Source organism: Pinus tabuliformis, chromosome 1_2 (genome assembly GCF_031772625.1).
Source record: "Pinus tabuliformis cultivar Carrire ecotype Pingquan chromosome 1_2, CPIR1, whole genome shotgun sequence".
Lineage (NCBI taxonomy): Eukaryota > Viridiplantae > Streptophyta > Pinopsida > Pinales > Pinaceae > Pinus > Pinus tabuliformis.
In genome coordinates this window covers 315,203,251-315,275,339 of record NC_142298.1, presented here as the reverse complement: position 1 = coordinate 315,275,339, position 72,089 = coordinate 315,203,251, and the positions used below count along the sequence as shown (strand labels likewise).

The following is a 72,089-nucleotide window of genomic DNA, read 5'->3' as shown; positions in this document are numbered from 1 at the left end:
GGTCTTGGATTAGCATAGTAGGTCAAGGGTCATAGTCTTGGTATTCATCAATTGGAATCTCTATAAGGATAATTTTTGTGTGGGATTTCCTCTCCAAGAGGGAGGGGTTTTGACCCTGGAAGAAATCCAACTTCTTGTGTTCTTTTCTCTTTGTTTTGGTAGCTATTTGATGAATTAAAGAAGACACACTCTACTACTAATAAGTGAGTATTGGAATAACAAGAAAAATTAAAAACAATTCACAAATAGTTATCATGTCTCGAAGAATCGCATTAACTCTTATTTCCCTAGATTCTTCAACATGGTATCAGAGTTAAGGCACTGAAGTGAAAGGGAGGTAAAAAAAAGAGACATTCAAGGATCAATATTCAAGAAGATCATCAAATCAAGTTTAAGGGTTTTGTCAAGATTGAAGGATCAAGTCTACAACAACAAGAACCTCATCGAGATGTCTACAAAGCAAGATAACTCAAAGGACCTCAAAGTCAAAGATCATCATCTTGGAGAAGGTCAAAAATTCGAGAATCAGCCTGATCTACAACAGAAGGAAAACATAGTACCTCTCACAGTCTCAGTGCTAGCCTCAATATTGGGTGTCATTACAACCTATGTCATACCACAAAAATCTCAATAAATTATAGTCTGAAGCAGTTTTGGTGCTTGGTATTGAAGGTCTCAAAGGAAATCTTTGTTCATGCTAGTCAACTCAAGCAAGGATCTACAAGATTCTACTCCATCAAGGAGCATCAAAACAAGACCACAAGGATATACAATCACATCATACATTACATTGATATCACTTTAGAAGAAGAACACAATGCCACATCTCGGATGGGCATCATAACAGTGCTCTCTATCAAACAATGCCACAATCAAGGGATCAAGTAATCTCAGCATATTATAAAATCAACAGTGCTTGGTGTTGAATAAAGGAAGTCTCAAGGAAAGTCTTGGAACTCAAGTGTACTAGGCATATCAAGTAAGAATCTCTTTGAAGAAGATCATTCAAGAAAACAACAAGGTGAAGATTTCATTTTCACATGACAAGTAAGTATCTTCTCATTTTATAATCAAGTTTGGTTAAATGACTTCATGATTGCAAGGACATCTATAGGTTGGATGGGTCATCAAGATTTCTTGCATGAAGGAGGATAGAAATAGTTCTCAAGTAGTTGAAGTCATTGAACATATCAAAAGGTCTCCTCTGAATTTATGGAAAGGGATACTTATGAAAGATCCCCTCATATAGCAACATTGGAGACATCAAAATGATGTATATGATAAACTCATTCTTTGAAGGTGCAATGAAGAAGGTCACATGAACTCCGATCTTCATGAAAGTAAAAGGGTATCAAGGGATGTAGGATATCTTCATAAGATCCCATCTACAATATTTAGGAAGGAATATAATTATCATCATTATAGCTAATAGGAAAGGTAACAAATGTCCATGAACAAGAAGGTTACCTCATTCAACTATGTGTGGTCTCTATGCTATATAGAGAAAGACAAGTTGATGGCAAAAATATTGAAGGTTAAAAGAACTCAACCATGTGCAGAAAAGAAAGGCAAGGTTGGTCCTCAAGCAAGATAGAATAAATATAGCTAAGATTCAATACTATGGAAAGATTTTAGAAGCTCATATCACCAGATAATTGAAGGAAGCTGAAGAAAAGGGCCAAGAAAAGAGGGAGTAACAAATCTCTCCTACGAGTAAGATGGTATCCCTCACAAAAGGGTACTATCATAAGCTTCTGTTATAAGATATGGCAATGAAGATAAGATTCATCGTGGCATCATGGAAGCATTAAAAACAAGATATTGTGACATCACAATGGGAATCATGAAGGAAAAAATATATGAAAAACAAAAAATGAAGGATACATCTCTTGAAAAACTCAGTGGACATTGAAGGAAAGAGTCGTCTAGGACAAGGTTCATCATACATCAAGTCAAAAAGGAAACACCTGCCAATTTGGGATATACAATATCCTCAAAATTCTCTGATGGAATCCTCATCGTATGGTTCACTAATCTAGAAAGGAAGCAAGTGTTTCAACAAGAACTCCAACTTATGGAATCCATGAGATGATGGTATGATGCCATCACGCAGATCAAGGGATTGAAGATCTTTTCAATCAAGGAAGCTGTTGGAAGAAGCCTTGATGACCTGAAGGTAAAATGAGGTATGTATGCTTGTGTTTACTATTATAATGACATGTAATATGGTTGCAGGTAACATGGATCATTACTTCTATCTTGAGAAGCATGATCAAGAGAAAAAAGATCTCCTCCTCTGAAAGGATACAAGAAGGCATAAGACACACTAGATGAAATCAACATAATATGTCCTCATATGAAGTATGAGGTGGATGATCACAACTAAGAAACTCTGATTAAAAGCACTCAGGAATGGAAAAGGAAGGAATATATCGTGAGATATGCAACCCCGATGAAGGTGATCAACATCCAAAAGACCAAGAAGACTGTTGAGTCTCAAAATTGTCTTCCATATTCATCCATATTTCCATCATTTCATAACCATTTAACCCTCATTTCATAACTATCTAGCCTAAAACCCTACATCAAATAACCATCTTCATGATTATATGGGTTAGGATCCTTGTTTTCCAAAGTTATTTATTTTATGTATTTAAAGTGAATTTATGATTAAAAACTAGGAAATTAACATAGTTTCATATACCTATATATGTGTTATGAGTTTTGTGACATGTGTAGGCTTATTTGGGGGTTATAGAAGGATCTTACTTGTCCTCCCAAGCACAAATTCGAATTTAAACTCAATAGGTGTACCATATTCCAAGGAGAAAGATCATGTAGATCTTTATGAGTCATAGGATTTGTATCTAGTATTTAGGGATAAGTTGAGGCAAGTATGGATCTAGTAGATATTTAAGGGATTTACATTTATTGAGAAGATATCCCTAATTCATGTATAAATAAGAGGATCATCCTTCAAAGGAAGCCAACAATTGTCAGTTATTCATTAGCATCAGATTTATGATTCTTCATTCAACATGAATAATATCATTTTCTTGCAATTATGAGTTATGAATGTTTCTTGATTCTTAAGGAGTGATAGCTGTTCATGTGTGCTCATTGAGGAATGGACGGATCCCCATCAACCAAAATTCGCATACATATGTTACATAGTTTAATTTCTGTTATTTCCTTTCATGCAGGTGTGATTTACTTTCCACAAGTGTGTTTTATTATGTGAAGATTGATTTCCTTTCAGTAGCCAGTTTTTATGTGAGAAGGACAACCAAAAATCTTGAACAAGAGACTCTTATCCATGAGCTAAGTACTGAACTGAAAACAATATTTACTTGCTTTAATTTATATGATTTATTTGAAGCTTTCTTAGATGTTTGGCAATGTTATTATAGAAAGATTGTAGAAGGACAAAATAGTACTCTTGAACAAGAGACTCTTCTCTATCTTCTAAAGTAAACTAATTCCATTGATCAAACATTGGTAATGTTGTTGGAGTAGAACTGTGAGGAAGGACAACCAGGACCTCCTAAGTTAGGAGCCTCTTCCTTCGCTTATTGCATCTTGAATCAGAGACTTTTTAGTTTCTTTAAAACTTAGAACTTATTTGTAATATGCATTTCCATTCTAAACAAACTTTATACAACAGTTTCATTTGAGGTCCCATATATTTTGGTTTTCTTCTAATTTTACAAAACCCCCAGGTTGACAAATTAAATAACAAAGATTTAGCATGCAATTAAATCGCCATACAAAGACTTAACTAGGAAATCTCCTGAAAAGATATGAAGGCACTGATGGAAAAATATGAAGACCCTTGACAATAGATATCTTTGGGAGATGTGTCAACTTGTATGTAGGATCTTGATACCTACAGAAAGATGTCATGATGAAGAGCCATCTCAAAAGGTACAATTTGATTTAATGTTATGTTTTGATTTCTTGAATAATATGATGAGTTCATACAGGGCTACTAGCACAGAAGTTCGAAGTACAAGTACAACTAGCATTCATGTGGTGGATGGAAATTCCTAAAAGAAACATGATGAGGAAGAAGTAGCCATATGGCGAAGGTTCCATTTATGTATCAAGAAAGCCACTTTCCATGAATAAAGGAATGACATGACGAACCAAGAAGGAAAGTGATGGATGGATAATTCCATACAAGGAAGAATCTCAACTGGATTTCATAACATCAAGAAGAAAAGTTGATCAAGCAGCTGAAGGACCCACGAAGAAGAAGTTGTAGATGTATAGAAGAGCCCCTAGCTAAGAGGGAGCTTTGAAAAGTTCTTGCTTAAAAGGGAACTTGGGAAAGTTTCTGATTAGAGGAAAATTTGGCATATCCTCCCCATTTGAAAGGGAGAGATAGACACAACATTCTTGTCTGCACTTTGGAAGAAAGAATGGAGGATTGGGCAATCACCTGGCATCCAATGCTCTTTGAGGATGTGTAGGTATCCAAGACAAGAGTAGGCAAGAGGACCGATATTCTTTGAGGGTTGGGAATCCAAGATAAGAATAGTCCTAGAAGGTCATACTCAATGAACACCCAGGTGGGGATGTACTTGGAGAGACAATGATTAAGGTGTCTATAATCATTGGTCTCACTAACATTATGCTATGATCTAATGAGAGATAGAGCTGTCAGTAAAGGCCTTGCTATGGATACAATGTTGGTTACTATGATGCTATACAGATGGGTTACCAATTCGATTCTTCTTATGTGAAATTCTTCAGATTGATAATGACCAAGTACTATCATGAATACCTCCCTAGTTAAGAGGGAGTGTTGAAGAAAATGTGTAACTAGGTTCGGTCTTCATGACATTGTATTATGATTTTTGTAAAACAAGAAAATGAATTTATTATGCCTTGCTACATGGGTTTCATGAGAAAGAGGTTTATTTTATAGATGGATCCCATTGAGAGCCTTAGGATTTATATTTAAGGTCAAAGAGTCAAATTCATGAATAAGGAGCTCTTCTTGAGCCTATGTAAAATGTATACAAGTCTAGAACAACCCTCCAAGACAAGCACTAGAAGAAGTCTGCCTGCAAAACGATGAAGAGAACAATTAAGTTGGCCTCAAAATGAATATTAATGACAAGTCGACTAAAAAATAAAGACACATCGGTTCACCCTAACATGTCGGTTAATTATGGAGACGTGACAACTATATATACCTAGCTAGGGTCACGAAAAAAGCTCAGAATCTTAGACAAGATCTGCAAATCTCAGTCATAATTACAGTGACACCTTTGCAATCCTCTCTGAAATCTCAGACAAATTCAGTGTTATAGGAATCTCGAATGGAGATGATATTACAATTTTTCGGTTAGAGAAAGAGCCTATGGTTCTTGGATGGATATCGTAGGAGTATACATTCTCATCATAAGTATTACAGTGACATGTTCATGGCATGACAGTGACAAGGATGATCTCCGTGGAAAGAACAAAGTCACACTCTTGAAGTTCTCAGTGTAGTCAAGGATGATCACAATCTTGACATGATTATGATGAAAGGATCTCATGAGTAACATACTCTATCTCAGCATACATCAAGGTGTTGTCATATCATAGTCATGATATCATTCCTAATGAAGACAAAGTCAAGACAGTGATGAAGAAGGTGCAATAGTGATCTAGTGATCCGGATTTAAATAGGAACGCAACAAATTACAGAGATAACCATAAACACAAAGATGCAGCAGAAATAAAACTTCATTTCATTAATGTAAAATACTGAGAGATGGTTACAAACAGAAAATGGAAATAAACAACTAGGGTGATGGTAGCTTATCTCTGAGAAGAGATGTGGTGGCTACATGCCTCTGAACTGTGTTACAATGAGGCTCGAAGGCCTATTTATTGTTGAGAAAGAATGGAAAACCCTTAACATCCCAAAACCTAACCCTAGAAGATGAAACGCTAAACTGTGGGCCCCGTTTGGGTAAATTGGTAAATCAATTCCTCGGGGTTGTAACTTTGGCATACGATCTCCATTTGACGCGTACAATAGCTCGTTAGAAAGATCTATCCGAGCAATACCACTTTGGGAAGGACAACATGGGTCCATCGACCCATGTTGCCCCTGGATTTCCCAAAAAATGTCGTTTAGGGCCTCAAAACAGCTCCGGAAGTTCAGGACCCAAAAAACTGCTAAAAATAGTAAATTGTGCTACAATTAAGGAAGCTGAAAAGCTGAAAGAACCCATGGTGGGGGTCCAAGTGGACTTGGCGGGTGGCCAACAGTATCCACTTGGATCATTCCTCCCCCCTTAGGAAGCAATGGTCCCCATTGCGTTGAGTTCCTCCATGAGATGAGGAAACTTCTGCTGAACTTGGTCCCTAGTGAGCCACTTGCCCTAGTGAAGGAGTTGGCCTGCTTTGACAAATCGATACAATTGGATGTTCTGCTAGTGAGTGTGCTTGATTTGTGTGTCCATGATCCAATCAGTTGCAGATTGTTCCATGCAATTTGGATTTAACTCTGTGGGAGTGAGCTGTTCTGCAATGTCAGATGTGTCTAGTAATGGTGGAAAGTATGGCCGAAGGCTGTCCGCATTGAACACTGGGTGCAGACCAAGGAATGGGGTAATGCTGAGCTCAAATTCATTGTCTCCCATAGCCTTGGTAATGGTGTAAGGACCATATCGGAGTGGTCTGAGTTTCTGATAGGCTCTCGTAAGACGTTCCTTTTGCAAACTCAAACAGAATTTGTTGCCCACCTGAAACTTGTGTGGCACCCAATGTTGATCATGTCGCTGCTTGTACTTGGCATTTGATTTCTCCAGAATGTCATGGAATTGTTGGAGAATATGTTGGATGTGATCAATGAATCTGTTTGACTTATTTGTTTCAGACTGGACATGAGCCGAACCTACGTGAGTAGCTGCAAATGGCATGGCCACATCAGTGGGACATAGTGGCTGGAATCCCAAGCCCACCTGAAAAGGGCTGCGACTAGTCGAGCTGTGGGGAGCCCGGTTGTAGCTGTGCTGAACATAGGGGAGGCTCTCGTCCCATGTGCGTGGATGCTTTGAGTTGTACATGTGCAAAATGTGTACAATCATCCTGTTGACAACCTCTGTCTGGCCATCAGTTTGAGGATGGAAGGCTGTGGACTTAGTGAGTTTGTTGTCTAGCATCGACCACAGACTAGACCAAAATGTACTGAGGAACCTGCTGTCCCGATCTAAGATGATAGACTGTGGTATCCCAAAGTGTACCCATACTCATTAAAATAAGAGTTCAACAGTGGCTTCTGCCGTGATATTCTTCTTGCAGGCCGCTAGAATGGCCATCTTCGATAACCTATCGACGACCACAAAAACACAATCGTTTCCATGCTTAGTGGAGGGAAGGCCTGACATGTAATCCATGGAGATGGATTCCCAAGGTCGACTAGGGGTAGGTAGTGGGGTATAGAGGCCTTGCTTCTTGACTGTCGGTTTTGCAATGGCGCACGTAGTGCATGATCTAATGTACTTCTCGACATCCTGTCGAAGATTCAGCCAATAGAAATACTTCTGCAGTACTGCCACCGTTTTCTCGACCTTGAAATTCCCAACAGCTCGACTACAGTGTGCTTCCCAAATCATCTTGGCACGCTCGCTTGAAGGAACAAAAAGGTGACCTAGGTGGCATAATAGGGCATCCTGGAGGTGAAAATCTGGAACATGCTGACCCTCCAAGAGTGTCTGGAATGTGTGACCGAATTCTGGGTCATTTTTGTAGAGAAGTGGCCAATCAGCAGTCTCGTGCCCACAAGAGTTGAGCACAGTGGTTAATGACATGATCGGTGGTTGACTGAGGCAATATGAAACATTGTCGGTATTGCCCTTCTTATACTTGATATTCAAATGGAACTATTGCAGATATGTGGACCACTTCTGATGGCGATCATTCTGCAATTTCCCTTGGGCCTGTATGACTGGAGGGGTCGGTGGTCTGTGTGGATGACCGTTTCCTTCCCCAAAATGTAATGTTTCCATTGTTGGCAGGCCTGCACAATGGAATGCATTTCTTTGTCATAAGTGGGATACTTCCGGACTGTGTCTGAAAGTGTCTCACTGTGATATGCCACTGGATGCCTGTGTTGAGTAAGGACTGCCCCAATAACATAGTCAGAGGCATTTGTCTCGAGCTCAAATGGTTGTTGCAAGTTTGGCAATGGGAGCACTGGTGCCGAGTAGAGGCGATCTTTCAACTCTGTGAATGCTTTCTGTTGAGATTCAGACCAAAAGAATTTTGCTTTCGCTCCTTCTTTGGTGACTTGACTCAAGGGCCAAGTGATATGAGAAAATCCCAACACGAACCTGCGGCAGAAGTTGGCAAGACCTAGAAAGCTACGAAGCTCCATTAGAGTGGTTGGAGAGGGCCAATCCCGAATGACTTGGATCCTGGCTGGATCCACATGCACCCCCTATTCATCAATAATGTATCCTAGATACTGAACCTAGGTCATGCCAAAAGTGAATTTCTCCAAATTGGGACATAACTTGTGTTGCCGCAGTGTTTGGAGAACCTGTTAGATGTGGTGGAGGTGCTCTTCCCAACTCTGGCTGAAGATCAAGATGTCATCCAATTATACCACTACAAATGAGTTGGTGAATGGCTGCAAGATGTCATCCATTAGCCTCATGAAGGTTGCAGGAGCATTCGTCAATCTGAAAGGCATAACCAACCATTCAAAAAGGCCCTCGTTGGCTTTGAAGGCAGTGTTCCACACATCGGAGGGTTCGATTGGTACCTGGTGATATCCTGACTTGAAATCAATCTTGCTAAAATATTTTCCCCCCTTCAGTTGGTCTAGGCGGTCATCAATCCGTGGGATCTGGTACCTATTACGGATAGTGATCTTGTTCAGTGCCCAATAGTCAATACAGAGTGTCCAAGTCCAATCCTTCTTCTACACCAACATGATCGGGCTCCCATAGGGTATTGAACTCGGACGGATGTGACCTTTCTGTAGAAGCTCCTGAATCTGCCTCTTGATTGCATCGTTCTCTAGAATGGAGCATCGATAGATTGGTCCATTGGGCAGTGGCGCACCTGGGGTTAGATCGATGGAGTGCTTGACCTGACAGTGCAAAGGAACCCTTGTGGGAGAGGTGAAGATGTCCTTGTACTCCTCCACGACCTTGTCCATTTGGAGTTTTTGTGCGGAGGGGCCCTGTCTGGAGGTCGTGGCCACCGTCTTCTTCTTTTCTTGAGGGCGTATCATCAGGAAAACAAATTTCCCAGTTTTGGAAATGAGCTTACTGCATTGTTTTGCAGTAACCAAAGAGATGGCGGTAGGCGGTGCTACCTCTGGTATCCTGTACAACTTATTTCCCAAAATAATAATAACAACATGGGGCCTTGATTCATACACAGCATGTTGCTTCCACAAGTATGGTTGGCCTAATAATACATCACAAACTTCAAGGGGAGCAATGTCACACAATACCTCATCCGTGCGGGGCTTGATGTTGTATGGAAGGCGACACTGCTGGCTCACGCGAAGATCCCGTCCTTGGTGAAGCCACCTGATGGTGTATGGTTGTGGATGTGTTGTGGTTGGTAAGCCCAACCGCTTCATGACCTCTCCTGAAATGAGGTTCCTTTGGCTCCTGTTGTCGACAATGAACTGCAACGGGGATCCCTTTACCCACATCTGGGAGTGGAAGAGACGCTCCTCCTCCTCTGGATCTTTGGGTTCCTCTTTCTGGATCTTTATGGTGGAAACGGTGGCGCTGGGCTCTGCATCGATAATCTGCTTCCCTTTGTCATTCCCCTTGTCAAGTTTTGACTTAGAGTCGTAACATGCATCTGATTCTGAAACCTTTAGCTCAGCCACCAGTGACTGCTTCGCCCGACACTCGCTTGTGTTGTGAGTAGAGCTCTTATGGAACTCACACCATTTTCCCATGTCCTTTTTCGGCTTTGCGGCACTGTTCTTTGCTTGCAGCTTTAGTGGGTTGTCTTGGGCCACCCCGCCTTGGTTTTGTCCTTTGTTCTGCGGTTTGGGGGCACCTTTCCCTTGCTTTGGGTTTGCAGATCCAAAGTCGCGCCTCTTCTGTTTAAACTTTTTCTCGACCTTGATGACATATTGGTATGCCGTGCTAAGCGAGGAGATGTTCAGGAATTATATTTCTTCGTGGATGTACTTGTGCAAGAAGCTACGGTATTTGAGTATCAAATGCTGCTCTTAATCCTTGATACCCAACTTTGTGCGAAGGGTATGGAAAATATTGGTAAACTCTGGCACGTCTTGGTCCCTTCCCTACCGTAGCGTGGTCCACTTTATGTATTGATCCTCATAGCTTCTGACTGGGTAGTACTGCTCCTTAATGGCATCCCAGAATGAATTCCAGGTGGGTGCGGTTGAAAACAGTGAGCTGGTATTTTCATCCTTCTGCTCGCAGCAGGTTTTCCACCAGTCCTTGACGTGGGTGGCTGCTTTGATAAGAGCAAAAATAATATTTTCCCGATTGGAAAAATCATGAACAGAAAAATAACCCTCTACCATATTTAACCATTTACCGACAACAACTACATCTATCTGACCCTCGAATATGGGGATTTCAAAATTAACTTGTACCTTAAATGGTGTGGCATTTCCAAAGTAGCTGTGGGAAGCCGATGCGTCGCCCTTGGGTAGCTGCTGAAGGATCTGGGCAAAGTTTTCCATCATCACGTTCCTTTGTCACTCGAGGGCTTCTTCGAGCAATATTTTGATAGGATCTCCTGCCCCCTCATCTTTCTTTTCATCCGCCATGGGAGGCCGTCAGGTTTTGCGAGGTTGATCTTGCAAAGGTTCGACCAGTTCAAGCCATAACTCCTTATATCCCAACCTCGTTGGGGACATGCAAAGAAAAACAAAGAAAAAGCAGACTGCTCTAATACCACTGATCCAGATTTAAACAGGAACACAACAAATTACAGAGATAACCATAAACACAAAGATGTAACGAAAATAATACTTCATTTCATTAATGTAAAATACTGAGAGATGCTTACAAACAGAAAATGGAAATAAATAGCTAGGGCGATGGTAGCTTATCTTCGAGAAGAGATGTGGTGTCTACATGCCTCTGAACTGTGTTACAATGAGGCTCGAAGGCCTATTTATTATTGAGAAAGAATGGAAAACCCTTAACATCCCAAAACCTAACCCTAGAAGATGAAACGCCAAACTGTGGGCCCGGTTGGGTAAATTGGTACATCAATTTCCTGGGGTCGTAACTGCATGCGATCTCCATGGACCCATGTTGCCCCCAGATTTCCCAAAAAACGTCGTTTAGGGCCTCAAAACAGCTCCGGAAGTTCAGGACCCGAAAAACTGCTAAAAATAGTAAATTGTGCTACAATTAAGGAAACTGAAAAGCTGAAATAACCCATGGTGGGGGTCCAAGTGGACTTGGCTGGGTGGCCATCAATATCCACTTGGATCATTCCCCGCGCCCCCCCCCCCCCCCCCCCCCCTTAGGAAGCAATGGTCCCCATTGCATTGAGTTCCTCCATAAGATGAGGAAACTTCTGCTGAACTTGGTCCCTGGTGAGCCACTTGCCCTAGTGAAGGAGTTGGCTTGCTTTGACAACTTGATACAATTGGATGTTCTGCTGGCGAGTGTGCTTGATCTGTGTGTCCATGATCCGATCACTTGCAGCTTGTTCCATGTAATTTGGATTTAACTCTGTGGGTGTGAGCTGTTCTGCAATGTCAGATGTGTCTAGTAATGGTGGAAAGTATGGCCGAAGGCTATCCACATTGAACACTGGGTGCAGACCAAGGAATGGGGGAATGCTGAGCTCAAATGAATTGTCTCCCACAGCCTTGGTAATGGTGTAAGGACCATATCGGAGTGGTCTAAGTTTCCGATAGGCTTTGTTAAGGCGTTCCTTTTGCAAATGCAACTAGACTTCGTCGACCACCTAAAACTTGTGTGGCACCCGATGTTGATCATGTTGCTGCTAGTACTTGGCATTTGATTTCTCCAGAATATCATGGAATTGCTGGCGAATATGTTGGATGTGCTCAATGAAGCCGTTTGCCTTATCTGTTTTAGACTGGACATGATCCGAACTTGCGTGAGTAGCTGCAAATGGCATGGCCACATCAATGGGACATAGTGGCTGGAATCCCAAGTTCACCTGAAAAGGGCTATGGCCAGTCGAGCTGTGGAGAGCCCGGTTGTAGCTGTGCTGAACATAGGGGAGGCTCTCGTCCCATGTGCATGGATGGTTTGAGTTGTACATGCGCAAAATGTGTACAATCATCCTGTTGACAACCTTTGTCTGGTCATCAGTTTGAGGATGGAAGGCTGTGGACTTAGTGAGTTTGGTGTCTAGCATCGACCACAGACTGGACCAAAATGTACTGAGGAACCTGTTGTCCCGATCTGAGATGATAGACTGTGGGATCCCAAAGTGTACCCATACTCATTAAAAGAAGAGTTTAGCAGTGGCTTCTGCCGTGATATTCTTCTTGCAGGCTGCTAGAATGGCCATCTTCGAGAACCTGTCGACGACCACAAAAACACAGTTGTTTCCATGCTTAGTGGAGGGAAGGCGTGACATGTAATCCATGGAGATGGATTCCCAAGGTCGAAAAGGGGTAGGTAGCAGGGTATAGAGGCCTTGCTTCTTGACTGTCGGTTTGGCAATGGCACAGGCAGTGCATGATTTGATGTACTTCTCAACATCTTGTCGAAGATTCGGTCAATAGAAATACTTCTGCAGTACTGCCACCGTTTTCTCAACCCCGAAATGCCCAGTAGCTCGACTGTAGTGTTCTTCCCAAATCATCTTGGCATGCTCACTTGAAGGAACACAAAGGTGACCTAGGTGGCATAACAGGGCATCCTAGAGGTGAAAATCTGGAACATGCCGACCCTCCAAGAGTGTCTGGTATGTGTGGCTGAATTCTGGGTCACTTTTGTAGAGAAGTGGCCAATCAGCAGTCTCGTGCCCATAAGAGTTGAGTACGGTGGTTAATGACATGATTGGTGGTTGGCTGAGGTAATCTGCAACATTATTGGTATTGCCCTTCTTATACTTGATATTCAAATGGAACTGTTGTAGATATGTGGACCACATCTGATGGCGATCATTCTGAAATTTCCCTTGGGTCTGTATGAACTGGAGGGGTCGGTGGTCTGTGTGGATGACCGTTTCCTTCCCCAAAATGCAATGTTTCCATTGTCGGCAGGCCTGCACAATGGAATACATTTCTTTTTCATAAGTGGGATACTTCCGGATTGTGTCTTAAAGTGTCTCATTGTGATATGCCACTGGATTCCTGTGTTGAGTAAGGACTACCCCAATAGCATAGTCAGAGGCATCTGTCTCAACCTCAAATGGTTGTTGCAAGTCTGGCAATGAGAGCACTGGTGCCGAGAAGAGGCGATCTTTCAACTCTATAAATGCCTTATGTTGAGATTCAGACCAAAAGAATTTTTCTTTCGCTCCTCCTTTGGTGACTTGACTCAAGGGCCAAGTGATATGAGAAAATCCCAACACGAATTTGCGGTAGAAGTTGGAAAAACCTAGAAAGCTACGAAGCTCCGTTAGAGTGGTTGGAGAGGGCCAATCCCAAATGACTTGGATCTTGGCTGGATCCACATGCACCCCCTGTTCATCAATAATGTATCCCAAATACTGAACCTAGGTCATGCCAAAATTGCATTTCTCCAAATTGGCACATAATTTGTGTTGCCGCAGTGTTTGGAGAACCTATCAGATGTGGTGCAGGTTCTCTTCCCAACTCTGGCTGAAGATCAGGATGTCATCCAAGTATACCACTACAAATGAGTTGGCGAATGGCCGCAAGATGTCATCCATTAGCCTCATGAAGGTTGCAGGAGAATTTGTCAATTCGAAAGGCATAACCAACCATTCAAAAAGGCCCTTGTTGGCTTTGAAGGCAGTCTTCCACACATCAGAGGGTTCGATTGGTACCTGGTGATATCCTAACTTCAAATTGATCTTGCTAAAGTATTTTCCCCCCTTAAGGTTGTCCAGGAGGTCATCAATCCATGGGATCGGGTACCTATTGCTGACAGTGATCTTGTTTAGTGCCCGATAGTCAATACAGAGTCTCCATCCAATCCTTCTTCTGTACCAACACGATCGGGCTCCCACAGGGCGATGAACTCAGATGGATGTGACCTTTCTGTAGAAACTCCTGAATCTGCCTCTTGATTTCATTATTCTCTAGAATAGAGCATCGATAGATTGGTCCATTGGGCAGTGGCGCACCAGGGGTCAGATCGATGGAGTGCTTGACCTGATAGTGCAGAGGAACCCCTGCGGGAGAGGTGAAGATGTCCTTGTACTCCTCCACGACCTTGTCCATCTGCAGTTTTCGTGCGGAGGGGCCCTGTCTGGAGGTCGTGGCCACTGTATTCTTCTTTTCTTGAGGGCGTATCATCAGGAAAACAAATTTCCCAATTTTGGAAATGAGCTTACTACATTGTTTTGCAGTAACCAAAGAGATGGCGGTAGGCGGTGCTACCTCCGGTATTCTATACAACTGATTTCCCAAAGTAATAATAACAGCACGGGGCCTTGATTCATACACAACATCTCGCTTCCACAAGTATGGTTGGCCTAATAATACATCACAAACTTCAAGGGGAGCAATGTCACACAATACCTCATCCGTGAAGGGCTTGATGTTGTATGGAAGGTGACACTGCTGGCTCACGCGAAGATCCCGTCCTTGGTGAAGCCACCCGATGGTGTATGGTTGTGGATGTGCTGTGGTTGGTAAGCCTAGCCGCTTCACGACCTCTATCGAAATGAAGTTCTTTTGGCTCCCGCTGTCGACAATGAACTGCAACGGGGATCCCTTTACCCACATCTGGAAGTGGAAGAGAAACACCTCCTCCTCTAGATCTTTGGGTTCCTCTTTCTGGATCTTCGTGGGTTGTTCTTTGCTTGCAGCTTTAGTGGGTTGTCTTGGGCCACCTGCCTTGGTTTTGTCCTTTGTTCTGCGATTTGGGGGCACCTTTCCCTTGCTTCGGGTTCACAGATCCAAAGTTGCGCTTCTTCTGTTTAAACTTTTGCTCGACCTTGACGACATGTCGGTATGCCGTGCCAAGTGAGGAGATGTTCAGAAATTCTATTTCTTCCTAGATGTACTTGTGCAAGCAGCCACGATATTTGAGTATCAAATGCTGCTCTGAATCCTTGATACCCATCTTTGTGCAAAGGGTATGGAAAATATTGGTAAACTCTGACACGTCTTGGTCCCTTCCCTGCCGCAGTGTGGTCCACTTTATGTATTGATCCTCATAGCTTCCGATAGGGTAGTACTGCTCCTTAATGACACCCCAGAATGAATTCCAGGTGGGTGTGGCTAAAAACAATGAGCCAATATTTTCATCCTTCTGCCCGCAGTAGGTTTCCCACCAGTCCTTGACGTGGGGGGTTGCTTTGAGAAGAGCGAAAATAATCTTTTCCCGATTGGAAAAATCATGAACAGAAAAATAACCCTCTAGCAGATTTAACCATTTATCGACAACAACTGCATCTATCTGACCCTTGAATATGGGGATTTCAAAATTAACTTGTACCTTAAATGGTGTGGCGTTTCCAGAGTAGCTATGGGAAGCTGATGCGTTACCCCTGGGTAGCCACTGAAGGATCTGGGCAAAGTTGTCCATCATCGCGTTCCTTTGTCACTTGAGGGCTTCTTCGAGCAATATTTTGATAGGATCTCCTGCCCCCTCATATTTCTTTTCATCCGCCATGGGAGGCTGTCAAGTTTTGCGAGGTTGGTCTTGCAAAGGTTCGACCAGTTCAAGCCATAACTCCTTATATCCCGACCTCGTTGGGGACATGCAAAGAAAAACAAAGAAAAAGCAGACCGCTCTGATACCACTGATCTGGATTTAAACATGAACGCAACAAATTACAGAGATAACCATAAACACAAAGATGCAGCGGAAATAATACTTCATTTCATTAATGTAAAATACTGAGAGATGCTTACAAACATAAAATGGAAATAAACAACTAGGGCGATGGTAGCTTATCTCTGAGAAGAGATGTGGTGGGTACATGCCTCTGAACTGTGTTACAATGAGGCTCGAAGGCCTATTTATTGTTGAGAAAGAATGGAAAACCCTTAACATCCCAAAACCTAACCCTAGAAGATGAAATGCCAAACTGTGGGCCCCGTTTGGGTAAATTGGTACATCAATTTCTCGGGGTCGTAACTTTGGCATATGATCTCTGTTTGACGCGTACAATAGCTTGTTAGAAAGATCTATTCGAGCACTACCACTTTGGGAAGGGAAACATGGGTCCATGGACCCATGTTGGCCATGGACCCATGTTGGCCCATGGACCCATGTTGCCCCTAGATTTCCCAAAAACCGTTGTTTAGGGCCTCAAAACAACTCCATAAGTTCAGGACTCGAAAAACTGCTAAAAATAGTAAATTGTGCTACAATTAAGGAACTTGAAAAGCTGAAAGAACCCATGGTGGGGGTCCAAGTGGACTTGGAGGGTGGCCACCAATATCCACTTGGATCATCTAGTTGAAGAATCAATCATGGTACAACAATGATGATGATGATCTCAACAGTGACAAAGAAGAGGATTGGTGTCTTGGTATTGGAGTGACATAGTAGGTCAAGGGTCATAGTATTGGTATTCGTCAATTGGAATGCCTATAAGAAGAATGTTTGTGTGGGTTTTCCTCTCCAAGAGGGAGAGGTTTTGGCCCTAGCAGAATTCCAACTTCTTGTGTTCTTGTATCTTTGTTTTGGTAGCTATTTGATGAACTAAAGAAGACACACTCTAATAATAATAAGTGAATATTGGAATAACAAGAAAATTGAAAAACAATTCACAAATAGTTATCATGACTCGAAGAATCTCATTAACTTTGATTGCCCTAGATTCTTCAACAAAAAGAAGGATTTTCCATTATATTAGCGCATGCCTCAGATATAAAATGCTCAAGAGACATATATAGTTGGGGATAATAGTTGATAACAGGCAGACAGACCACTAGGAATCCATTATCAATATGGAAGGTAAGCTTTGTGTTCTAGTTGTTTCTATTTTGATTGACCCTAGATCAAATTATAGTTATATTAGTCCTGACTTGGTGGATCGGTGCCATTTGAATAAGGAAGTGCATGCAAAATCTTGGTTGGTATAGTTGGTACAGGGACCAAGAGAGGAGTTCACCAATGGGTGAGACCTTATGCATTCAAGCTTAATGGAATGCCTACAGCAACAAATCTAAATTTGCTTCCAATAGGTTCATATAGTATGATTTTGGGCAAGGATTGGTTGTTTATTCATAGGACCAAGGTGGATTTCTATGACAAGGCCATTGAGTGCCTAGATGATGATGTAGAAAATAAAGTCTTGCAAGGAAAGAAGAAGCATGCATCAGTAAGGATGGTGTTGAAAATGTATCAACCAAGGGGGTCTCCCTAATGTGAAGTCCCAATTAGACATCACACTGTTTGGATTAGGAGACCCATTTAGAATATCATCCCGGTTTCCATGTATTGTTGTATATTTGCAATTGCTACAAAGTTCATTGTAAGAGAGTAATACACAAGTACCTTTGGATCAACAAGTGAGTATGCCTTGTGAAATGTTCAACTGCAAAAAGTATGTAGGTGCTTCTACCGAGAGGGGAGAGAAAAGTGGGCCCTTTAAATATAAGTAATAGTAATAATGTAGAATGGAACATGAGCACATACATAAGAATGAATCGATGATCAACCAAGGAAATAGTTCACAAGGAAGCAACGATTGTTAAAGCAAATACAACACACCTTCAATAAGATAAGTACCAAAGCCACCGAAATAGTTTAATTTCCTTAGTATAGATGAGAAACAACATATATTGCAAGCATTCGAAAAACAATATGACAATATTCACGACATATGCATGAAAGTGTGTTGGCTCAACGAGCTTCTGAATTAAGTAAAAGTTCCAAGACACATCAAGAAAATGAACACCACTACCCCCAATAGTGGAGCATTAGAGCAACGACTTTCTCCTCCAAAATAACTATCTTCCTCTCCAATGCATAGTAGGAGGAGCTAAGGTGAAAAGTCCTTTACATGAGTAATGTGGGTGTATATATAACAAATGAGGTGATCATTCACATCCCTTGTGGCTCTTGGACTACCCTCATGATTGTTTGACTTCTCACTTACCCATCATCTTCCTACATGACTTTTCATATATCATGGATGACTCTTGGGCTTCCACTTTACATTACATTTATCCCATATTGAATTTACATAATCCACAAATGACGTGGAAAATAATGACTCATGCTAGGACATGACATGACACTGAAGACATGGTCTACATGACGATGTGGCAATGCCAAGCTGTCCTTCTTGCTGCTTCTTTCTTTCTGTCTTCAATAATAGATGTATCCCATACTTAATCTTCATGAGATATATGCTTTGTTCTTCATATCCACTCTCTAAATGGTTATGAATCAGATGGAGTCTTCATGCGTTCCTGATCTTTGGTCTTCTGTTGTAATCCAATGTTCCTTCATCTTCTTGCCTGATAATCATCTTATTTCCTCATCTCCTAAGGTTTCTTCTAGCATGGTCTCCTTCTCCTTCCCCTTCATCATCATCCTATAATGACATAATAGAATACATGTGACTGCAATCCACTCATGACAAGACGACATCAGTCAGATAAACCCCTAGCCTAAGATGCTTCATGAAATCAGTTTCTAAGGATGAAAATGGTGACTGATTGAGTGACTAACTCAGCGATTTCACAGTTCTAGAGGCCAAGGTCCATGACTGAGGCTTGAGACCACACAATGCATAGTTCAAGATGGACAGGGTCAAGGGATTGCATAGTTGAGGGACTCAAGGACTTAGGCTGGAGGCTTGGGCCTTGAGATTGAGAAATTCTTAGTTCTAGAGGCCTGGGTAGACGGACTGTGCAGTTGAGGGACTCACGAGGTCAAGCTTGAGTCTTGAAGTTTCCCAATGCACAATTCAAACATGAGAACATGTTGGGATATTGCGCAGTTGAGGGGTTAAATGGCTCAAGGTTAAGCCTTGAGGCTTGAGGCTTGAAGTTGCCCAATGCGTAGTTATGGAGGGAGAACAATCTCAAGGATTGCGTGGTTGCGCAACTCAAGGTGTCAAGCTGGAAGATTGAGGCTTGAAACTACATAGTGCACAGTTAAGGTTGACTGGGAGACAAAAATTCACAGTTCTGGAGGTCAAGGGTCGACAATGGGCACTGTGACTGTGCAATGCGTAATTCCAAGAGGCAAGGTCAGGGCTTGAGATTAATATTGTGCAATGGGCAGTTCAGCAACGCTGAGTGAGGTCAAGTTTCCCGAGAGTGAAATTTTTTGGATGAGGCTAAGTGTAGAATTAGTGAGACCAAAGTGAACAAGGATAAAACATGAGCATGATAACACACTTATAATAGTTGAAGACACAACATTGATCACTCAGAATATATGAACAACATAATTCCCTCAATGTGACGACATTGCAACGACTTGCCCCAAGTGCGACAGTAAGGTATACTTTGCGACGACACTTGTGCGACAATGCATACAAATTGGGAATGAGTGTAAAACATATCTACATGACTAGAGGGACTCATCAACACCAAAGTTTCCCTTTAAAAAAATCCAAAACTCCACTTTACATGATAAGCAACATTTCCCATGCCAAAAGATGACATTTTCTATATAAAGAGAAAAGTGCAAACGACACTTGCGATAAATAAACGACAATGAAAACAACACATGATAGAGCTAATATAACATGAAAATGAAACCAATTAGGATGAAAGAAAGCAAAGGTGATAGTCAAAAACATGAAAGCGAGACTCGTGAAAGTGAAGGTGCACAAAAGCGACAGTTCGGAGAACTGACCGAAACAAATGAGACGCTGCCAATGAAAGCACGCTGTGATTGTTGACATGGGTTGATCATCGCATAGGCACATTCTTTATGGACTGTGCTATGCCTGTACAAGATTACGTAAAATAATGCACTCATGAACTTGTTGTAGACTAAGCATGTATGAGTAGGTGACTTCTGATCTCATAATGCAAGAGGGAGCTCAAAGACTTAAAAAGGCATCAACCAACCAATAAATGACTATGAAACGACTGATCACAAGATCCTTAGTAGGCTCCAAAGTTCAAGTGTAGGCAAAATTTTGGAGGGTGTTTGTCGCAGTGACAACACTTGGTGACACATTAGTAGAAATCTAACTTCTCTACCTTAGTAAACTCTTTGTGCATGGTTTAGTTCTTCAGGAATTATTCATTCATCGTTCAGATGATATCAACTTCCCCACTTACCCCACGAATAAACATAGTCCCCTCTGTCCCTTCTAGGTTGAAAAAAAACATAAAACCAACAATATCACAATGTTTCGAATCAGGAAAGGGTAGTATAGTTTGCTAGATTTATATTTTCAGAGTATAGTTTTTCATCTTTGGTGTTTCTCTGCTACTAGGAGGCTTGGATAATACCTAAACAGAGTCACTACAGGAACACAAAGATTTCTTTGCTATCGATGAGCCTAGATAGTACCCTCACGAAGTTGCTTGCTTCACCTCCCTGCGTAGAAAGTCTTTCTCTTCTTTCGCCCTTTATTTATGTATTTTATATATACGATTTTGCATAGGCACTTATTCATTTTATGGGTAGAAGAGGGATCTTGAATTATTGAGAGCATAAGAGGTTGTTATTCAAACAAGCATATATAAAACCTATGATATTGATTTTCTCGTTTAGATTTTCCCCTTTTCCTTCTCTACTCAATCGGATCATCATGGGGGAACACCAAAACATAAAGAACCGATCGTAGGGATGAGGTTTCTATAATAGACATGGATATTATGGTTTCAAATCGAGCTTTCCTTATGCAAGGATCATATTTTCCGTCAGAACATCATCGACCAAAGGATAATCAAGATGAGAAGAAGGACTCGTGGTTAGCCAAATGTTATAGTGTCACAAAGCCTTTTCTATTTAGCCCATTGTCTTTGAGCCAAAGGGAACATCCTTCATGCAGACTATTATTGAACAAAACATGAAAAAGAAACAAGACACAAAAAGACAATACAAAAGACAAAAAAATGGAGGCTAAACCAATCAACAAAATGTGATACAAAAAAATAGAGAACAACCGAAAGACCACGAAAGAAAATGCAAGGTGCATGTGCAAGGGAAACTGATATGCAACTAGACCTACTCTTAACCTAACTAGCTAGAAGGTCAGGGTCACACATAATGAAATTTCCAATGTAGCCATTGTAGCTGCACCCAACCCGCATACACAAAGATAATATCGATTAAAACCAAAATAAAACAATGTGCAATGAAAAATATAAGCGATTGAATATTTTGCACAACAAATTGAAGGTGCTGCATGTTAGTGGAAAGATAGGCCATAGTCACTACTTCTAACTAGTTCCATTCTTACCTTTTCGATGAAAACCATAATTCAAAAAACCTCAGAAGCTTCTTGCAAGTGTGTCTTCATCTACACCAAACTCCTTAGCAAGAAAGAGGAAAAATCAAAACTTTTTATTTGCAACGAAGCTTTCCAAGTAAGATCGCTCCTACCATTTAGCGATCGGATTGTAAAATTCATGACAATCCTATTGAAACTCTAAAATATTTGAAAAGATGAATTGTCAATTAGAGGCACGAGATTACAATGAGAATCTTGTGAGGGAAAATAGATTTGATCATATTCGGCAGGTGTGTCAAGACTATGAGGACTTGACATAACCATCAATGAGCGTGGAAGTGCCTCAACTTCTTACAAGTACTTGGATAGTGAGATGTTATTAACCATAACTATAAAAGGATGTAAAAAATTTGTCATTGGATGTGTTGATGGGAAAATAGTAAGCTGAATGACAGTCATCAAAGGCAGAATCATGATCAGGTAAGCTGATTAAAACATTAGATTCCCAGTTTGTAATTAATAAAGACAAATAAATTTGAACAGTTTCATGAATGCTCTACATAATAGAAACATCCTCCTCGCGTGATAAGTGTAACAAACTTTTTTCTCGTAACTGGTTACACACTTCACTAGCATCACAATTATCGAGAAAAGTGAAAAGTAATGTTAGTATAGAAAACACAAGAAACTAGTCAGGGTAAAATGAGTGAAGAAGAATTTTATTGGTAAAATAATCCATGCATTCACTAACCCTCAAGAGGATTTCTGGTGCGATGAAGAAAAAAATTAGCATCAAAATATTCACAAGAAGGATCAGGAGCTGGTTGTTTTCAAAAGAATGTGATAGGTATGACTCCTTCAACCAAAGATAGACTTTAAAATAATTAACTTCACACTTCCATGCTTTTGTGAGAGGTACACACTCCAAACCTGAGTTAATATCAAGATATTTGCATGGATATAAGTCAACTGAAATATATGTGCGAAGGTTTAATGAGTTATTGTTGACAATATTGTTGTGAGTTGATATTTTGAACATGCCTGTGTTCCCGACCATTTATTAATCAACCTTTAGAATCACAAGCATATCCTACGATATTAATGCCCATTACTAAACTCATCAATGACGATTGTAAAGTTTGAAGGTTATCTACGACTCAAATGGATTAGGGTTTTTGGTTGTCTTGTTACTTTTAAAATTTGCTGTCATTTGAAAGTTACAGGTCGAAGGAGAAATGTTAGTTGGAAGTTGGGACTATTGAAGCACTGTTATTCTGGTGACAATGAAGTAACCCTATGGTTAATTATGCAATTTTTCTATGTTATGTCAATGAATGAGTTTACTTCTCTATGCCTTTCTTGTTTATTACTCCTATAACCCTACACGTCATTGTTTCAAATTGTTCTGGTCACATTTAATTTCCATGGAGACCCAAGACAAGGTGCCTCTTGCCTCTGGTCTTAATTTTAACTCCCACCCTCTCAAAAATATTATCGCATTTGTTTTTTTAAGAAAATTGTAAAAGGGTTTTAACCATGCCTGCAATTACAATCGTGAAAAGTATGTGTTTAAAGAGCAATGCTATGAAAGTTTTATTCTATTGAATGGTCTTGGGTTCATTTCATAATTGTTAAAGTGAACAAATGTCTCACTCCTTTCTAGTGCCCTGTTATCACTTACTGCAAAATTGTTTGAATGGTACCAAATGAAGTCAAAAGAATGCAAAAGAGCAGAGAAGTTTGCAGTCATTGTCCAAGCTGCAAAAGGAATCAAAGCCTAAATTAGATGCTCTCCATTGGAAATTTCTATGAACAATATTTCCAATGATATGTGCAAGTCCAAAAATGGACTCTTGGATCAAAAGATAGGATTTGCTAAAGTTTCAAGGATTGAATCCTTAGGAAGGAAAGGATATCAGAGATCGAATATCGTAGGCCCAAAGAAATAAGCGATCACATATCGGAGGTCCAGACAAATCAACGATCTCATATCAGAGGTCTAGATATATCGGCGATCACATATCGGAGGTCCTGAGATATCAGAGCATTGGCACATCGGAAGGTCGGGGAATTGGAGAATTGCAACTTCTTAAGGTTACAACCTTTAAAAAGTTGTGATATGAATAATGTGTTGATAATGTTAAAAACCATCAGGAACGATGATAAATTATTAACATAGGATTTCATTGCAACACCAAAGGTGGGCAGGCCCTTTTCTCTCTCCTCTAGAAATACAGGTGGTGGAATATGATTGGTCTTGACAAGCTATAGTGGCATCTGAAGTTAGCATGAAGTGGCAGTACGAAAGGACATGTGATAGGTAGTTTTGGAATTCTGAGGGGGACTAAGGGGGCAAATTTGGTTGACATGTGTCACCATTCACAAGGTGCCATATGGAGCGATGTCATCATATCGAAGGTCAGTGTATCAGAGGTTGAGGAAGTCGACACTTTGTAACACTTGATACTTGAAAAAAATACAATAAGGGGCTCCAATATTGGGCAGGCACCACGGTCGCAAAGACTCAAAGAATCGATGACATTAAGCACTTAACAAAGGAAAAATAGTCGTCGACAGGATAAAAAAAGATCTAGCACCTCAAGGCTAAGTGACAAGCCATGCCCATCGATCCTATGGTGAGAAATGCGGGAAGGGCTAAGTGGAAAGAGCTCGTCATATATGAGGTCAAAAATTAGAAGATTAGAATATTGCACCACTGTGAAGATTGCGATATGGAATTTCTCTGATAAGCATAGTACAGAGAGTTTAAGGCATATGGGTCAACAACTACAAGATTGAATGTGGGAACAAAGGAGTTGGCCTCAAGAGTAATGGTGACTATTAAATATCATCGGGTCAAGGCATCAAGGACCACGATCTGCACGAAAGAGTGTTGGGTCTACCTTGAAGTGATACAAGTAATATTTGTCCTTCGATGCATGTATTTAGTGAGATAAATGAAGGTATGGAACTCAGGAAGTAGTTTGCAGGTCACTTGAGAATTAATTTCTCATCTTGGAGCTCGTAGTTAGGCAAAGAAAGACTGCCAGGTCGATCTCTGTTTCTGCACTGTGACAAGAAACCAACAGTTGATCACTCCTAGCTCAAGAAAGTGGGGAATTCAAGCAGTTAAGGCAAAAATGATACTTGAACTTGCCAAGTAACAAAGGAGGAACATCATGGAAAAGGCGTGGCCTAATCATAGGCAATCATAGGAATTGGAATGGAGATATTTTTCTATGGTCAAAATTTAGTTTACCCATGTTTTGTTATTTTGTACTTTGTTGCATTTTAAAAAAGCAATCAAATATATTGTAATCATTTTGGGTAGTAGAGCCATCGCACACCGAGACAACCAATTGATGAAACATTTGGAGCTTGCCTCAGATATTTTGTAATTGTCGTTCAAATCTCCCATCTCCTTATAAATAGAGGGAAGAAACACTTAAATAAGGTTCAAAATTTTTGGAAAGAACTCTTAGAAAGGGCCTTTTCCTGTTTTCATGAAGGCAGTGTTATGAATCTTGATGTATGCACATCTCTTAGAAAATTAATGTGAGATTTCTGGTGATTCCAACTTATTGGATTGTAGTATGTTCATATCCCCTTGTGTTTTCATATATGTTAAATAGTATTCTGAAATTTCATGTCACGTAGCTGCTAGACATATTTCTCATTAGAAGAAAATTCATTTAGATCAAGTTATTGATGGAAAATTCTTGTCTTGATGTGGAAATAAAGTCTTTAAAAAGTGCTCTATGTATCTTAGCATTCCATAATCATTTCCTTACTCTCGTTTCTCTCAAAATGCAGATACGTAGAATTCTTAACTCTTAAGCTCTGTATGATGGATTTCTCCTCTACTGTCTTCTACCATTACATTTGTCTTAACAATTGATCTGCTACAAACCCTCAATCTGATTTGGCCACCACTAACCGAGGATCATTCCCTATGTATTATTGTGTGTACGTTGGTTCATACATTGTATCTTTATGAATGGTTCTGAATCAACCTTATTTGAATTACATGTAAAAACTATGGTGCTATAAGTCTTTAATATAAATTTGACATCACTAATAAGATGTCCTAGGAATTGGTCTCCTATCAACCCAGAGGATGTCTCTAGGAGTGACAACATCTTTCTGACATCATTGTCGGGGAACAAATCAAATATTTTTCTCTAGGTATGACAATTTTTACATTCCCTCTGTCGGGTGAGAAAGGGAAGTGTGGGTTGAAGATTCTCACCTTGGCAACTCCACTGTTTAAATCTTATTGTAAACATCTTTCTTTGGCCTCCAACAATATATATCAATTCCAATCCCAACTAGAAGGTTCATGGAGGAGATTAAAATAGCTCAAGAAATTCAAAATCTCAGTCCCATTATCTGAGCTCTTGAAACAGACCACCTATAAAAGTTTCCCAATTCATGTTTCCATCTGTTTCAGTCAAATCACATGATAGTTTAAACCTCCAAGAAGAAAGGTGAATGCTCGTCTTTGGACCCCATGTCGAAGAAAAAGATACCTCCACAACACCTTTTTACATTACTCTAGTAGTACATGACCTCTTGCTCCATAATTTCATGTTGAACTCAGGCATTTCTTATAACTTGATGCCGCTGTCAGTAATGGAGCAACTAGGTCTACAGATAACTTGACCAATAAAAGATCTCTACTCTTTTGACTCTAAGAGGGTAAAGTGCTTGGGAATGATAAAGGACTTAGTGGTGAATTTGGTCCAGATCCCATTAAAAAGTGTAGTGATGGACGTTTTAGTAGATGATATCCTTGCAAGGTTCGATATGCTTTTTTACAGATCTTGGGGATCAAAGGTTGGAGGTTCCATCAAGCTAGATCTTACCTATGCTACCATCCCTATATTTGGTGGAGAAGAAAGGAGACTATATAGGGAATCAAGGTTCATCAAAACAATTAGGAAGTATAATTTCCCAAATAATGCTCCCGTGTATGGGAAAGAAAGGGATCTCTCCTACTTAATACTAGAAGAAGATGATTTTATTTTAGAAGAAACACAAGAACAACTAGTAGACAAATTAGATAAGAAACTCAGAGATTGTAGCAAAGTCTGAGAGTTGCATTTTGATGATGAAAATTCTAAGGACGGAAATGGAACAGGAGTGTTGTTGATATCTCCATAGGGTAGCTTGATTCCCATCTCATTCAAATTAGAATTTGAGGCAACCAATAATGTGGCAAAGAATCAGGCATTACTACTAGGCCTGCAAGTAACAAAGAATTTGAACATTGAATTCCTAATTGTGTCTGGAGACTCGAAACTGTGGTAAATAAAATCAAGAACCAATGTCAAAATAAGCACCCTGGGCTAAGGGTTTATAGAAATGAGGTTTGGGATTTAATGGAAAAATCATTCCTAGATTTTATTATCCAATTCTTACACAGGGAAGGAAATCGAATGACCAATTTCTTGGCTATAGCTACCAGTAATTTTAAGCCACCACAAAATCCACTTCCCAGATATAAGTCAAAGTTAGGTACATAACCTCAGTTCCTGATAATGTGAGACATTGGTAGGTGTTCGAAGATGCTGAACAAATTAAGCGTTTTATGGAAGTCATTGGGGAATTCTTGAATTCTGTGATCGACCAAGAAGAAGAAAAAGTGAAAGAGGAACAACCAACCTCTTGGGAGGAAACTATCACTGGGCATAGAGTTTTGTAACTAAAGGGAAACGTCATTCCCCATGGCCTACTTCCTTTGGAGATATTATTCAAATCCAACAATTGGCCTCAAAAAATGTTGAACATGGAGTTGATGAACAAGAGGATGATTGCAACATCGACTCGGAGAATGAACCCTGAATGATCAAGTTTCCAAAATGGATCCCCCATCAATATATACCAAGGCACTTAAATCTCTTTAAAATGTATAAATATGTATTTGCTTGGTCATATGATGCTTTAAAGACCTTTGATACAAATGTTATTCAACATAAGATTCCCTTAAAGAACAGAATGAAGACTTGTAAGCAGAAACTCATACAGATCAATCCCCTTTTACTCCCATCCATTGAGAAGGAAGTAAGGAAGTTACTTCAGGCCAAGATCATTGTACCCTTGAGGTACTCAGAGTGGGTGGAAAACCTAGTTCATGTTAGGAAAAAGAATGGAGAGATAAGGCTGTGTGTGGATTTCAGAAACCTCAACAAATATTCATTAAAAGACAACTACCCATTGCCAAAGATGGATTATATATTACAGAAGGTAGTTGGCTTAGCTCGAATGTCCATGATGGATGGATTTTCAGGGTATAATCAGGTAGCAATGCATCCCGATGATCAGAAGAAAATTGTGTGCACTACACACTAGGGGACCTTCATATATGAAAGAATGCCATTTGGCCTTATAAATGCATGAGCAACCTTCCAGAGGGAAATGGATATAGCATTCGTGGGAGAACATGAAAAATTCATAGTGGTCTACCTGGATGATATCACCATTTTTTCTAAAACAAATGAGGAGCATATTGAAAATTTGAAACTCACTTTTGAGAAATGCAGGAAGTATGGGATGTCTCTAAATCCAAAGAAATCTCAGTTCACTCTGAGTGAAGGTAAGTTGTTGGGGCATATAGTAGCATAGGAAGGGGTGAAGATCGATCCCAAGCGTATGGAAGCCATCAACCACATTTCCCTACCTAGAAACAAAAAAGAGGTCCAAGTTTTCTTGGGAAGGATTGACTTCTTGAGGAGATTTATACATGCAAAGATAGTGAAAGGTATCATGCAGATGTTGAAGAAGGAGAACGAAGTGAAGTAGAACTCAGATTCTTGGGAATCATTCTCTAGGATCAAGAGAGCTTTTGCATAGGCTCCTATGTTAGTCAGCTCGGATTATTCAATACCATTTTACATATTTTCTTTCGCATCCCCTCATAATTAGCTGTTGTGTTATTGTGGAAGAATAATGAAGGTCACGAGAAGCTTATAGCCTTCTTCAGCTAAGTGTTGCGGGAAGTTGAATTGAAATATAACATCTTGGAAAAATGGGCTTATGCCCTGGTCAAATCTTTGAAGGCCTTCAAAGTTTATGTTTTACACTCTAATAGTGTAGCTTATGTTCCAACGATGGTTGTTAAAGACATCCTGGTGCAAGGGGAAAATGATGGAAAAAGAGATAAGTGGATTTCCAAAACCCAAGTGTATGACATGGATATCTAGCCAATAAATTAAAGGACAAGGATTGGCCAAAATCTTATCAGAGTCTAATTTCCAAGCCTTGAGGATTAACCTATTAACATAAGAATATGAAGAAGGGACACAACAACCGATGATCAAGACATCGATCCAAAAAAATCATATCAAATATAAAACACTTGCCTGGTATAAAGATTTCATCCGCTATCTGCTATTCTTGAGGTGCCCAGTGGATATGGATAAATCCAAGTATAGAGAATTTATATTACAAGCCCAAAATTTTATTATATCCAATGGGAAACTGTACTGGAAAGACCCAGTTAGAATTCTACTTCTATTTTTAGTAGAAACATAAACTCAAAGGGTAATTGATGATATCCATAGTGGAATTTGTGGGGGATACTATAACTAGAAAAACACCACGCATAAGATATTGAAAGAAGGATTCTATTGGCCTAAACTATTCAGAGAAGTTCACTCTTATGTTCGGGCCTACCAGCAGTGTCAAATGCTGGCCAAGAAGCAAAAATTAGCCCCACTCCCATTAATCCCAGTTTGTATAGAAGAACCTTTCAAGTAATGGGGACTGGACTTTATTGGAGAGATACACCCCCCTTGCAGCAACCAACACAAGTGGATACTCACAACCACAAACTATTTCACAAAATCGATGGAAGCAATCCCAGCATGAAAAGCAACTGACACTGTGATCATAAAATTTTTTGGAGGAAAATATCCTGGCCAGGTTTGGGTGTCCTATGAAAATTGTGACTGACAATGCTCAGGTTTTTACATCTGCAAAATTTATCAGTTTTTATAAGAATTTCAACATTACAGTCGGTCACGCCACTACCTACTATCCAAAGGGAAACATACTGGCTGAGTCTTCTAACAAAACGGTAGTAAGGATCCTGAAAAAAAAACGTAGAAAGCCAGAGAAATTGGGGCTCCCAACTAAAATTTTCCCTATGGGATAACAAGGTCACTTCTAAAAGATCCACAGGGAAATCTCATTTCGAATTGGTTTATGGGAAAGCAATTATATTCCCTATAGAACTCGCCATTCCAGTTGCCAAGATATTACAAGATGTAGAAGAAGAACCAAATTCCCTGACTCGAAGGATAAATCAACTAGTGGAGCTCCAAGAGAATAGAGAGCATGTAAACCACAAGTTAATCAAATACCAGAAAAAAATGAAATATTTGTTCGATAAGAAGGCTAAGAACAGACCTCTTCATCCAGGAGATCTAGTTTTGAGGTGGGATGCAAGAAGAGAAGACAAAGGGAAACATGGAAAATTTGATCCCTTATGGTTTGGACCCTTCAAGATTACTGAGGCAAAGGGAAACAATACTTTCTTGCTGGAAAACTTGGAGGGTGAAATGCTTGAGCTGCCTGTAAATGGGCAATTCCTCAAGCTTTACTTCCAGCACTAAGAGGTCCATTTCTCACCCATTGTACATACTGGTGAGACATTGTAAAATATCAATAATACTTTTAGTTCTTTATGTTTATGTTTTTTATTTTATATACTTGAATAAAATGACTCCATGCCCAATGGATAAAAGGATACTAGTTTGCAAGTTCTCAGTCCCTTGCTAGAAAGGCATTGTACCCAATTGGAGCCAATCTTATCACTTATTGCAAAATTGTTTGAATGGTGCCAAATGAATTGAAAATAATGCAAAAGAGTAGAGAACTTTACAATAATTTTCTAACCCGTAGAAGGACTCAAAGCCTAAATCAAACCCTCTCCATGGGAAAGTGCTCTGAACAAGCTTTCCAACAATATGTGGAAGTCCAAAGATGGACTCATGGATCAAAATATATGGTTTGCTGAAGTTTCAAGGCTTGAAGCCTTAGGAAGGAAAGGATATTAGAGATCGCATATTGGAGGTCCAAAGAAATCAGCGATTGCATATCAGAGGTCCAAAGAAATCGGCGATCGCATATTATAGGTCTAGAGATATTGACGATGACATATTATAGGTCCTGAGATATAAGAGCATCGACACATCAGAAGGTCAGTGAATCGTAGAATCGCAGCTTCTTAAGGTGACAACCTTTAAAAAGTTGCAATATGCATAATGCGCTGAGAACGTTAAAAACTGTCGGGAATGCTAATAAAGGATTAACGAAGGATTTCATCGCAAAACCAAAGGTGGGTAGGCCCTTTTCTCTCTCCTCTAGCAGGACATGTGGTGGCATATGATTGGTCCTAATAACCTATAGTGGCATATGACGTCAGTATGATGTGGCGGTAGGGAAGGACCTGTGGCAGGCATATTTGGCGTTTTGAGGGGTCCTAAGGGGACAAATATGAGTGACATGTGTCACCACTCATGAGGTACCACATGGATCAATGACGTCATATTGGAGGTCAGCATATCAGAGGTTGAGGATGTTAGCACTTTGTAGCACTTAATACTAGAAAAAGTTCCGATAAGGGGGCTCGATATTGGGTTGGCATCACGGTTGAAAAGACTCAGATAACCAAGGGTGTTGAGCACTTAACAAAGGAAAAATATCCCCTAGTAGGATAAAAAAATACTCTAGCACCTCAAGGCTAAGCGCAAGGTCACGACCATCGATCCTATGGTGAGAAATGTAGGAAGGGATAAGTGGAAGGAGCTCGTCATATCATAGGTCAGCAATTGGAAGATTAGAATACTACACCATTGTGAATATTGTGATATGGAATTTCTCTGATAAGCATGGTAAATAGAGTTAAAGGTGTATGGATTGGTAGCTACAAGATTGAATGCGGGAACAAAGGAGTTAGTCTAAGGAGTAATGGCGACTGTCAAAGATCGTTGGGCTAAGGCACTAAGGACCACAATCCGTAGAAAAGAGTGTTGGGTCTAGCTTGAAGTGATACAATCCATCTCTATGCTCCGACACATGTCTTCAATGAGATAAATGGAGGTATGGGACTCAGGAAGCAGTGTGTAGGTCACCTGATAATTAATTTCTCAGCATGGAACTCCACGCAGTCAGGCAATGAAATACTGTTAGGTCGATCTCTGTTTCTGCACTGTGACAAAAAACCAACAGTTGATCACTTCCAGCTCTAGAAAGTGGGGAATTCAAGCAGTTAAGGAAAAAATGATAGGTGAACCTATAGAGTAACAGAGGAGGAACATCATGGAAAAGGTGTGGCCTGATTAGAGGCGATCACAAGAATTGGAATGGAGATATTTTGCTATGGTCAACATTCAGTTTTCCCATGTTTTGTTAGTTTTTACTTTGTTGCATTTTAAAGAAGCAATCAAATCTGTTGTAATAATTTTGGGTAGAAAATACATCACATGCCAAGACAACTAGTCGATTAGACAGCTGGAGCTCGGCTGAGATATTTTGTAACTATTTTTCAAAATTCCCATCTCCTTATAAATAGAGGGAAGAAACACTTAAAACAAGGTTCAAAATTTTTGGAAAGAAATCTTGGAAAGGCCCTTTTCTTGTTTTCATGAAGGAAATCTTATGAATCTTGATGTATACACATTTCTCAGAAAATTAATGTGAGATTTATGGTGATTCCAACTTATTGGATTGCAGTATGTTTATCTCCCCTTGTGTTTTCATATATGTGAAATATTCTTCTCAGATTTCATGTCACGTAGTTTCTAGACGTATTTCTCATTAGATGCAGATTCATTTAGATCAAGTTATTGATGGAAAATGCTTGTATTGATGTGGAAATAAAGTGTTTAAAAAGAGCTCCATGTATCTTAGCATTCCATAATCAATTCCTTACCCCCATTTCTCTCTAAATCTAGATACACAAAATTCTTAATGCTTAAGCTCTGTATGATGGATTTCTCCTCTATTGTCTTCTACCATTACATTTGTCTTAACAACTGATTTGTTGCAAGCTGTCAATATGATTTGGCCACCACTAACTGAGGATCATTTTTTGTGTATTCCTACGTGTATGATGGTTCATTCATTGTATCTTTATTAATGGTTCTAAATCAACCTTATTTGAAATACATGTAAAAACTATGGTGCTATAAGTCTTTAAGATAAATTTGGCAGCACTAATTAAGATTTCCTAGGCACTGGTCTCCTATCAACCCAAAGGTTGTCTCTAGGAGTGACAACATCTTTCTCGTGCCGTTGTTTGGGAACGAATTAGAATCATTTTCTCTAGGTACAAATTTTTTTACATTCCCTCTGTCGAGTGATAAAAGGGAAGTGTGGGTTGAATATCTCCCACCTTGGCAACTCCATTGTTTGAACCTTATTGTAAACATATTTATTTGGCCCGCAACAATATATATAAATTACAAGCCCAACTAGAAGGTTCATGAGGGATATTAAAAGAACTTGAGAAATTCAAAATCCTGGTCCCATTATCTGAGCTCTTGAAACAACCCACCTATAAGGCCTAGGTTTTCCAGTTCATGTTTCCATTTGTTTCAGTCAAATCACACGATAATTTAAACTTCCAAGAAGAAAGGGCAATGGTCGCCTTTTGACCACATGTCGAAGAACAAGATCCCTCCACGACACCTTTTTAAATTACTCTAGTAGTACATGACCTCTTGCTCCATAACTGCATGTTGGACTCGAGTGCTTCTCATAATTTGATGTCACTGTCAGTAATTGGGCAACTAGGTCTGTAGATAACCAAACCATACAAATATCTCTATTCTTTTTTACTCTAAGAGGGTAAAGTTCTTGGGAATGATAAAGGACTTAATGGTGAATTTGGACTAGATCCCAGTAAAAAGTGTAGTGATGGACATTGTAGTAGTTGATATCCCTACAAGGTTCAGTATGCTTTTGTCTAGATCTTGGGGATCAAATATTGGAGGTTACATCAACTTGGATCTTACCTATGCTACCATCCCTATCTTTGGTGGAGAAGAAAGGCGACTGTAAAGCGAATCATGGTTCGTTAAAACAATTACGAAAGTTGATTTCCCAAATAATGCTCCCATGTATGGGAAAGAAAGGGATCTCTCCTTCTTACTTCTAGAAGATGATGATTTTATTTTAGAAGAAACATAGGTACAACCAATAGCCAAATTAGATTAGTGGCTCAGAGATTGCAGCAAAGTCTGGAAGTTATATTTCGATGATGCAAATTCTAAGAAAGGAAATGGAGCATGAGTGTTGTTGAGATCTCCAAAGGGTATCTTGATTCCCATCATGTTCAAATTAGAATTAGAGGCAACCAATAATGTGGCAGAGTATGAGGCATTACTACTAGGCCTGCAAGCAGCGAGAAATTTGAACATTGAATGTTTGGCTGTGTTTGGAGACTCGAAATTGGTGGTAAAGCAAATCAAGAACCAATTTCAAACTAAGCACCCTAGGCTAAGGGCTTACAAAAATGAGGTTTGGGATTTAATGGACAAATTCTTCCTAGCTTTTAATGTCCAATTCTTACCCAGGGAAGGAAATTGAATGGTCGATTCCTTGGCTATAGCTACCAGTAATTTTAAGCCACCGAAAAATCCACTTCTCAAATATGAAGTCAAAGTTAGGTACAGACCCTTTGTGCTTGATAATGTGAGGCACTGGCAAGTGTTTGAAGATAATGAACAAATAAAGTGTTTTATGGAAGTCATTGGGGAATTCTCAAATTTTTTGATCGACTAAGAATAAGAAGAAGTGACAAAGGAACAACCAACCGATTGGGAGGAAACTATCATTGGGCATAGAGTTCTGCAGCTAAAGGGAAACACCATTCCCCGTGGCCTAGTTCCTTTGGAGAGATTATTCAAATCCAACAACATGGCCTCAAAAATGATTGAACAGGGAGTTGATGAACATGAGGAGGGTTGCAACATCGACTCGGAGAATGAACCCTGAATGATTAAGTTGTCAAAATGGACCCCCCATCAATATAAACGAAGGTACTTAAATCTCTTTAAAACCTATAAAGATGTATTTTCTTGGTCATATGATGATTTAAAGACCTTTGATACAAATTTTATTCAACATAAGGTTCCCTTAAAGAATGGAATGAAGCCATGTAAGCATAAACTTAGATAAATCAATCCCTTTTTACCCCCAACCATTGAGAAGGAAATAAGGAAGTTACTTCAGGCCACGATCATTGTACCCTTGAGGTACCCAGAGTGGGTGGCAAACCTGGTTCCTATCAGGAAAAATAATGGAGAGATAAGGTTGTGTGGATTTCAAAAACCTCAACAAAGCTTCATTAAATGACAACTACCCATTACCAAATATGGATTATAAGTTACATAAGGTAGTTGGCTTAGCTCAGATGTCCATGATGGATGACTTTTCAGGGTATAATCAGGTAGCAGTGCATCCTGATGATCAGAAGAAAACCATGTTCACTATACCCTGGAAGACCTTCATGTATGCAAGAATTCCATTTGGCCTTCTATATGCAGGAAGGAAATGGAGCAGGAGTGTTGTTGATATCTTCAAAGGGTAGCTTGATTCCCATCTCATTCAAATTATAATTTGAGGCAACCAATAATGTGGCAGAGTATGAGGCATTACTACTAGGCCTCCAAGCAGTGAAGAATTTGACATTGAATGCCTGACTTTGTTTGGAGACTCGGAACTAGTGGTAAATTAAATCAAGAACCAATGTCAAACTAGGCACCCCAGGCTAAGGGTTTACAAAAATGAGTTTTGGGATATAATGGACAAATTCTTCCTAGATTTTAATGTCCAATTCTTACCCAGGGAAGGAAATCGAATGGTCAATTACTTCGCTTTAGCTGCCAATGATTTTAAGCCACCGCAAAATCCACTTCTAAGATATGAAGTCAAAGTTAGGTACGGACCCTCAGTGCCTGATAATGTGAGACACTAGCAGGTGTTCGAAGATGCTGAACAAATCAAGCGTTTTATGGAAGTCATTGTGGAATTCTCGAATCCTATGATCGACCAAGAAGAAGAAAAAGTGACAGAGGAACAACCAACCGCTTGGGAGAAAAATATCATCAGGCATAGAGTTTTGTAACTAAAGGGAAATTTCATTCCCTGTGGCCTAGTTCCTTTGGAGAGATTATTCAAATCCAACAACGTGGCCTCAAAAACTGTTGAATAGGGAATCGATGAACAAGTGGAGGATTGCAACATCGACTCAAAGAATGAACCCTGAATGATCAAGTTGTCAAAAGGGATCCCCCATCCATATAAGCAAAGGCACTTAAATCCCTTTAAAACCTATAAAGATGTATTTTCTTGGTCATATGATGATTTAAAGACCTTTTATACAAATGTTATTCAACATAAAAATCCCTTAAAGAACGGAATGAAGCCTTGTAAGCAGAAAATCAAACAGATCAATCCCGTTTTACTCCCATCCATTGAGAAGGAAGTAAGGAAGTTACTTCAGACCAAGATCATTTTACCCTTGAGGTACTTAGAGTGGGTGGAAAACCTAGTTCCTATCATGAAAATGAATGGAGAGATAAGGTTGTGTTTGTATTTCAGAAACCTGAACAAATCTTCATTAAAATACAACTACCCATTGCCAAATATGGATTATATATTACAAAAGGTAGTTGGCTTAGCTCAGATGTCCATGATGGATGGCTTTTCAGGGTATAATAAGGTAGCAGTGCATCTTGATGATCATAAGAAAACTGTGTGCACTACACCCTAGGGGACCTTCATGTATGCAAGAATGCCATTTCGCCTTATAACTGCATGAGTAACCTTCTAAAGGGAAATGGATATAGCATTCGCGGGAGAACATGACAAATTCGTAGTGGTCTACCAGGATGATATCACTGTTTTTTCTAAAAAAGATGAGGAGCATATTGAACATTTGAAATTCACTTTTGATAAATGCACGAAGTATGGATTGTCTCTAAATCCAAAGAAATCTCAGTTCGCTCTGAGCAAAGGTAAGTTGTTGGGGAATATAGTAGCATAGGAAGGGGTGAATATCGATCCCAAGTGTATGGAAGCCATCGGCCACAGTTCCCAACCTAGAAACAAAAAATAGGTCCAAGTGTTTTTGGGAAGGATTAACTTCTTGAGGAGATTTACACATGAAGAGATAGTGAAAGGTATCACACAGATGTTGAAGAAGGAGAACGAAGTGAAGTGGAACTCAGATTCCCAGGAATCCTTCTCTAGGATCAAGAGAGCTTTTGCAGAGGCTCCTATGTTAGTCAACCCATATTATTTAATACCATTTTAGATATTTTCTTTCACTTCCCCTCATAATATAGTCATTGTGTTATTGCAAAAGAATAATGAAGGTCACAAGAAGCCTATAGCCTTCTTCAGCCAGGTGTTGCAGGAGGCTGAATTGAAATATAAAATCTTGGAAAAATTGGCTTATGCACTGATCAAATCTTTGAATGCCTTCAGATTTTATGTTTTACACTCTAACATTGTAGCTTATGTTCCAACGAAGGTCGTTGAAGACATCCTAGTGCAAGGGGAGAGTGATGGAAAAAGAGGCAAGTAGATTGCCAAAACCCAAGAGTGTGGCATGGATATCAAGCCCATTAAACTCATCAAAGGATATGGATTGGCCAAAATCTTATCATATTCTAATTGGCAGGCCTTGGGGATTAACCTATTAATAGAAGAAGACAAAGAAAGGACACAACAACCTATGATCAAGACATCGATCCAAAAATTCATATCAAATATGAAACGTCTTCTTGGTATAAAGATGTCATCCACTGTCTTTTATTCTCGAGGTGCCCAATGAAGATGGATAAATCGAAGTATAGAGCATTGAGATTACAAGCCCATAAGTTTATTATATCCAATGTTCAATTGTACTAGAAAGACCCGATTCAAATTTGACTTCTATGCTTAGTAGAAATAAAAACTCAAAGGGTAATTGATGATATCCATAGTGGCGTTTGTGGGGGACACTATAAATGGAAGACCACCACACATAAGATACTGAAAGTAGGATTCTATTGGCCTAAACTATTTAGATAAGTTCACTCTTATGTTTGGGCCTGCCAACAGTGTCAAATGTTCATCGAGAAGAAGAAATTAGCCTCACTCCCATTAATCTTGGTTTGTATAGAAGAACCTTTCAGAAAATGGGGACAGGACTTTATCAGAGAGATACACCTGCCTTCCAGCAACTAACACAAGTGGATACTCACAGCCACAGACTATTTCAAAAAATGGGTGGAAGCAATCCCTACCCAAAATGAAACTGCCACTATGGTCATAAAAGTTTTGGAGGAAAATATCCTTTCTAGGTTTGGGTGTCCTATAAAAATTGTGGCTGACAACCCTCTAGTTTTTAAGTCTATAAAATTTATTAGTTTTTATGAGAAGTTCAACATTACAGTTGGCCACCCTACTACCTACTATCCACAGGGAAACGGACTAGCTGAGTCTTCTAACAAAAAGGTAGTAAGGATCTTGAAGAAAACAATTATAGAAAGCCAAAGAAATTGGACTCCCAACTAAAATTTTCCCTATGGGCTAACAGGGTCACTCCTAAAAGATCCATGGGGAAATATCCTTTTGAATTGGTCTATGGGAAAGAAGATATATTCCCTATATAGCTCGCCATGCAAGTTTACAAGATATTAGAAGATGTGGAAGAAGAACTAAACTCCCTGACTTGAAGGATAAATCAACTAGTGGAGATCCAAGAGAATAGAGAGCAGGTAAACCACAAGTTAATCAACTACCAATAGAAAATGAAATCTTTGTTCGATAAGAAGGCTAAGGACATACCTCTTCAGCCAAGAGATCTAGTTTTGAGGTGGGATGCAAGAAAATAAGACAAAGGGAAACATGCCAAATTTGATCCCTTATGGTTTGGAACCTTCAAGATTACTGAGGTAAAGGGAAACAATACTTTCTTGCTAGAAAACTTGGAGGGTGAAATGCTTGAGATGCCTGTAAATGGGTAATTCCTCAAGCTTTCCTTCCAACATTAAGAGGTCCATTTCTCGCCCATTGTACAAATTGGTGAGCCACTGTAAAATATCAGTAATAATTGCAGTTCTTTATGTTTCTGTTATTTTTTTTATATACTTGAATAAAATGACTCCATGCCCAATGGATAGAAGGCTACTAGTCTTCAGGTTCTCAGCGCCTTGTTAGGAAGGCACTGTCCCCAATTACAACCAATGTTATCATTTACTGCAAAATTGTTTGAATGGTGCCAAATGATGTCAAAAGAATGCAAAATAGAAGATAAGATTGCAATCATTTTCCAAGCCACATAAGGACTGAAAACCTAAATCAAACCATGTCCATTGGAAATTTCTCTGAAGAAGCTTTCCAATGATATATGGAAGTCCAAAAATGGACTCATGGATTGAAAGATATGGCATGTTGAAGTTTCAAGGGTTGAAGCCTTAGGAAGGCAAGGATATCGAAGATATGAAAGGTCCAGAGAAATCGACGATCGCATACCATAGGTCCAAATAAATCGGCGATCACATATCAAAGTTATAGAGATATTGGCAATCACATATCATAGGTCTTGAGATATCAGAGCATCGACACATCAGAAGGTCGAAAAATCAGAGAATCACAACTTCTTAAGGTGAAAACCTTTAAAATGTTGCGATATGAATAATTTGTCGATAATGTTAAAAACCACCGAGAACGCCGATAAAGGATTAACAAAGGATTTAATCGTAAAACCAAAGGTGGGCGAACCCTTTTCCCTTTCCCCTAGCAGGAAACGTGGTGGCATATGATTGGTCTTGATAAGCTACAGTGGCCTCTGATGTCAACATGACATGGTAGGGAAGGATATGTGGTAGGCAGTTTTGGTGTTTTGAGGGGGCCTAAGGGGAAAAATCTGGGTGACACATGTCACCACTCATGAGGTGCCATGTGGAGTGATGACGTCATATCAGAGGTCAGCATATCAGAGGTTGATGATGTTGGAACTTTGTAACACTTGATACTTGAACAAGTACCAATAAGAGGGCTCCGATATTGGGCTGGCACCATTGTCCCAAAGACTTAAAGAACCAAGGGCGTTAAGCACTTAACAAAGGAAAAATAGCCTCCGACAGGATTGAAAACACTCTATCACCTCAAGGCTAAGTGGTAGTTCACCACCCTCAGTCCTATGGTGAGAAATGCGGGAATGGCTAAGTGGAAGGAGCTCATCATATTTGAGGTCAACAATCGAAAGATCTGAATAATGCACCACTATGAAGATTGTGATAATTTCTCCGATAAGCATGGTACAGAGAGTTAAAGGTGTATGGGTCGATAGCTACATGTTGAGATTTTTAGTTTTATTAAAATAGGAAAAAATCTCAGTAGGTGACAACAATAAGATTGAGTTGCTATATTAGCTCTATTTTGTTGGGAGAGAGTTAATGCATCCTATATCTGTTGTAAGAGGATTTATGAGGCAGTTAGATTCTCTTGGCTATAAAGAAGGTGTCCATACGGATTGGTGTGAGTGTGAGAGTTTGTGAGGAAATTGAATATCTTGTAATCTCCTGTTTTGATAATAAAGACTGCCAATGCCTATGTTTGGTGGACGTAGCCCAGAATGGTTGGGTGAACCACGTTAATCTTCAGTGTCTTTTGTGTATGCTTTTATGCTGTTGTTGTCTCTGGTTTTTTGCTGCGCATTGATTGCTCCAACAAGTGGTATCAGAGCAAGTTGGAGGAGTGCGCAGCGGTACTGAGGTACTGTGGATTGCCTGCGTTGGTGATTAGCTTGTTTGGAATTGTTTTATTGCTTGCGTATGACTGCACATAGCGGTTGTGTGTTCAGCGGTGGAGTCTTTGATCGGTGAGTGCGTTCGGTGGTGTGTATGACTGCGTGGCTGTCTATGAACAGCACTCTGAAAATAAATAAATGCATCAGTTCTAAAAAACCACTGAAACAATATGTGGGTAAATCATATCGGCGTGGGGGGATTATGCAACAACGTTGGGATTAAAACGTGTGTGTTTTGCCAGGACCTGCGTATGCCAGATGCGTGTTGAAAACAGCGTGACAGATTAAAGGAGAAGGGATAAAGCCATTCAAGCTCTGAAACTTCTCTTGTAAGGAAGCACGGAAAAAGCTAATCAGCTCTCCCCATCGTGTGAAAGACGCGGTCTACGTCCTCAAGCTGAACTCGATTGCTCATTAGACTATTTGGCCATATTATGAAAGTTGTACTGTCGTAACTTTCATCAGATTGGATGCACGATAATATCTAAGACCTTGTGCGTATGACTGGAGCGGAGATCAGCATTGAATGGTGCATGTTAAACATTGCCATGGACCTGTGTGTTAATGCCAGATGCGTAAAGGATTATACCATATGCCAGATGCGTGAAGGATTATACCAAATGCCAGATGCGTATTGATTGCATCTTTTGTGCCGAGTTTTTTTTTTTTTTTTTTTTTGTTGAGTGATGCGTATTGATTGGCGCGGAATATGGTAAGACAGTAGCGCCAATGCTATAGTAAGGCGCAGATAAGGCTGTAGTAAGTGCGCCAATGCGCCAATTTCCCAATTAGCGCGGATCTGAAGGGGATAAACGCGCCATTTTTCATAATCTAAGCGTTTTTGCTGCCGGCGCGGATTTGATGGAGTGATGAGAGCGCCAACGCGCAAAAATTGGTAAACATTGCGTTGGTAAAACATTGCAATTGATTTTTTTTTTGGGTTTTTTATTGTAATTCGCACAACAATTTTTTTTTTTAAAAGCAAAGGCAGAGGTAAAATAAGGCATAGGCGTTTATTGAGATTAACTTCTTTTATTTAAAAGTTGGAATTGGAGATTCTTTTTCTTTAAGCGAGATGGCGAAAACTCAGAGTGCCCGGTTTGAAATCGAGAAGTTTAATGGCAAAAACAATTTTGAGATTTGGAAGGTAAAGATGCATGATCTGCTAGTACAACAAGGCGTGGCGAAGGCGTTGTTGGGCAGATCCAAACTGCCTTACCCCGTGACAGATGATGAATGGAATGAATTAGATGGAAGAGCCTTGAGCGGTATTCGAATGTGTTTGGCTGATGATGTTTTATTTAACATCGTGCCAGAGAAGACTGCTGCTGGTTTGTGGATGAAGTTGGAGAAGCTGTATATGACAAAATCCTTGACAAATCGGATTCTCCTGAAGCGGCAGCTATACAGTTTGCGAATGAAGGAAGGTACTTCCATTACTGATCATTTGAATGTTTTTAATACTCTAATGGTGTAATTAGAAAGCATAGAAGTCAAATTTGAATCCAAGGATAAAGCCATAACTTTATTGTGCTCGTTGCCCGAGTCATGGGATCATTTTGTTACTTCTATAAGTCTTAGTTCATCCGAAACCATTGAATTTGATAATGTCGTCGGAGCTTTGTTGTCGGAGGAGACCAGGAAGCGGTCGAATGCTGACACCTCTACATCAGAGGCAATGATGGCTAGAGGTCATTCTAGAGAAAGACGCTTTGGTAAGCGCAGCGATTCGCATTCAAAGTCAAAAGGGAAGAAGAATAAAGTAAAGTGCTGGTTCTGCGGCAAATCGGGGCACTTGAAGAAGGATTGCTAGAAGGGACAACAAACTTCTAAAGAAGCTTCATCGACAGAGAAGAAGGAAGCAAATATGACCGATACAGGTTCGACATCTGGTTCAGGTATGAGCGACGAAGTCTTATCAGTTAATTTGTCAAATCATGATCAACATTGGTTGTTAGATTCTGGTGCATCAAACCACATGTGTATTTATAGAGACTGGTTTAAGACATATAGATCAGTGAATGATGGAGTCGTGTACATGGGTAATGATGTCACATCTAATATTGTGGGAATAGGAAGTATACAGCTGCAAATGTTTGATGGGACAACCAAAATGTTAAATGATGTAAGACATGTACTAGATTTAAGGAAAAATCTAATTTCACTGGGGGCACTTGACACAAATGGATATAAAACTGTAATTCAAGGTGGAGTAATGAAAATTTACAAAGGTATTTTACTAGTAATGAAAGCTACGAAAGTAGGAAATCTATTTCAGTTAGAAGGAAGAACAGGGTCAGTTCATGTGTCTACGGTGTCTGAACATGATAGTAGTTCCATTCGCCTATGGCATCAAAGGTTGGACCATATGAGCGAAAGAGGGTTAAAGATTTTGGCTGATCACAAGTTACTTCCTAATCTAAGGTCTGGAAAGTTAGATTTCTGTAAACATTGTCTGTTTGGCAAACAAAGTAAGCAAAAGTTTAAAACAGGCAAACATACTAGTAAAGGAATACTTGATTATATCCATTCAGATGTTTGGGGTCCAGCACCTACAACCTCGTATGGTGGCTCATCGTATTTTGTATCATTTATTGATGAATTTTCTAGGAAAGTGTGGGTCTACATGTTGAAAAGGAAGTCTGATGTTTTTACAGTTTTCAAGCAGTTTAGAGCATTGGTAGAAAACATCACTGGTAGAACTATAAAATGTTTAAGAACTGACAATGGTGGTGAGTTTACTTCCAAGGAGTTTGACAACTATTGCAAGGATGCAGGGATCGAGAGACATAAGACTACTGTTTATACTCCTCAGCAAAATTGAGTTGCTGAACGCATGAATATGACTCTTTTGGAGAGATCAAGGAGTATGCTGAGTAACGCTGGTTTGCAGAAGGATTTGTGGACAGAAGCGGTGGCTACAACTTGTTATGTGATAAATCGGTCGCCATCGACAACGATAGGTTGCAAGATTCCTCAAGAGGTATGGAAAGGACACCCGTGTGATTATTCTAAACTCAGAGTGTTTGGTTGTGATGCATATGCTCTAGTACCTAAACATCAGCGAACTAAGTTAGATTCGAGATCAAAGAGGTATATCTTTGTTGGGTATGGTGATAGAACAAAGGGATTTAGATTGTGGGATCCTACTACCCGCAAAATCATCATCAACAGAGATGTAAAGTTTGATGAATCCTCTCTTGTACAGTTAGATGTAGATAATAAATTGAAACAGGATGATGTATCTGATTTTCAGCACATTCAGTTTGACAACACTTCTAATGATAGTCATGATGACCATAGTTCAGATTCTAGTCATGAACAGGTTTCAGAATCAGATTATGAACAGGGTTCAGATGTAGGTCATGAACATGTCTCAGATGGTGATCATGAAGAAGTTCCTACAGATGGTAGTCAGCCAATTGTGGAAGCACCAAAAACATCCTTAAGGAGGTCTACAAGGATCAAACGCCCTCCGAGAAGGTATGATGATTATGTTACTTCAGTTTCTTTGACCGTTAACGATGATGAACCTTTGTGTTATCAGGAAGCTGTAGAAGGTTCAAAGAGTGACAAATGGAAAGTAGCCATGAAGGAAGAAATGGTGGCTTTAGGTAAGAATGTCACATGGGATTTGGTTGAACTTCCCAAAGGCAGGATAACTGTGGGATGTAAATGGGTTTTCAAGGTGAAACGGGGTGTGAATGATACAGAGGATAGATACAAACCAAGGCTGGTTGCAAAAGGGTTTTCTCAGAAAACAGGCATTGACTTTCATGAGATATTTTCACCAATTGTTAAAATAGTTTCAATTCGAATTGTGTTATCATTAGTCGCTTTGCTTGATTTAGAATTACAACAACTAGATGTTAAGACTGCGTTTTTACATGGAGATTTAGATGAGGAAATTTATATGGAACAACCGGAAGGGTTTGTTCAACATCGCAATAAGAAATTTGTCTGCAGGCTCAAGAAGTCATTGTATGGTCTGAAGCAGTCGCCTCGACAGTGGTACAAGAAATTTGATTCTTTCATGTTGAGTCAAAAATATATAAGAAGTGAATATGATCATTGTTTTTACTTTAAGCAGTTAAGTAATGGCATGTTCATTATCTTAGTGTTGTATGTTGACGATATGATTTTAGAAAGCAAAAGCATTGAAGAAATCAACAGGTTGAAGACTCAGATGGCAAGGACATTTGATATGAAAGATCTAGGAGTAGCAAGACAGATTTTGGGCATGGAGATTTTCAGAGACAGGAGCAATGGTAAGCTGTGGCTATCACAACAAAAGTATATTGAGAAAATACTTGTGAGGTTTGGTATGAACAATGTGAAGCTTGTGTCAGTCCCTTTAGCTTTCTTCCAGTTTATGTCCTAATACAGATGAAGAAAAGGAATATATGTCTCGAATTCCATATGCCAATGTAGTAGGATGTTTGATGTATGCGATGGTTTGTACTCGACCAGATATTTCACATGCAGTTGGGGTTGTCAACAGGTATATGGCAAATCCGGGTAAAGAACACTAGTTAGCAGTGAAATGGGTGCTTCGGTATTTGAGAGGCACAAGTAGTTATTGTATCACTTACAATAAGAGTAGTGAATCTGTTTGTGGATATGTTGATTACTATTTTGCAGGTGATTTGGATAAGAGAAGGTCAACTTCAGGGTATGTCTTTACTCTTGCAGGTGGAGCTATTAGCTAGATGTCAAAGCTACAAAACATTGTTGCTTTATCCACTACTGAAGCAGAATACATTGCTGCTTCGCATGCTTGCAAAGAAGCGGTTTGGCTGAGAGGTTTGCTTGGTGAGTTTGGTAGGTTACAGGACAACATCAAGTTACTTTGTGATAGTCAAAGTGCAATACATTTGGCTAAGAATCCGGCCTATCATAGTAAATCAAAGCATATTCCAATAAAGTACCATTTTGTAAGACATGTTATCACTGAAAGGGGAGTCTCTCTTGAAAAGGTGCATACAAAGGAAAACTGTGCAGACATGTTCACGAAACTAGTTTTGTTAGAGAAGCTGTGTTGGTGTTTGGCTTTTCTTGGCTTGCAGAAAAAATAAATAATAAAGAAACAGGGCATCAGGCTAATTGTTGTCAAGGTGGAGATTGTTGAGATTTTTAGTTTGATTAAAATAGGCAAAAATCTCAGTAGGTGACAACAATAAGATTGAGTTGCTATATTAGCTCTATTTTGTTGGGAGAGAGTTAATGCATCCTATATATGTTATAAGAGGATTTATGAGGTAGTTAGATTCTCTTGGCTATAAAGCAGGTGTCCATACGGATTGGTGTGAGTGTGAGAGTTTGTGAGGAAATTGAATATCTTGTAATCTCCTGTTTTGATAATAAAGACTGCGGATGCCTATGTTTGGTGGACGTAGCCCAGAATGGTTGGGTGAACCACGTTAATCTTCTGTGTCTTTTGTGTATGCTTTTATGCTGTTGTTGTCTCTGGTTTTTTGCTGCGCACTGATTGCTCCAACACTACAAGATTGAATGCAGGAACAAAGGAGTTGGTCTCAGGAGTAATGGCCACTGTCAAAGATCATTGGGTCAAGGTAGCAAGGACCACATTCCACAGGAAAGAGTGTTAGGTCTTCCTTGAAGTGATACAAGCCATCTCTGCGCTCCCATGCACATCTTCAATGAGATAAATAAAGGTATGGGACTCAGGAAGCAGAGTGTAGGTCACTTGAGAATTAATTTCTTAGCATGGAGCTCCACACAGTCAGGCAATGAAAGATTTCCAGGTCGATCTCTGTTTCTGCACTGTGACAAGAAACTGACAATTGATCGCTCCTAGCTCCAAAAAGTGGGAAATTTAATCAATTAAGGCAAAAATGACAGGTGAACCTACCGAGTAACAGAGGATGAACATCATGGCAAAGGTGTGGCCTAATCATAGGTGATCACATGAAATGACATGGAGATATTTTTCTAAGGTCAACATTTAGTTTTCCCATGTTTTGTTATTTTGTACTTTCTTGCATTTTAAAGAAGCAATCAAATATGTTGTAATCATTTTGGGTAGAAGAGCCATCACACGTCGAGACAACTAGTCGATCAGACAGCTAGAGCTCGACTGAGATATTTGGTAACTGTTGTTCAAATATCTCCTCTCATTATAAATAGAGGGAAGAAACACTTAAAAAAGGTTCTAAATTTTTTGAAAGAACTCTTCGAAAGGGAATTTCTTTGTTTTATGAAGGTAGTGTTATGAATATTGATGTATGCACATTTCTCATAAAATTAATGTGATATTTCTGGTGATTGCAACTGATTGGATTGCAGTATGTTCATCTCCCCTTGTGTTTTCATATATGTTAAATATTATTCTTAGATTTCATGTCACATAGCTGCTAGACATATTTCTCATTAGATGCAGATTCATTTAGATCAAGTTATTGCTGGAAAATGTCTGTATTGATGTGGTTTTAAAGTCTTTAAAAAATGCTCCATGTTTCTTAGCATTCCATAAGAATTTCCTTGCTCCAGTTTCTCTCTAATTCTAGATACACATAATTCTTAACGTTTAAGCTCTATATGATGGATTTCTACTATAGTGTCGTCTACCATTACATTTGTCTTAACAATTGTTTTGCTGCAAGCTCTCAGTCTGACTTGGCCACCATTGACCAAGGATCATTTCTTGTGTATTCTTGCGTGTACGTTGGTTCATACATTGTATCTTTATGAATGGTTCTGAATCAACCTTATTTGAATTACATGTAAAAACTATGGTGCTATAAGTCTTTAAGATAAGTTTGACATCACTAATTAAGATGTCCTAGGCACTGGTCTCTTACCAACCAAGATGTTATCTCTAGGAGTGACAACACGACCTTTGTATATATGTATACCCCATAAAGTTTTCGTTTTTTTTTTTTCCTTTGACTCTCTCAATTCTTCCTTCATACAAAGAGTAACTGGTTGTAATTTCTAAAACAAAAAAGCAAAGACATTGCATGCCTTTCCTCACCTTCTACAAGTTTTCTTGTTTGCAATTTTTAAGTTTTTTCTGTAATGGCTTATCTCTCACCTATCAAGCAAAACATTTCTAATATACATGGCCATATGAAGTTTTTCTTGCAACATTACAAATGTAAAAGGCAAACCCTATGTGTGATTTATTTCACTATGTTCCTACGCTCAGTTTCTCTTTGTTAAGACTTACTCCTTTTTCCACACTCTTAAACCCTCTTAAACTCTAATATAATTTTCAAAGCAAATGAAGGGGCATCCCTCAAAAATATATTGTATATAATACAATTCTCTCTTAAAGAAAATCGATACAAAAAAGGAAAAGTGGAAAAACCAAAAAACCCCTTTGTTGTGAAATTCAATCAAAGATCTTACAAATTGAAGAAAACTAAAGAAATAAATTAAGGATGTTTTATTGGCATGCAAATGCAACCCTTTGTAAATGAAGTTTACATTTTATGAACTTGTGAGGGTTCAAACTATTACATTCCAACATCCTTACTTCTTCCACCCATAACCCCATCTTATACATATTGTCTCCTGAGCATATGAGAAGTTTTTTTATCTTTAGCTTACATAATTAAATTGTAGTATTTTAAAAAAGAAATGTGTAGTTGGTGGTTTTGTGTTTTGTGTTTTTTTCGTATTAACAGTTGTTTTTCAAATATGAATTCAAATTCTCAAGCACAGGGTCAAGGTAGAAGGAGAAGAAATAAACTTGGATGGTGGGACTCAAGAATGAATAAAAAAAATCGTTTTTCTATGCACTTAAATGAAAATTCTGATGAATTCCACCAATTAGCCACTACTAGCCATTTGAACTTGTGGTCCCTTAATGTCTTTTTCATTCCACCTATTTATCAAAATACTTGACCCCCATCTCTGATACCACATCCTAGCATTCAATAAATACTTGAGTTTCGCCATGACCCTGCACTAGTAAATAACAATGATGAATGGAAAGCTATCGCCAATTTATCTAGATAAAACAAGGATATCTGGGAGCTCCTTCCAAAGTACCTTTTCTTATTTCTAGTCCACAATACGATACCTATGCTTCTTCATCACCCTCCAAAAGACTTGGTTCCAATCGATGTGATGGAAACCATTCATCTCTTGTTGCTACTAGTCAAACTCATCATGCTCATAAGCTTGCAATTGTCCCAACCTCATTGCCTACTGGATTCCATCCTCTATCTATTTCTTCCACCAGGACATCACATGAGAAAGTTGTTGATCACCACATTGACCTAGAATCAATGTCTAATCCTATAATTGTTGCCTCTGAAGGTATTGCAGATGAACAACAAGGAAAGGTAAAGAAACAAATTTTCTCTATGGAAGGGTTCTTAATGAACTCAAAAGACAATTTAGTTCCCTTTGCATATAATTTATAATATTGTTGTGGAGTTGTGTCAGGGATACTTTATGGTTATTCTAGCATTATTTTGACAAAATTTTTTGGATGGCAAGTACAATCATAATACTTGGATTGTTTAATATGACTATTTATTTTGATCATATTTCATGCATAGTTTTGACTTTAGAGGGCACTGGAATTTTCAGACATGATTATTATGGCCTCGTGATATTTGATATTATGATCAAAATGTTATGTGATGCATGTGCAGATCTCGTTTTCTATTTTATCAAGAAGTTGGCATATTAGGATATTAAGGTTGATATATTGTGGATGTGGGTCCTCCCCTTTTGAGTCATTAACTACTTTTTAGGAGCCCACCCTTTTTGTCTTACCTTTAATTAACTAAGCCTAATTATTCTAGTTAAAAGGAAACAACTACACAACTATTTTCAAAATCATGAGTATAAACTTAGGCCTTAGAAGGAACACAAGATCTCTTGGCTACATCACAAATTGGTATGATTTAAGCATTATTCTTCATTTGGATTTCAAATTCTTTGTGTTTAGTTAATTTTCATTCACAATCATTATTTTATAGGGCTTCTTTTAGGCAACAACACTAATGAAGGTTCATAATACTTCTTGTTGTCAGAGTTATAATTGCTTTCAATTACTAAAAATTGAAGCTTACTACTTTTATCAATTCTAATGTTGACTATTTGTGAAGTGATATATCAGTCTCTGAATGTGTCCCTTTGAGCTTGCTACAACGAAATTTGTTTCATTTAGTTCTAATATTTGTTAGCATATGACCATTGGTCTTGAAAAAGAGGTCATTTGTTAAAGAAGTTCCTTGTGGAAAATTTTAATCTACCAAGTCTGTGGATACCTTATCTAAACATTATTCTTTTTATGATATCAATGAAGAATCTTTTAATGTTTCTGCCACCTCTTGTCTTGATTATCATATTTATATTTTTCTTTTCTTGTTAACTGCAATTTGTATATTGTACATTTCAATTCTCTTTTTTATGATGCATGACCTTAAAGGGAAGCAATGATATATATTTTCATTTGATAATTATTGATTATTGATTATTTTTTTGTGCGTTTGGCTTTAAATGCAATTGTTTGTTCATTGCTCTGTTTAATGACATATTCTGGTTGCATATATAATACTCTGTAAAGTTTATAAGTTTCTTATTTTTAGTTCTTTTTTCTTTTATTTTGATACTTCGAAGTTGTATCATATTGATTCGGTTTTAAACTAGGTTATGTTCCCATATGCTTGTCCTAGCCAGTCTAAGGATTTGAGGGGTATTGTGGATTTCTCCTAAAAATTCATCAACATATTTTATGGTGACCATACTAGGGAGCAAATGATTTTTCTCCCTAGTTAGTTGGTTATTTTGACCTATTTTATTTTCTTTTGTTTATCTTTTGCATTTGTTCGCTGCTTTCATTGCTTCATGTTTATGACTGCATAATATTTAACAAGATTGATGACCAGGGTACAACCATTTAGACCAAACGCTGATCAGAATGAGATAGCTCTGTTAGTGTTATCCACATCTAAAGAAACACAAACAACAAATTACTATCAAGCTCAACTACTTGCCTTTACTGCTATGTTATTAAAATTTCTTTATGAAAGACTCTTTTCTTGAAAAAGTTGATTGAATTCAATTTTAACTGATGACACAACCCATCTTGTTTCAACCCAACCTTTTTTCTAATTTTAGTAATCAAAACAATATTGGTACTAGTATATTTTATATTTCTATTGATACTGCAAAAAAATTAAAGGAACTTGAGAAATCTTGGACCGCTATCTCCTATGACATTGAAATTGTTGATCAACAATTGGTGCAACACATTGTAAGAATTAAGCCTCTTGATTAATAGATGCACACCCCTTCTCGCCAATCTAGATCTTATAATTATAATATTGAAACTCCTCGACAATGAAACTAGACTCATCAATGATCTGAAACCCCTCGTCAATCTCGTAGGTTGAGAGGAATATCTCCTGAATTTGATTATTTATCAGCTATTAGGGGTAGGAGGAAGAATTTAGAAACTCTTAAGGGTTCTCTTAAAAGACCTTTGTCTAAATCTAAGACTTCTTTTCTAAATTAGATACCAGTCTTTATTCCTCCTATAAAAATGGTTGCACCACCTTTAGGGAGTGTTTTTTAACAGATATTAGCCTACTTCGCATCCCAATGATACTAACAAGATTATCAAAAAAATTGGGCTTTTTGAATTTGAATAATATTTGAATGCAACTTCTTAGCATGCACTATCACCACTAAATCTACCTCCTGCAACTGATCCTCTGCCAAAGTTTAAAGATTATTTACCTAGATTCACTACAGACTAAATCTATACTATTGAGGAGCATCTAAGTGATTTTTCAAATTATTGCAACAACATAGGGGCTAATGCTCAAGATGTTTGCAGAGACGTTTTTTCAACACCCTAGAAGGAAAGGCCACTTCTGACTTCTACAACTAACCTCCTAAAACCTTTTCGACTTGGGTTGAATTGTCCTATTGGTTTAAATCCACTTTCAAACATCAAAAAATTCATGTTGATTAATTGAGGGAATATAATAGTTTGATCTTTAAACCAGAAGAAACTATTCAAGCCTTTAACCTTATATTTACCAAGTTTTACGATAAAATTCTAGATACTATAAGGCCTCATAATCAGGTTGCCATGAATCATTACTATAATATCATTCCTCCTCTCTATAATAATCGACTTGAAGAGAAATAAGTTAATTATTTGGCCACAACCTTACAGATTTAACTCAAATATGAAGATCATGCTAAAAAGTGTAACTAGGTTTCGTATTCATAATGACATGTGTAATTATGATTTTATGTAAAGAAGAAAAATAAAATTATTATTGTAATTCTTGTCTAATGGGTTTCATGAGTAAGGAATTTTATTTTTAGCTATGGCTCCCATTGTGAACCCTTAGGATTGATCATAAATTGAGTCAATGCCATATATGAAGGACCCTTCTTGGGCATGTTACATATTTTTATGAGTTATTAAAAGAGTAAAAAGGCCCTCCAAGGCCAAGCAAAATCACCTCCAAAAAGTCGGCCTTAAATGAAATGATGGAACTACACCAAAGGACATGTCGGATCATTTGATGGATGAAACACTATAAACAAGAAGGTTGACTCTTATTTGAACATATAAAAATTCAGTCATGCAAGTCTGCAATAAGAAGTGTGAAAAACACTTGGAAAAGAGCCTCATGACCAACAAGAGAAGCAAAGTATTTGGTGTTACTTTGGATCTGTTATCACTGATAATTCTGTTACCAAAAAGTTTTTTGCCTAGCTTAAAGTCAGGGTGTTTTTGCAGCACATAAATCCGTTAGCAGTTTCGCAGCGCCATCTGTTTTAGTGATTTCGTAGCGAAAACACTGACCTTGCACTGGCTGCGCTGCGAAATTGGGAAATGACGGATATTTAAAGTGAATTGATGGAAACACTGCAGGAAACGAGGTTTGTCAAGCTGTTTTGTGTGGGCTTGTACTCCATTGAAGGGGAACATTCCAGTGGTAATTTTTCTTTGCGCTCATAGTTGTTGTGGCAGGTTCTCATGATCACCAACGAAGTTCCATCAAAACCCTGTTTCATACTCAAGTCTCAAAACCGTGTTTTTTTTTTTAAAATCAATGCTTGATCAGAATCGGTTATGAGAAGGCTTCTGTTCGTTGACTTATTCCAAGTTATCATTACCTTGTGTCAGTTGAAGGATTTTAATGAATGTTTGATTCAGTAAAAGGAATCTGGGCTGCAGTTTGATGGTGTAGTCTATATTTTATCATCTCGTTCAGCACAAGAGGAGTTGAGTGAAAGATGTTTTTCATTTTGCAATGGGAAACTCAATATGTTGATTAATAATGTCGGTATAAATATGAAGATTTCGCATTCCTTATGTCTATCAACGTTGAATCAGCTTATCATGTGTCTCAGCTGTCACATTCTCTACCAAAAGCATTAAAAAGGGGAAGCATTGTTTTCATTTCATCAGTTGTTGGTGTTGTAGATATTTTCTGGTACCATGTATGCGGCCAGCAAAAGAGTAATGAGCCAACTCACAAAAAGTCTTGCATGTGGGTGAAACCGATTATGGACAAGTGACAACATACGTGTTAACTGTATGACACATGGCCTCTACAACAGCGCGCTGGATGTTGGGATTGTGTTTGTGGAATTGCTGGATGTTATAGATCATTACGTTCATGCGCAAATGGAGGAAGACAAATTTCAACCTTTGACACAAGATATCTCAACTCTTTCTTTTGCGCATCTGATTTGCGTTGTTGGGACTGTTTTGCCGGAATTTTTCAATGGTGAACAAGGGCGTGTATAGGTCTGGATTCCCCAACATTATCAACTTCCCATTTCTGGAGATCCTTCGTCTGCGCTCAATCATCTATCTTTACCAGGAGCCGTATCCAGCAGACAACATAGAGCATGGTTAGTGGCTTCATGCTAATGGATGATCGTCTATATGAAGAATTCACTGTTGAGGATCAAATAAATGATGATCTGCATCATACTAAAAGTCCATTTTGATTCCCATGATGCAATGACACCACCTCCATTTTCTCACGGGTTTCTCTATATTTGTTGACATTACATGAATTCTAGACAAGTCTCGGTAAGCCAGGGAAGAAGTTTGGATCCATGAAAGCCAAGCGATGGCAGTAGCGGCCAAGGCATTGGCTTACTAGAATACAGAGTATGTATTTCGATTTGGGCAGCGGGTGTCTATTTTTCGCCAGAAGATTGCTCACATTTCAATGCTGCGGCTTACGAGAGATTGAATGATCCTATCATGTAGAATTCATTTGAGCCTTCTGTTAAGGACGAGGAGGAATTTTCTCCAGAATCGACAATGGAAGAGTCTTGAACTTATTCCTTCAGAGAACTTTACTTCATTATCAGTCATGCAGGCTGTAGGATCAGTCATGACAAATAAATATAGTGAAGGAAATGAATTCATTGACATGACAGAGTCGTTATGTCAGAAAAAGATCATTGGAAGCATTTGGTTTGGATCCAGATAAATGGGGAGTTAATGAACAACCCTTGTCAGGCTATCCGGTTAATTTTCAAGTTTACATTGCTTTATTGAAGCCACATGATCGTATCCTGGCACTTGATTTTTTTTCACATGGAGGCCATCTGTTTCATGGTTACCAGACCGATTTTAAAAAGATCTCAGCAGTTTCAATCCTCTTTGAAACAATGCCTCATAGATTGAATGAATTTACAGGTTATATTGATTATGACCAGCTGGAGAAGTGCGGTCCTATTCAGGCCTAAACTCATTGTTGCTAGTGCTTATGCACACCATTTTGACTATGCTCGGATGCGCAAGGTTTGTGACAAGCAAAAAAGCTGTGTTGTTGGCAGACATGACACACATAAGCGGACTTGTTGCACCTGGTGTAGTTCCATTTCCTTTTGAGTTTGCAGATGTAGTGACTACTACTACACACAAGTCACTCCGTGGTCCTCGTGGTGCAATGATGTTTTATGGAAAGGGCATCAAAGAAATCAACAAGCAGGGGCAAGAGGTTAAGTATGACTATGAGGAAAGGATTAACGCAGCTGTGTTCCCTGGTCTTCAAGGTGGTCCTCACAATCATACCAGAACTGGCTTAGCTGTTGCTCTTAAATATGCAACTACCTCAGAGTATAAAGCATATCAAGGACAGATTCAGTCCAGAAGTAACGGCCTATTTCACAGGTTTGGCAATATCACAAGTTCAGCATGCAATTCAAGTTGTTGATAAAGTAAGAGGGATGGAGTGACTTCTTGATGTGTTACAAGTTTCATTGGATGCCACTGTTGGAAAAAATGCAGCCATAAGCACAGTGTTAGCAGAAACCAGTGAAGAAGACTGTGTTTTCTAAAATCACACAGCAGTTTCGTAGCGCGCTACGAAACTGCTGTAGGTGATGATTTTAAAGCACAGAGCAGCTAGTGTGATACTGTGAGCGGGAGTTGTGGAAGAGAGATATCTGTTTATCAATACCATCTACATCACATTCAAAAACATGGTAGTATTTCATACCTGGGGTTGTTAAAAGATTTGGGAACATGTTGCTACACTTTAGGAGAATGTTGGGAGACAGAGACCGTTAAAATAGGAGCACGTATTTTGGTAAATTAATGAGCCATCAGCGCTTTCAAGCATCCAAAGTCAGTATTCATTGTATCTGTAGCTCAGCCATCTTAACCCAAGCAGCCAAAGGACATGTGTCAAAAGCCAGAAAAGCATCATGCGACAAGGAGCAAAGATTTAGGATTTTGATTAAATGAAAACCATTTGTGATTTCAGTTTAGACATTTTGTAATTAATAAATTAGTTATGCACTAGATAGGGATAGTCAATAGCCACCTTCGAGGCTCCCCTCATGCTGGAGGAGGAAGCTCAAGGTGGTTAAGCTTGTTTGCCTATATATGGATCAATAGGAGATGTAGAAGGGGTTGGACATTTTATACAAAAACAGAGTTGTTTTGGGCCATTGTAAGACTTATGACAGTAATAGTAAAACAGTGTTGATTTCTTCTCAAGATTCTCGATGGATTATTGTGTTCAAATGTAATGGTGGTGTTTTATATCATATGTTATTTTACAGCCTTGTTATAGTACAATCACTCAGAATTCATATCCTATGCTCTGACTTCCTGTGTATTTAGCAAGCTGTGGTTTTTATGGAATATGTTTGGACATGTAATGCAAAGAGCCTTGACTTCCATGAAATGACTTTGTTTCTCTTGTTCACTTAGTGTATGAGACTCCATAGCCCAATGAGAACCAGTTTGATATGTTTCCAACCAGCTTTTGCTTTCATGAATGAATAAAGAGTTAGCCATCTATTGTAGTGAAGGATTTTATCAAGAGTTTGTGAGAGAGCCCTCTCTGATCAAAGAGGCTAATCTTTGATCTAAAGTTAGGTTGAAAGAGTTACATGAAATCTTGCTTGGTTGCAGCCCTCAGTAGTGATTTTGTGATAACATTTTGGTGCGTCTGCCGGGAGCTTAAGATTGAATTTCTGAAGGTAGCAGGAGTTCAAATGATTTTCAAGGCTGCAAAACTACCTTGGCGACTCCATTGTTGAAGAATTCAAGGTTTATATATTCATGGTGATTCCACTGGAGTTATGAAAGACCCAGAAGCTGCCCTTCTTTGTTCAAGGTATGCATGCATTGATTTCTCAGGAATTCATGGTTTCCCAAATCATTTTCCCAAGGATGCATACTTTCTAAGGAATGGTCCAAAATTCAACGGAGAGGATTTAAGTTTAACCTTGAATCATATATCAGATTTTTGTGAATTTACACAGCTTCTTAGAGTTAAACATGAGGATGTTTGCATTATGTTATTTTATGATTCACTTCAAGGGAAATGCAAACAGTGGGTTGAATGCTTGCCTGCCGAATCCATTAAGTCATTTCAAGACCTTTGGCTTATGTTTTTGGAGGAATGGACAGATAGGACAGAGGTGGTGGCAGACTCTCCCTCAGTTGAAGGTTTTAAACAATGGAATAATGATCATAGTAAAGAAGAAACAAATGAATCTTTTTCTTTACCTGAAACTGTAATATGGATTTGAATGAAAAAATCATAACTGGCGCAGAAAGGAAAACATTCAAAGAGTATATTCCGGTCACCACTATTTGGCAAAGTGCTCCAATTTCACTGATATAAATTGCACAGCCTCTGACAACTCGTGCAGCACCATGGCATTCAATTGCTGGATGTAAGTTATGAAACATATCCCAATCTGGTTGTGTGAATTCTCCCAGCAACAAGGTATTGTAAGTAACAGAGGAAATATATGCCTGAATTATAACTGCTGTTTGCTTCGCAATTATGATGGGCTGGATGCTGAATCCGTCGATATCACCGTCATCTTCCATTTACAGTGCCATGTGTTCAATACCATGCTCTGATGCATGCCATGTGTGCACACTTCTGTCGTTCAATCATCAATGCAGAAACTTCGACTTTCCACCCTCTTGTTTTTCTGTAGGTGGTATTTAAATGTGCATAGAAAGCTAAAAGCAAAGATCGAAATCTTGACCTCAGCATTCCCAATGTTCGTATCTCACCAAGTCGGCGAAAGGCAATGTTCGTATCTCACCATAGATACCTCCAAAGATAGTGGAGTAAATGGTATACCAAATCTGTATGTCCACGAAATAAACAAGTACTATTGGAGCCCAGAGGACAATCACCACGCCAATGTTGTTTTTTGCATTTGGAGAAATTCATGCCATTCGAATGCAGTAATATGCATTGTCACGATAGCCTTTGTAGGCCCAATCAATGGATGAATCTCATCGTAGTAGCTGAATGCCAGTTTGGTTACAAGAAGTAGGATCCAGAACATTGTGTATTTGCAAAGAGAAAACTGACTCTCGTGCATTGTAAGACTTGTGACAGTAATAGTAAAACAGTGTTGATTTCTTCTCAAGATTCTCGATGGATTATTGTGTTCAAATATAATGATGGTGTTTTATATTTTATGTTGTTTTACAGCCTTGTTGTAACACAATCACTCAGAATTCATAATCTTATGCTCTGACTTCCTGTGTGTTTGGCAAGCTGTGGTTTTGATGGAGTATGTTTGACATGTAATGCAAAGAGCCTTGACTTCCATGAAATGACTATGTTTTTCTTGTTTACTTAGTATATGAGACTCCATAGCCCAATGAGAACCAGTTTGATATGTTTCCAACCAGCTTTTGTTTTCATGACCGAGTAAAGAGTTAGCCATCTGTTGTAGTGAATGATTTTTATCAAGAGTTTGTGAGAGAGCCCTCTCTGATCAAAGAGGCTAAGCTTTGATCTAAAGTTAGGTTGAAAGAGTTACATGAAATCTTGCTTGGTTGCAGCCCTCAGTAGTGATTTTGTGATAACATTTTGGTGCGTCTGCCGGGAGTCGAACCCGGGTCTATTGCTTGGAAGGCAATTATCCTAAATGTTATCACAAAATCACTACTGAGGGCTGCAACCAAGCAAGATTTCATGTAACTCTTTCAACCTAACTTTAGATCAAAGATTAGCCTCTTTGATCAGAGAGGGCTCTCTCACAAACTCTTGATAAAATCCTTCACTACAATAGATGGCTAACTCTTTATTCATTCATGAAAGCAAAAGCTGGTTGGAAACATATCAAACTGGTTCTCATTGGGCTATGGAGTCTCATACACTAAGTGAACAAGAGAAACAAAGTCATTTCATGGAAGTCAAGGCTCTTTGCATTACATGTCCAAACATATTCCATAAAAACCACAGCTTGCTAAATACACAGGAAGTCAGAGCATAGGATATGAATTCTGAGTGATTGTACTATAACAAGGCTGTAAAATAACATATGATATAAAACACCACCATTACATTTGAACACAATAATCCATCGAGAATCTTGAGAAGAAATCAACACTGTTTTACTATTACTGTCATAAGTCTTACAATGGCCCAAAACAACTCTGTTTTTGTATAAAATGTCCAACCCATTCTACATCTCCTATTGATCCATATATAGGCAAACAAGCTTAACCACCTCGAGCTTCCTCCTCCAGCATGAGGGGAGCCTCGAAGGTGGCTATTGACTATCCCTATCTAGTGCATAACTAATTTATTAATTACAAAATGTCTAAACTGAAATCACAAATGGTTTTCATTTAATCAAAATCCTAAATCTTTGCTCCTTGTCGCATGATGCTTTTCTGGCTTTTGACACATGTCCTTTGGCTGCTTGGGTTAAGATGGCTGAGCTACAGATACAATGAATACTGACTTTGGATGCTTGAAAGCGCTGATGGCTCATTAATTTACCAAAAGACGTGCTCCTATTTTAACGGTCTCTGTCTCCCAACATTCTCCTAAAGTGTAGCAACATGTTCCCAAATCTTTTAACAACCCCAGGTATGAAATACTACCATGTTTTTGAATGTGCTGTAGATGGTATTGATAAACAGATATCTCTCTTCCACAAATCCCGCTCACAGTATCACACTAGCTGCTCTGTGCTTTAAAATCATCACCTACAGCAGTTTCATAGCGCGCTACGAAACTGCTGTGTGATTTTAGAAAACACAGTCTTCTTCACTGGTTTCTGCTAACACTGTGCTTATGGCTGCATTTTTTCCAACAGTGGCATCCAATGAAACTTGTAACACATCAAGAAGTCACTCCATCCCTCTTACTTTATCAACAACTTGAATTGCATGCTGAACTTGTGATATTGCCAAACCTGTGAAATAGGCCGTTACTTCTGGACTGAATCTGTCCTTGATATGCTTTATACTCTGAGGTAGTTGCCTATTTAAGAGCAACAGCTAAGCCAGTTCTGGTATGATTGTGAGGACCACCTTGAAGACCAGGGAACACAGCTGCGTTAATCCTTTCCTCATAGTCATACTTAACCTCTTGCCCCTGCTTGTTGATTTCTTTGATGCCCTTTCCATAAAACATCATTGCACCACGAGGACCACGGAGTGACTTGTGTGTAGTAGTAGTCACTACATCTGCAAACTCAAAAGGAAATGGAACTACACCAGGTGCAACAAGTCCGCTTATGTGTGTCATGTCTGCCAACAACACAGCTTTTTTGCTTGTCACAAACCTTGCACATCCGAGCATAGTCAAAATGGTGTGCATAAGCACTAGCAACAATGAGTTTAGGCCTGAATAGGACCGCACTTCTCCAGCTGGTCATAATCAATATAACCTGTAAATTCATTCAATCTATGAGGCATTGTTTCAAAGAGGATTGAAACTGCTGAGATCTTTTTAAAATCGGTCTGGTAACCATGAAACAGATGGCCTCCATGTGAAAAAAAATCAAGTGCCAGGATACGATCATGTGGCTTCAATAAAGCAATGTAAACTTGAAAATTAACCGGATAGCCTGACAAGGGTTGTTCATTAACTCCCCATTTATCTGGATCCAAACCAAATGCTTCCAATGATCTTTTTCTGACATAACGACTCTGTCATGTCAATGAATTCATTTCCTTCACTATATTTATTTGTCATGACTGATCCTACAGCCTGCATGACTGATAATGAAGTAAAGTTCTCTGAAGGAATAAGTTCAAGACTCTTCCATTGTCGATTCTGGAGAAAATTCCTCCTCGTCCTTAACATAAGGCTCAAATGAATTCTACATGATAGGATCATTCAATCTCTCGTAAGCCGCAGCATTGAAATGTGAGCAATCTTCTGGCGAAAAATAGACACCCGCTGCCCAAATCGAAATACATACTCTGTATTCTAGTAAGCCAACGCCTTGGCCGCTACTGCCATCGCTTGGCTTTCATGGATCCAAACTTCTTCCCTGGCTTACCGAGACTTGTCTAGAATTCATGTAATGTCAACAAATATAGAGAAACCCGTGAGAAAATGGAGGTGGTGTCATTGCATCATGGGAATCAAAATGGACTTTTAGTATGATGCAGATCATCATTTATTTGATCCTCAACAATGAATTCTTCATATAGACGATCATCCATTAGCATGAAGCCACTAACCATGCTCTATGTTGTCTGCTGGATACGGCTCCTGGCAAAGATAGATGATTGAGCGCAGACGAAGGATCTCCAGAAATGGGAAGTTGATAATGTTGGGGAATCCAGACCTATACACGCCCTTGTTCACCATTGAAAAATTCCGGCAAAACAGTCCCAACAACGCAAATCAGATGCGCAAAAGAAAGAGTTGAGATATCTTGTGTTAAAGGTTGAAATTTGTCTTCCTCCATTTGCGCATGAACGTAATGATCTATAACATCCAGCAATTCCACAAACACAATCCCAACATCCAGCGCGCTGTTGTAGAGGCCATGTGTCATACAGTTAACACGTATGTTGTCACTTGTCCATAATCGGTTTCACCCACATGCAAGACTTTTTGTGAGTTGGCTCATTACTCTTTTGCTGGCCGCATACATGGTACCAGAAAATATCTACAACACCAACAACCGATGAAATGAAAACAATGCTTCCCCTTTTTAATGCTTTTGGTAGAGAATGTGACAGCTGAGACACATGATAAGCTGATTCAACGTTGATAGACATAAGGAATGCGAAATCTTCATATTTATACCGACATTATTAATCAACATATTGAGTTTCCCATTGCAAAATGAAAAACATCTTTCACTCAACTCCTCTTGTGCTGAACGAGATGATAAAATATAGACTACACCATCAAACTGCAGCCCAGATTCCTTTTACTGAATCAAACATTCATTAAAATCCTTCAACTGACACAAGGTAATGATAACTTGGAATAAGTCAACGAACAGAAGCCTTCTCATAACCGATTCTGATCAAGCATTGATTTTTAAAAAAAAAACACGGTTTTGAGACTTGAGTATGAAACAGGGTTTTGATGGAACTTCGTTGGTGATCATGAGAACCTGCCACAACAACTATGAGCGCAAAGCAAAATTACCACTGGAATGTTCCCCTTCAATGGAGTACAAGCCCACACAAAACAGCTTGACAAACCTCGTTTCCTGCAGTGTTTCCATCAATTCACTTTAAATATCCGTCATTTCCCAATTTCGCAGCGCAGCCAGTGCAAGGTCAGTGTTTTCGCTACGAAATCACTAAAACAGATGGCGCTGCGAAACTGCTAACGGATTTATGTGCTGCGAAAACACCCTGACTTTAAGCTAGGCAAAAAACTTTTTGGTAACAGAATTATCAGTGATAACAGGATCTATTTTAGGGTTATTTCTTGTCACACATGTGAAGAAGAGAGTAATCATCTGTTGTAGGAAAGGATGAGAGTATTATTGTCTACTTGAAGGAAGGGCCAAGGTTGGTAAGTTCAATCTAGAATCCGAGTCAAGGAGAAGACACTGAAACCATCAAGCCGAAGTGTAGAAGGAAGTCTCCCTATTCAAGTGAAATGGTAACAAGGTGTTGCAACTAGGGTTTATGAAATAAGGCTGAGAATTGCAGTGCTAAAGCAAGGAATGGAAACACTTTAAGATAACTCAGAAGGAGGAAGAAACAAGGAGTTTGACTATTGTTGACTAGAGGAAGAAGATAATTTTTTGTGTCTTGGTCTTGGACAGGCAAATAGGTCAAGGGTATTGGTCTTGGTATTCATCAATTGAAGTCTCTATAAGAAGAAGAATTTTTTTGGGTTTTCCTCTAAAGTGGGATAGGTTTTGATCGTGGTTGATTGCCTACGTTCTGTTTCTCTTGTATCATTATTGTTTATGCATTGGTAACTATTTGATGAAGAACACAATAATAATCTAAGTAAAAGAAAAGATCCTAATATAAGAAGTAAAAATCATTCACAAATAGTTATCTCTGGAAGAGAAATATCCTACTTTTCGATGCCCTAGATTTCTCAACATGGTATTAGAGCTAAGGTGACAATCTCAAGGAAGGGCATATTATCAAGAGACACATAAGCACTCAAGGATTAAAAATCGAAGGACTTCAAAGAAAAGTCAAGATCTACAAAGAAGTGTCAAAACCCTAGATCAAGAAGTCTTGGGATCATCATCAAGAAAAGAAATCCAAGACCCTTCATCTACTCAAGTTGAAGAGATATACAAATACAAGCAACTTGAAGTATATTCATCCAAGAGAAGCACTTCAAGGACAAAGATCACATTATTATCTTGAAGAAAGTCAAAACCCTAGTTTGATCAAAGAAGCATTCTTCGGATCTGCACTCAATCATAACTTTAAAAACTTTGAGTTGAAGTATCATGAAGACTACTCATCCAGAGGAAGAAATATCAAGGACATCGACATCATCATCAAAGGTCTAAGATGATCTCTCTCCCTATGGAGTCAAGGATCACTCTTGAAGAGAACTATCTTCATCAAGAAGAAGTTTTATATTATCTATCTCATCATCAATATCAAGGAGGCAACAAGTGGAAGACGCATCTTCACAGGTAATTATATTTATTTCTACATCTCAATTTGTCAAAATGTCTTTTTGCAAGGAAATCAACAAATTGGTTGGGGATTAAAACTATCTTGCATGGAAGAAGAGGATAGATTTGAGTCTCATTGAAAATGAGGTTATGGAACATATCAAAGGATCTATCACCAAACCAATGAAATAAGATGCTTAAGCACTTGCAAAGTTTATGAAAGGGGAAGTGAGGGCTCAAATGATTCTCATAGAATACATCAAGGATCCCCTCATTCCACATGTATCTAAACTCGACACATCAAAAGAAATATATGACAAATTCGTAGAGTTATTTTCCATAAGCATTGCTGGAGAAGTTATATCTCTAAGGAAATAACTCTACAAGATGAATATATCAAAAGAAGAAGGGATAAGCTCTTACTTCATGAGGATATCTAAAATAAGGGATCAACTTCAAGATCTAGGTGAAATAATGTTTGACAAGGGGATGGCCATTGTAGTACTAAATGCACTACCAGAGGAGTGGGGTAACTTTACTTCAAGCATCTATGGGAAGAAAGAAGCTACTCCATTCTAGGATCTATGGTCTCTATGCAAAATTGAAGAAAACAGATTGAAGGCAAAGACTGACGTGGGATCAGGTGAGCAAAATCAAGCATATGTCACAATGACAAAAAGAAAAGGGAAATTTGGAAATTTTGGTCCCTCGAAAAAGAAGAAGAAAATGGCTAGCATTCAATGCTATGGATGTCAAGAATATGGGCATTATAAGAGAGATTGTCCTAAGCTCAAAAAGGACAATCAAAGAGGAAGAGAAGAAGCCCATATCATCGAAGAAGTGGAGGGAGCTTAAAAGAACAAATCCAAGAAAGAGGAAGTAAGAGACCTCTAATATGACTGAGATAGTATTCCTCACCTAAGTTCTTTTCAAGTTCTTGTTCTCAAGTATTTTTTTGTAAGATATGGTTATCATGATTCACTAAGAAAAATGATGGGATGCATCATGGCATCATAGAAGAATTGAAAGCAAGAGCTTGTGACATCATTATAGAGAAGCATGAAAGATGGTTGAAATTGAAGTCCATGGTAGTTAACTATGGAAGGATATAGCTCTTAGTGACCTCATTAAAAACACAAATGGAACTTATGGGAAAAATGGAAAAAGTCATCCAGGACAATGCTAATCATATATCAAAAGGAAACATTTGTTGTATGGGGATACTCAAGATCCTAAAAATTCTCTGATGGAATCTTCATCGGAAGGTTCATCGATCTAGAGGGGAAGCAAGTGTTTTCATCAGGAATTCCAACTTGTGGAATTCATGGGATGATGGTATGATATCAAAAGAGGTGAAGCATATCAAGGGATTGAAATTCTTTAGATCAAGGGATTGTAGTTCTTTCAATCAAGGAAGCTGTTGAAAGGAAGTATAAGATGACCTGAAGAAAAATGAGGTATGTATGTTTGTATTCGATATTGTAGAGTCATGTCATATGGTTACAGGTAACATGGATAAATATTCTATCTTGAGAGCGTGCTCAAAAGAAAGGATATCCTCCCTTGAAAGGATGCAAGAAGGCACCAGTGACACATTGTCTAGATGAAATCAACATAATATGTCCTCATATGAAATATGAGGTGGTTGAAAAAATTGGAGGAAATATGACTGGAAGTTCCTAAAAGGAAATATGTGAAGAAAGAAAGGAAGAAATCATAAAATATGAAACTATGGAAAATGAAATCAACATCCTAGGACTGAGATATTTGACTAGGATATCTCCATGAAAGATATGAAGACTTTAATGAAGTCTGAAAAATAAAGAGACCCTTAACAGTATATATATTTTAGAGATGTGTCAGGATGTGTTGGGTTATGTTATATTCTTTCCACGACTAGTCCATGTAGTTAACCAGGGGTTAGAGGAGGGCAGAGCCTCCCTTTCATTGCGTTGATTATGTAGTGGAGGGGAGTCACATGGGGTTTTAGGTGTACCCGTAACCCACTTTATGGGGTCTGGGGTAGCGCCCTGGAAAATTTTGGTTTTGGACCCTATGTTAGGTTGGACGGACCCACCTACGGTTTTGTGCATGTTTTTCGCACATGTTTTTTGGACGCGATGGTTTTCGGTCCATGGTTTTGGACGCGATGGGTTTTCGGTCCATGATATTGGATGCTTCGACATGTATAAATATGTATTGTAACATTGAAAGGAACATAATGAAAAATCAAGTTGGTAGTCCCGGTTTTGAGATCCAGGGGAAAATATCTATGTATATGTGTTTTATGTGTTATGCTCTCGCATTGTTTATTTTCTGCGTTTTAGAATTCGTATGCAGGTAATTTCTGTACAGGGTTAAAACCTACATTTGGTATGAGAGCAGTTTTGGCTTCAAGGGGATGCCTTTGTCGCTGAGGGTTTTCGCATGGGCTTGTGGTAGACCCTATTCAGTGGGAGATCTATGAGATCGATTCTGTTGGTGAAAGAAGATGTCGAGCAATGGAAAGATAGAGATTGAGAAATTTAATGGTCAAAGTTTTGAGTTATGGAAACTCAAGATGGAGGATCTGTTGGTGGATAAAGATCAGTGGATCGCGGTAGATCTGGGTACTAAACAAATGGGAGTGTCCGATGAAGAATGGAAGAAGTTGGATTGGAAGGCAAAGAGCACAATACGATTGTGTGTCTCAGATTCAGTATTGCTGAATGTATGAAGGGAAGCTACGACGAAGGCTTTGTGGGACAAGTTAGGGACTTTGTACCAATCTAAGTCTCTGGTGAATAAACTGTTCCTATGGAAAAATCTATATAACCTAAGGATGAAAGATGGAGACTCAGTGACAGAACATCTGAACGCATTTAATACTGTGGTAAGTCAGTTATTATCTGTTGATATTAAAATTTCAGATGAAGATAAGTGCATCAGTTTGTTGTGTTCTCTACCAGATTCGTGGGATAGTCTGGTTATTGCAATAGGTAGTAATGAAACTGCCTTGAAGTTTGATGAAATAGTCTCATCTTTGCTGACGGAGGAAATGAGACAGAAAAATACGGAGAGCCAAAATGGTGATGCCTTGTTTGTATGAGGATGGTCCCAGAACATAAACAAAAATAAGTCATCAAGTGGGAGATCTAAATCTCCAGGAAAACCTATAAAGGTGGTGTGCTGGAAATGCGGAAAGGAAGGGCACTACAAAAGGGACTGTAAATCTAAAACTCCTGATAAGGGAAAGGGATCGGATGATGCTCCTTCCGCAGAGGCGAAACCACCTTAGATGAAGGTGGGGATGTGTACTTGGCCTCTTCAAGTACACATGTAGATCATGAGGCATGGTTGATTGACTCAGGTGCATCCTTTCACTTCACTCCCCATAGAGAGTGGTTCTGTGAGTGTGAGAAATATGATGGTGGTGATGTCTTCTTGGGGGATGACAGGAAGGCTAGAATCATTGGTAGTGGAAAAGTAAAGTTGAAGTTGCAAGGTGGAAGGGTTAGAACACTTCCGAGTGTTTTGCATATTCCTGCATTAGCCAGAAATCTAATTTTTGTAAGCAAGTTTGATGATGCAGGTGTAAAAACAATGTTCGATAAGGATACCTGTAAAATGGTTCAGGGAGCACCAGTATTGATGTGGGGAGTTCGGATTGGAACTCTGTACAAGCTGCAAGTTAGCACTGTTATTGATGGGTGCAACAATTCTGTGGTTCCTGAAAGTGGAACAGAAAATCTAATAGTCTCTGGAGAAAATACCATGTTGTGGCATCAAAGGCTTGGACATATTGGAGAGAAGGGCCTTCGAATCCTTCATGGTAAAGGTATGGTAGAAGGTATGAGTAATATCTCTCTGGATTTTGATTTATGTGAAAATTGTGTATATGGGAAGCAGAATCGGGTGAGTTTCCCCTCTGGTAGTAAGAGGGAGAAACATATATTAGAGCTTGTGCACAATGATGTGTTTGGACCTGTGAAGGTTCCATCACTAGGTAAGTTTGTGTACTATGTATCATTTATAGATGACTTCTCAAGGAATACATGGATATATTTCCTTAAGAAGAAATCTGAAGTCTTTGACAGGTTTAAAGAATTTAAGGCTCTCGTGGAAAATCAGACAGAGAAGAAGATAAAGGTGCTGAGGACAGATAATGGTGGAGAGTTTTGTAGCAAGGAATTTGAAGAATTCTGTAAGAAGTGTGGTATAGCACGACAAAATACTACTCCATATACACCTTGGCAAAATGGAGTTGCAAAAAGAATGAACAAGACATTGATGGAAAGGGAAAGAAGCATGCTTAGTGGTGCTGGGTTAGGACAAGAATTCTGGGTAGAGGCGGTGGATACTGCATGTTACCTGGTCAACAGGTCACCTTCATCAGCATTGGAGGATAAGAATCCACAAGAGGTATGGACTAGTAAGAAACCCTCTATTTCACATCTGAGGGTATTTGGAAGTGATGCATATGTACATGTTCCAAAGGAGAAACGAACCAAGTTCGATAGTAAATCTGAAAAGTGCATATTTATTGAGTATAAGGATGGTTTAAAGGGTTATAAGCTTTGGAACCCAGTAACAAGGAAGGTTGTGTACAGCCGAGATGTGGTGTTCAGAGAGGTGAAAGATGTTATTAAACATGAAGTCCAACCAAAGGAACCTGAGAAGATAGAGTTTGAGCTAAAGGAGGAAGAATCATACTCTACGACAGAGAAGGAATCAGAAGATGAAGAGCCACAAACTCCGGTTGTGAGAAGATCAATTCGAGAAAGAAGGCAGCCAGAAAGGTATTGTCCATCTGCTTTCTATTCAAATTTTTCTTTGTCTGTTACTGATGATGATCCCAGAACTGTGAAGGAAGCAATGGATTCAGAGGATGGAAAACTCTAGAAAGAGGCCATGGTTGATGAAATGGCATCTTTGCACAAAAATGAGGCTTGGGATCTGGTGGAGTTGTTGGCTGGAAGGAAACCCATTGGCAACAAATGGGTGTTCAAGAAGAAGACAAATGCAGAAGGAAAGGTGGAGAAATACAAAGCTCAGTTGGTAGCAAAAGGTTATTCCCAGGTGCCGAGAATTGATTTTGGTAATATTTTTTCTCCTGTTGCTAAGGTAACTTCTATTAGATTACTTGTATCTGTTGTTGCTGCTTTTAATTTTGAGGTAGAACAGATGGATGTGAAGACAACATTTCTTCACGAGGATCTGGAAGAGGAAATATACATGAAGCAACTTGAAGCAACCTGAAGGGTTTACAGTGAAGGGTAAGAAAGAACTAGTATGCAAGTTAAAGAAGTCTCTGTATGGGTTAAAAAAATCACCAAGGATGTGGTATCAGAAGTTTGATACATTTATACGGGGACTTGGCTTCACTAGAAGCAAAGCAGATCACTATGTGTATTTTAAATTAATTGGTGACCATGTTATTTATCTGGTCTTGTATGTGGATGATATGTTGCTGGTTGGAAATTACAAAGAAATTATCTAGGATTTGAAGACCCAATTTTCCTCCAAATTCGACATGAAAGATCTTGGTGCTGCAAACTATATTTTGGGCATGGAAATTAAAAGAGATCAGGGAAAGATGAAGCCCTGGTTAAACCAGAGGAAGTATGTCGAGACAATACCGCAAAGGTTTAATATGTAGGATAGTAAACCAATGAAGGTTCCTATTCCTGTAGGTGTGAGGTTATCTGCTGAACAGTGTTCCAAGACACAAGAAGAGGAAGAGGACATGTCCCATGTTCCATATGCAAGTGCAGTCGGTAGCCTGATGTATGCAATGGTCTGTACTAGACCAGACATTGCACATGCAGTGGGAGTATTGAGCAGGTTTATGTCAAAACCAGGGAAGGAGCACTGGACATTAGTGAAGTGGGTTTTCAGGTATTTGCGTGGCACTAGTGATTATGGTTTGTGCTACCAAGGAAGACCGAGATTGGACAGAATGTTGGATATTCGCGAGCTTTGTTGATGCAGATTGGGCAGGAGATCTGGATCAGAGAAGATCTACAAGTGGGTATGTGTTTAACCTATTTGGAGGTGCAGTCAGTTGGATGAGTAAGAAACAATATGTAGTGGCACTATCAACTATAGAGGCAGAATACATGGCAGCCACTCATGCAAGTAAGGAAGCAGTTTGGTTACAAAGATTGTGTTCAAGTATGGGGTTAGTACAGGGAGCTATAAGGATAGACTGTGACAGCCAAAGTGCAATTTTCTTGGCAAATAACCCCGCATATCATTCAAATACAAAGCACATTGATGTTCAGTATCACTTTGTGATGGATATCATAGAAGACAAAAAGGTGTTGCTGGTAAAGGTGGAAACTTTGAAGAATACTGCAGATGCATTGACAAAATCTGTGAGCTCTGAGAAGTTCTCTTGGTGTAGAGAGACAATGGGCATTTCAGGGCTGGAAAAATGACTAAGCTCTCTTGTGGCCCCCTATGGAAAGAAAACAACAAGTGGAAGAATGTTGGGTTATGTTATATTCTTTCCACGACTAGTCCACATAGTTAACTAGGGGGTTAGAGGAGGGAAGAGCCTCCCTTTCATTGCACTGATTATGTAGTGGAGGGGGGTCACATGGGGTTTGAGGTGTACCCGTAACTCCACTTTATGGGGTTCGAGGCAGCGCCCCGGAAAATTTTGGTTTTGGACCCTATGTTAGGTTGGGCGGACCCACCTACGGTTTTGTGCATGTTTTTCACACATGTTTTTTGGACGCAATGGTTTTCGGTCCATGGTTTTGGATGCAATGGTTTTTCGATCCATGGTATTGGATGCTTCGACATGTATAAATATGTATTGTAACATTGAAAGGAACATAATGAAAAATCAAGCTGGTAGTCCCGGTTTTGGGATCCAGGGGAAAATCTCTGTGTATATACATTTTATGTGTTATGCTCTCGCATTGTTTATTTTATGTGTTTTAGAATTCGTATGCAGGTAATTTCTGTACAGGGTTAAAACCTACAAGATGTTGATGTGAACTAGAAGATGTCATGATGAAAGACCATCACAAAGGTAATTTTGATTTAATGTTCATTCCTTATTTTTTTGATATTTTGGATGGGCTTATGCATGGCTTCCAAAGGAAGATCTATGGATATCTTCCACCATTGATGTCCATGTAGTAGGATGAAATATCCTTAAGGAAGCCTGGCATGAAGAAGGCAACATGGCATGAAGGAAGGCTAGATATGAACTGATGTATCACTTTCCGATGAAAGAAATAAATACATGGCTAGCTCATGGATGAAAGTAATGGATGGTTTGTTCCCTACGAAGAAGTACCAAAACATGAAGACTCTCGAATAAAGAAAATAAGTTCACAACATCATGAGGAGGAGTTCTTCAAGTAGTTGGTTGTCCCATCACCTCCACCTACAGAGCTGATGTAGGTCCCTAGCTAAGAGGGAATCTGTAAAAAAAAGTTTTTAACTTGGTAGAAACTTGGAAGTAATTTACCAAGCCAAGAGGGAGCTTAGGAACATTCCTTCCATAGGAATGAGTACATTCCTTCTTTGGAATAGGTATGTACTCCCTAATTTGAGAGGGAGAGATAGACACATCATTCTTTTCTTCACTTGGGAAGACAAAATGGAGGATTGGGTAAACATCTGGCATCTGATTCTCTTTGAGGGTGAGTCAGGGCATCCAAGATCAGAGTAGTTGTAGAGGACCAATATTCTTTGAGGATTGGGAATCCAAGATAAGAATAGTCATGGTGGAACATAATCTAAGAGAACCCGGGTGGGGTATGTTCCAAGAGAGACATAGATGAGGGTGTCTATACATCATTAGTCTCGCCATCATTGAGCTCTGATTTTGTGGAGAGATAGATTGGTTAGTCAAGGCCTTGCTATGTGACAATGTTGGATGACGATGCTATATAGATGGGTTACCCATCTGACTCTTCTTATGAGAATTCTTCAGATTGAGAATGTCCAAGTACCTTATATGGATTATCAATACCTCCCTAGTTAAGAGGGAGCGTTGAAAAGTGTAACTAGGTTCGGTCTTCATAATGACATGTTTACTTGTGATTTTATGTAAAGATGAAAAATCAAATTATTATTGTAATGCTTGTCTCATGGGTTTCATAAGTAAGGAATTTTATTTTTAGTTATGGCTTCCATTGTGAACCCTTAGGATTGGTCATAAAGTCAAATTGAGTCAATATCACATATGAAGGACCCTTCTTGGGCATGTTACATATTTGTATGAGTTATTAAAAGAGTAAAAAGGCCCTCCAAGACCAAGCAAAAGTACCTTCAACGTGTTGACCTTAAATGAAATGATGGAACTACACCAAAGGACATGTCGGCACACCCACAACTCAAGTCGGCTCATTTTATGGACGAAACACTATAAATTCTTGACTCTAATTTAAACATAGAAGAATTTGGTCAAGCAAGTCTGTAATAACAAGTGTGAAAAACACTTGGAAAGGAGCCTCATGACCAACGAAGAGAAGGGAAGGAAGAGCGAAGTATTTGGTGTTGCTATGGATCCGTTTTAGGGCTATTTCTTGTCACACATGCGAAGAAGGGAGGCATCATCTGCTGCAGGTAAGGCCAAGAGTATTACTGTCTGCTGCAAGGAAGGGTCGAGGTTGGTAAGTTCTCTCTAGAAGCTGAGTCAAGGAGAAGACATTGCAACCATCAAGATGAAGTGTATAAGGAAGTCTCCCTATTAAATTGAAGTGGTAACAAGGTGTTGCAACTAGGGTTTTTGAAATAAGGCTAATAATTCCAGTGCCGAAGCAAGGAACCAAAACACTTCAAGATAGTCGAGAAGGAGGAAGAAACAAGGAGTTTGACTATCGTTAACCCAAGGAAGAAGAGAAATTTTTCTGTCTTGGTCTTGGGGAGGAAAATAAGTCAAGGTTCTTGGTCTTGTTATTCATCAATTTAAGTCTCTATAAGAAGAAGAATGCGTTTGGGTTTTACTCTAGTGTGGGAGAGGTTTTGGCCCTGGCTGGTCACCTACATTCTGTGTCTCTTGTCTCGTTATTGTTTATGCATTAGTAATTGTTTGATGAAGAAGAACACAATAATAATATAAGTAAAAGAAAAGATCCTAATACAAGAAGTACACAAAATTCACAAACATTTATCTCTAGAAGAGAAATCTCCTATTTTTCTATGCCCTAGATTTCTAAACAGATCAGAATTTGAGAACCAATATTCCTTTGTTTGAATCTAACAAGAGTCATGAAATGAATGAAATATTACAATTAATGTAATATATGAATAATCACATGATATCTTTCGAACTAAAATTTGTACCTATGCCTTCTCAGTTTCCTCTCACATCTATGTCTCGCGCCCTCCTCTTTCCCCTATTCCAAGAACTCTTCTTATGAATTGTCCTTGGTGCAATTTTTGCGATGATTCTCATAATGAAAGGGCCCGTGAAATTGTGAAGGCAAGTAGTAAAATAATTTTTGGGTAAAGGTCAATCCCTCCACCTCCAAACCCT

The 72,089-nt window shown here is 39.0% G+C and overlaps 2 pseudogenes; one reads left to right on the top strand and one right to left on the bottom strand.

The window, feature by feature from the left end:
* The first annotated feature begins 53,496 nt into the window (after positions 1 to 53,496).
* On the top strand, positions 53,497 to 54,468 carry LOC149205629 (serine hydroxymethyltransferase, mitochondrial pseudogene; annotated as a pseudogene).
* A 4,437-nt stretch (positions 54,469 to 58,905) lies between these two features.
* Positions 58,906 to 59,844, bottom strand: LOC149205628 (serine hydroxymethyltransferase, mitochondrial pseudogene; annotated as a pseudogene).
* Positions 59,845 to 72,089: the final 12,245 nt, after the last annotated feature.